The following is a 71,049-nucleotide window of genomic DNA, read 5'->3' as shown; positions in this document are numbered from 1 at the left end:
TACAGAATAAGTATTTAAGGCAAACAAAAAAGCCATGCACATAGGAAGTAATCTTGTTTCCTGTCCCTGGCAACTTCGTGGAGTGATTTACTCTTTAATACGTCTGAACATCAAAGGAATCCATTCATCTGAAATATTTTCCAAGATGTCATAAAATAACGTTTCTCTTCCAAACAAAGCCCAAGCTGGCACGGAAGCTTTCATTTGTATAGCTATTGGTATTTAAAATTAAAATTCCCCTCCAGAGAGAAAAACTGCTCAAAGAGAGCTTGTGTCTGTCCAAAGGCCAGGCAAGTTCAAAAATTATAATTCAAGTGACCCCAAAGCAAAGGAGGTGACACCTACCAAGGGAATCAGTCACACATTAGCCGAGATGCTTTTCTGGCTTCGAAGGGCAGGGTATGCAAGACCAGTATTTTCTCGCCTGGGGGTAAAGAGATCATTCCTCCCAGGAAATCAGCACCTGTTGGAACGTTCCACCCAGAGCAACGTATTCTATAGCAACATGGTGTGGTTTGATCGCCCCAGGCCGCAGCTGCATCTGGACAGTCTCTGCTGATCATTCATGGAAAGCAGAAGCTAGCGATCAGCCCTGGATTTAAATAAAAAATCAAAGCCCCCCCTGGCATTTGCGCCCCCCTCCTTCATTTCCATGTAACCTTTCTTCCCTGGCCTTTCTCCTGACACTTTTTTAAAATGAGAGCTTCGGAACATCTCTTTCACTTGAAACTTGCATTATCTTTCAAACCCCCGCCTCCCCCCTTTCTAAAACTGCCTTTGGAAAAACTACAGAGAAGCCCAGACATCCGTCCAGCAGTGTGGACCCACCCCGTTCCAAGTGCCTCGCTTGGTGCCGGACGTCGCAGGGCAGCATTACAGCGGCCATAAGACAAGGATCGTATTTCAGGGTCCCCTGCCCGGGGGCTTCACCTCCCCTTTCAAGAGACGGTGGGAGAAAGATGCAGAGCAGGTCACTGCAGACCAGTTATGCTTTGCAGAGGATCTGGGAGGAGAGAGAAATGATTTGCCCTAATTACTCTTTCAAAGAGTCGCCCTCTGTCCTTGGACTACAGGGCTCTGAAAAAAAACAACTTACTTGGCCACTGTTGTCATCAGTAACTTTTGGGGCGGCGGGGAGAGGATTCCTCCCCCCTTTTTAATTTATTTTTTAATGGTGTAAAATATGGGTAACATAAGATTTACCATTTTAATTATATTTTAGTGTACAGTTCTGTGGCATTAAGTAAAATTCACATTGCCGTTCAGCCATCACCACCACCATTGGACCATTTTTTGTTAATCGAAGTATAATTGGTTTACAATGTTGTGTTAGTTTCTAGTGTATAGCAAAGTGATTCCGCTTTAGATTCTTTTCAGATTCTTTTTCAGATTCTTTTCCATTACAGGTTATTACAAGATAGTGAAGATAGGTCCCTGTGCTATACAGTAGGCCCTTGTTATTTATTTATTTTATATGTGGTAGCATGTATCAGTTAATCCCAAGCTCCTAATGTATCCCTCCCCCACCTTTCCCCTTCGGTAAACATAAGTTTGTTTTCTATGTCTGTGAGTCTGTTTCTGTTTTGTAAATAAGGTCATTTGTATCATTTTTTAGATTTCACATATAAGTGATAGCATGTAATATTTGTCTTTGTCTGATTTACTTCACTTAGTATGATCATCTCTATGATAATCCATGTTGCTGCAAAAGGCATTATTTCATTCTTTTTTATGGCTAACATTTCACTGTGTGTATATACCACACTTTCTTTAACCATTCCTCTGTCAATGAACGTTTAGGTTACTTCCACGTCTTGGCTACTGTAAATAGTGCTGCTACGGACATAGGGGTGCAGGTAACTTTTCAAATTAGAGTTTTCTCGGGATACATGCCCAGGAGTGGGATTGCTGGGTCATACACCATTGGAACTTTTTTCATCTTGCAAAACTGAAACTCTGTGCCCATTAAATACTAACTCCCCTTTCCTCCCCACTCCCTTCAGCGTCCCCAGCCCCAGGCACCCACCACTCTACTTTCTGTCTCTAGGAATATGACTCCTTTCAGTTCTTCATATAAATAGAATCTGGCACTATTTTCCTTTCGTGACTGGCTTATTTCACTTAGCAAAATGTTTTCAAGATTCATCCCTGTTGTAGCACATGTCAGTTTCCCTCCTTTTTCAGGCTGAATAATATGCCACTGTAGACAGTATGTACCGCATCTTATTTATCCATTCCACCATCAGTGGGCATTTGCTTCCACTTTTTGGCTATTGTGAATAAACTACTATAAACACTGCTATAAACATGGGTGTACAAATATCTGTTTGTGTCCCTGCTCTCAATTCTTAGTTTCTGTTTTTAATAGTAGCCATCTTATTGGGTGTGAATTGATATCTCATTGTGGTTTTGATTTGCATTTCTCTACTGATTCGTGACGCTGAACCTCTTTTCATGTGCTTATTAATCGTTTGTACTTTTTTTTTTTTTTTTTTGGAGAAATGTCTATTCAAGTCCTTTGCCACTTTCAAATCTGTTTCTTTGTGGTTGAGTTTTAGTATTCTCTACATATTTTACGTATTAATTCCTTATCAGATATGTGCTTTGCAAATATTTTCTCCCATTCCGCGTGTTGCCTTTTTACTCTGTTGATAGTGTCCTTTGATGCACGAATGTTTTTAATTTTGATGAAATCCAAATTGTTTGGTTTTTTTATTGAGTTATAATTAACATACAATATTATATTAGTTTCAGGTACACAACATAGTGATTCGATATTTTTATACATTATGAAATGATCACTGCAGTGAGACCATCTATCACCATACCAAGTTGTTACAATATTATTGACTATGTTCCCTATGTGTCCATTACATCCCCATGGCTCATTTATTTTATAGCTGGGAGTTTGTACCTCTTAATCCCCTTCACCTTTTTTGTCCATCCCCCACTCCCCCTCCCCTCTGGCAACCACCAGTTCCTCCTCTGTATTATGAGTCTTCTTCTGTTTTGTTTTGTTTGTTCCTTTGTTTTGTTCTTTTGATTTCACATGTAAGTGAAATCATACTGTATTTGTTTTTTTCTCTGACTTATTCCATTTAGCATAATCCCATCCAGACCCGTCCATGTTGTCGCCAATGGTAAGGTTTCATTTTTTATGTCTGAATAATATTCCATCGTGTATATATATACCACATCTTTTTATCCATTCATCTGTGGGTGGACACTTAGGTTGCTGCCATATCTTGGCTATTGTAAATAATGCTGCGATGAACACAGGGGTGTGTGTACCTTTTTAAATTAGTGTTTTTGTTTTCTTTGAATAAATACCCAGAAGTAGAATTGCTGGATCATATGGTAGTTCTAATTTTTGGCTTTGAAATGCAAGTCAAAACCACAGTGAGAAAGCACCTCACACCCGTCAGCATGGCAATTATCAAAAACAACAGGAAACAACAAGCGTTGGTGAGGGTGTGGAGGAAAGGGAGCCCTCGTGCACTGCTGGTGGGAGTGGAAATTGGTGCAGCCACTGTGGAGAACAGTATGTTTCTTCTTTTTGTTCCTTGTGCCTTTGGCATCGTATCCAAGAAATCACTGCCAAATCCAAAGTAATGAATTTTTTCCCCTAGCTTTCTTCTAAGCGTTTTATAGTTTTAGCTCTTAGGTTTAGGTCCTTGAACAGTTTTGAGTTAATTTTTGTATATGGTGTTAGGTAAGGGTCCGACTTTATTTTTTTCTATGTGGATTTCCAATTTTCCTGGTACCGTATGTTGAAAAGACTGTCTCTTCCTCATTGAATGACCTTGTCACCCTTGTTGAAAATCATTTGCATATAGATGCAAGGGTTTTCTTCTGTGCTTGCATTCATAACTTTTACTGTATTTATGCGTTATTTGAATTTGCCATGTTCTAACAGCATCTGTGTGATCCTGGTTCCTATATAGTAGTTCCACTAGATTATAAAATGCTTAACACCAGTTAAACAGATTTTCTCATTATTTTGTTTCTTTGAGTTGCCTGGTGGTTTTCTTTTTTATTTGGGTGATTGTCCGGATCAATGTAGTCAGGTGTACATATTGACCTAAGTGACCTGGTGGGTGGGTCTACCTTGATCCCGACTTGAAGCTTGACCCCCACCCGCAGGCATTTCATAGGTAACTTGTGCAGATTTCTAATGATTTTGTACCACAAGCTTTCTCCTTCCAGCCAATGAGCACCTCGGAAATACCCTGCCCATTGCTCACGTCTCAGGAAGTTTTGTTGAGTAAACAGATGAGCTGGTGGGTAAATGGTGTTGGGAATATGGGAGTGACCGCGGATGTCTGGATCTGTACCCTCCCGCCCTTATCAGTGGGGAGAAGTGGCCCAGTTGGGTTGAATCACAGCTAGATTCTCTTCTCTGTCCTCTTTTCTGGATCTTCCAGCTCTAAACTTTGGATCTCCCCAGGTCTCAATCTCCAGATGTCTTCTTGATCCGCATTTATTTCCAAGGTGAGCTTATCCTGAAAGCTTTACATGCAATCCATCTGCTGACAACTCCCAAATTCAAATCTTCAGACTGTAGTTGAGTCTCTGAGCCTTTCTGCTCCTCAGTTTCCTCATCTGTAAAACAGGGATAAAAGGACCTTCCTTGCTGCTGTGTATTATACATATTGTGTGTCAATATGCAGCACCCAGCAGGTGCCCAGCAAGTGGCAAGCATTATTTTTAGTTTCTTTTATTAAGTTTCAGCTATAGGAAGCCCCCAAGATCAATTCTAATAAGGAATACTTGGGGGGAAAATGAAAGCAAGAATTAAAATATTGTAGATCCTAGCATCTCCTGGCTGTTCTTAAGAGATAGAGGGGTGGGTAGGAGGTCCCAGGGCTGGAGGGAGGCCCTCCTAGTACTCTGGGTTACAGAGTCGGCCTCCAAGATAACTCTTTTCTCTTTCTCACCCACAAAAACTCTTCTATAGGAAATGTGCTTTGAGTTTGAAGTAGAGATGAGGGTTGGAATAAAAGAAAGAAACTAGTTGAGTGCTAAGGGAAAGGACTTTGGGGTGTGACCCTCTAATCTTGGGGTATAGGGGCTGCCCACCCCTTAGTTTCAGTTCCTGAAACGGTATGAAAAATTCTCTTCACTCAGAATTCCACGCATTCCAAAACACGTCTGCATCCATTCTCTCTTCCTAAGTTTCAGGCCAAAAATCCTCGAGGGCATTTTGAGTCCTTTCCATCACTCTTCTCTTGCTTCCCAAATTCAATATCACAAAATCCAGTTGGCTCTGCCCCCAGAATATTTTCTGAATCTGATTTGACCATGATTCTTTACTGCCACCACCATGATCTCAGATTAAGCCATCATCATCTCCGGCTTGGTCCGTACAAGCCTCTTAACTGGGCTCCGTGCTTCAGTCCTTGAAATCAAAAGTCTATTCCTTACCTGCTGCTAGAGGGCCGAGAGCCACAGAGGGTGGAGCCAAGAATCACAGAGAATTATTCTCAGGCCTGGAAACCTAATGGAAGTTGCCCTGCTGGATTTCTAACTTGCTTGGGACCAGTGACCCCTTTATTTCCCGCAGTTCCTCCTTTTCGGAATGGCAGTGTCTGTCCTATACCTGTCCCACCATTGTATTCTGGAAGCAGATAACTTGTTTCCTAGTGCACAAGTAAGCAGGTGGAAAATAATTTTACCCTGGGCTGGATCGTAACCCATGTCTCATCCATGCTGATTTAGATGATGAGATGCTGGACTTTTGAGTTGTTGATATTTAGATGAGATTTGGGACTAGAGTTGATGCTGTAATGGGTTGAGATTTGTGGGGAATTGGGATTGGGGTGAATATGTTTTGCACGTCAGATGGACGTGACTTTGGGGAGCCAGAGGCCAGAAGGTAGTTGGTTGACTGGTAATGCTCCCCAAGAGACATGTCCCCAGGGAAACTGTGAGGGTGACCTAATTTGGAAGAAGGGTCTTTGCAGATATAATTAAGAGATGAGATCATTCTGGATTAGGGTGGGCCCTGAGTCCAATGACAAGTGTTCTTTTAAGAGGCTTGATTCCACCCTTGCTGGTCTTTGCACATCTGCTTTGCTTCTGAGCAACAGGACCTGGGAAATTGAGGGGCAGCTGGTGCCTGGAGCAACCCTCATAACGTCTGGTGGCATTGCCATGGGGTCCTATTGATGCCACCTTGCATGTTCCCAGCCTCTGCTCCCAAGACGGTGCCCTTGGCAAGTCAGTTCTGGATGGAGACAGGCACACAGGTCCCCAAGCCCAGGGGATGCCCGCCTTCTCCTCCAGAGGAGGGGCTGGGTTGGCTTCTGTTTAACATAAAGCCCGGGTACCAGAGCACGTCTTGACTCCTCGTTCACATATTTTCAATGTCAGCTCAGTTCTGCAAACTCACCTGATGAGTTTCAGTTGGGCACCATCACCTGCCAGGTACTGTGTGATACTGAGGCCATGAAGGTGACGATGACACGGTCCTCACACCAAGGAACTCCCCTTCCGTTAGCGGGGACATGCCAGGGCAAGACCGCTACTGCAGAGGAGGGAGCGCGAGAGTCCGATGAAAAGCCTGGGTTTGGTGTCAGACAGACCTGAATTCTGGCTCCGGTGCCTCCGTTTTTGGGGGTTTTTTTTTTTCAGCTTTCTGACCTAAGGCCAGTTACTCGATCTTTCCGTGCCTCAGTTTCCCAGATAGCAAAAAAGGGATCATAAGGATAGCTACACCATGGCTGACATGAAGATTAAATGAGATGAGATACAGGAAAAGCTTAGCCTGGTGACTGGCACATAGCGGAGAATCAGTAAATGATACCTTTTAATCTTAATAATAAGTTATGATTTGTACTCAGCTCCGCAGAAACCCACCTCCTGGGTTTCACATCTGGCCACGCAGAGGGTAAACTGTATCCCCTCCTGTGCTTGCATCATACTCAGCATCACTGCAGTGGAAAGCTGCTCCAGAGATGCATTTTGGGAGCGAAGTAGAATTTGGGGTTTTGATATGGACCATCTTCTGGCGTTGTCTCCAGACTGTGTCCTGTGGTGCCCCTAGGTCTCCTGGAAACAGACACGATACGTCGAAGTTTTCAACTTTATAAATAATTCTTACACTTTGCAGAAGGAGTGACGCCAGGGTTACTTTCGCACCAATGCCTGGGCATGCCTGGCTCGGGTCCCATGCTATGTGGTCGGCAAGGCGCTCTCACGGGGAAAGGAAGGTTTCCTGGGTGATGGGAGCGGAGGGTGGTGGCAGCACTTCACCCCGGCAACGCCCCGGCAGCCCTTTGGAATGAACACAACGTGGGCCTCCCTGGCCACACCCTCACCCAGGATCAATCAGCTCCCTGTGAGGCCTGCCTGGCCTTTGCCCAGAAGGACACCGGGTGGAAATTCCCAGGGCCCATCTATCTCTGCCAGGTGCTTGGAGCTGCTCTCCCATTGGCTGCCCAGACCTGCCCATTTGCATGGCAGGGATGTTCCCTCTCACCTGTTCTCCCCTCACCAGCACTGGGAGCTTTCCCAGGAGGTCTTCTCTGATTCCTCAGACCAGTCTGGCTTGCCCTGTTCTAGCAACTTGGGCTCAACCCTTGCAGCCGTCATCAAAGTTGTCACCTTGCTTTTGTTGGACTGATACTTCCTGCCCCACTGAAGTCTAAACTCCGGGAGGGACAGGACAGTGTCTGAGACAAGGGAGCATTCATAGTGAGCGCCAGATAAATAAACCTTGAGCCACTCCCCCCAGCAGGCAGACTGTGGGTCTTGGTGTTACCACCGTCACCATCATAACTGCAGCAAAAATAAAGCAGCTTAGAGTTGTCGAGTTATGAGGAGTTATCATTGCACATAGGTCATCTCACTTGAAATCCTCCCGATCTTGCTGCGAGCCGGTTAGGGGTCATTCTTGCCTCCGTTTCTCCAAGGACGACACAGGTCTGGTGCTCAGAGCCAACACTTTGAGTGACATCTGAACGAGTGCTGGGATGCTGACGCCCTTGCCCACAGCTACCCTGCAGGCGTGCCCAAGCGGGGCACGTGAGATAGTCTTAGACGGTGCAGGGAACATGACATTGACACTAATCACCTCCTGATAAGGCCACTCCCGAGTTCCATTTCAATCCTGATGGCCTCCAAGACAGTCAGTATCTCTTTGCCAATAGCATAGCCTGGGCACCTCCCTAACACTTGCTCACTTCCCTTTTTTGCAGAAAGAGGGCCAGCCAAGAGCTGAGAGTCTTTGGCACATGATCAGGTCTGGTTAGCTGTTGGATGATGCTGTTTTGTGCTTTCATTAGGTTTAATTTTATAGTTCCTTTCTCTTTATGGCCCATGAGACTGGTGTCTGTGTAGCTGATGCCATCTCTCTAAAGCAAAAATTTTGAGGAAAAAAGGTTACAGGGACAAAGGAAGAGATGGAGTGACTTATGGTAGGGGAGTCCCCAGCTAGGGCAAGAATCGTGGTGGTAGAGTGTGTGTGACAGCCCTGCTGCAGGGACCACGCCTGAGAACCAGCTTTGCATCTTCTGAACGCCCGTCACCCACACGGACCGCGGGACACGACTTAGCCCTGATTACATTGTGCTCGAACAATCCCCTGTCTTTTCCTTCATCTCCCTGGCAAATCACAGGCTTTTAAAGTGCAAAGGCTGTGTCACACTTCTGCCTGCCCCTGGGCCCCAAGCACAATGCTCCTGAGTTGCCAGTGATTGATGGATTCATCTCTCCTGGGTTTAACAGTGATCACATGACCGTTACCTGGCTTCAGCATTTGACACGAATTAATCATTTATTCATGGTATTGAGGAAAAGGCAGACAGGGCTCAGAATTTTCTTACCACCAGACTTTCCAGGCATCTCATTCCTTCTGGAGCTATGGTAGCCACAGCAGGGAATGGGGACAGCTGGTTTACCACGGGAAATCTGAGCTGCTGAGAAGGTTAGAGAACATGGGAGGGGATGCAACCTTTCTAGAAAACTCAATGTGTAACTAGCTCTGGTAAAATATGTACATATTTATATCTTAGTTTCTTCTATAAAACACTAACCCCAGTAGGGTTGGTGATGACTGTTGCCAGAATGTTCCATCAATTAGAAAATATTGATGTTCCAGGCAAAGACACAGACCCACCACCCTAGAACAGGAAGTCTTGGCCGTCCATGTGCAGGTCTGACTCAGGTGAGGCTGACCTAGTGCCTCAGATGATGTCACCGCGGACCTGCTTCTCTCAGTGGCCCCATCCTATCTTCCATGGAGGTGGCTTCTCTTCCCCAGAAGCCCCAGCAGTGTTGCCTGATTCATCACTGGCTCTGCTTGGGTCACGTGCCCACCCCTGAACACATTGCCTCTCCAGAGGGTGGGGTGCCCTGGTTAGGTTTTAAAGGCAAACAGGCCTGGATTAAAATCCTGACGCCCCTCTCTTCTGCAATCGTGAGACCTTTGGCAAGTCACTTCCCCACTCTGTCTCAGTCTTCTCCTCTGTGAAACGAGGATAGCCATTCACCGATGAAATGGTGGTACCCACGTGGCAGCGTTGTCATGAGGATTAAAGGAGAGAATGCACGGAAGGTGCCGAGTGCATTTGGGACATGCTGCTAAGTGTCAGGCCCTGGAGTCCGTATTGAAGCCCCAGCGATGAACAGGGAGACGTGGTCCGTGCCTTCCAGCAAGGCCACAGGGGCAACACACACTCACCAGGTCATCACAGAAATGGGCGTTTGGTCACAACTCTGAAGAAGGCTATGAGGGACAAATCGGGAGTCTCCTGGAGCATCAAGAATGGGAGACCGCACTCAGCTTAAATGGGGAGGGGAGTGAACCACCCTCGAGCCGGGCTCAGAAGGCAGATCAGATAGTACTGTGGAGAGTAACTAACAGTCTGGACCTGCTGCCCTTCCCGGAACATGCCAAGTTCATTCCCGCCGTGCTGTTCTGTCTGTCTGGAACGTTCTCCCGTGTCTTTGCATGGCGTGGCTTTCTCCTTCAGCTCTGGGTCTCTGCTCAGATGGCACGTCCTCAGAACAACCTCCCTCTCCACTCCGTTCGAAACGGGGCCCCTCTGATAAACCATAATGGAAAAGAATATAAAAAAGAATATATGTATATATATACACATATACATATAGTATCACCGCGTCACTTTGCTGTAAGGCAGAAATTAACGCAGCCTTGTAAATCAACTATACTTCAATAAAATTTAAAAAATAAAACTAAAAAATAATAAAAGAAACAGGGCCCCCTCCCTACCCTCTTTGTCACTCCTACTCCTTCACCTCATGCATTTTTCTTCATAGAACTTACCCCAACCCAAATCCATATGAATTAATCATTTGTATGTTTATTGGTTATTGCCTTTCTCACTGATAGCCTGCACGCACCGCGGAAGCATCCATCTCATTCAAGTCCTAATATCATCAGTATCTAGAATAGTATCTGGTTCCTGACAGTTGCTTCACAAACGGTTGTTGAATGAATAAAGGAACACACTTAGGACCCTTTTAAATGCACTTTCACTGTGACACCCGTGGGCATCTCTGGGAACTAAGACTTTAATCCTAAGGTTAAAAAAAAGCAAACTGTTTCCATTTCCTCCCCCAATTCATCACCACGTCCCGGCCGGAGAGTTTGCTGCATCTCAGAGCTCTTCATCTCTGAGAAGGTATCAGGTTAAATCCTGGCCTCTCTGGATTTCTGAACTTGAGTTATGGCTTCCAGACTCAGTTCATTACTCTTTTGTTTAACTGGTGTCCGGCTGCGGCGGCTTCTCTTGTCTTTTAGAAGGAAAGCGTTTTTATAGGAGAAAATGTGGAGCTCGTTCAAAACACGATTGTGTGATTTCTTTCAGAAGAAGGTGCATCCGTGCCATAACTTGAGAAGTTCTGTGGAGTCCCTTCTTTATTCTAGCTTTGGAAAGTTCCAGAATCGGGCAGCCCCTTAGGATTCTGTCCGCCCCCCCCCCCCCCCGCCAACAACTTCCTCTTCCTCCCATTTGTTTTCACGTCCCTCTCACCCTTCGTCTCCTTACTTCTCTTGGAAGTCTGGAAGGTTCCCCAGGTGTACAGGAGACTTAGATGAGGAGAAAAGTGCTTTACACACCGGGGAACTTAGGCAAATGGAATAGATCTTTTTTTTTCCTCCGACCCTGGGAACAAAAGTTTAAAGATTTCCATCTAAGGAAGTAAAGCTAGCTGTTTGGAGGAGAAAAAAACCCCAAACTTCAATAACAGTGAATCACCTGTACTCTGTAAATTCCTCTATTTTTAATCGCCAATTCTGATGTTTGGCAATATTGGCAACCGAGGTTTGGAGCCCAAGTTCGTGTCCGACTCAGCCAACTTTTGCAGATTTCTCAGGGTCAATTTTACCTACCATTTTAGGCGTGTTGGAGGATTTAAGTTCCTGCCTGTGGTTGGTTGCTAAGGGGTCCGATTCTTCATGCCTCCCTTACCATGCCCTTGACCCTGTAACCTTGTAGTGTCCTCCCCAGTCTTGGGCTTGCCAAGGGAGTGGCTTTGGCCAATGAGATGCTTACAGATGTGGCAACAACAGAGGCTTGAGAAGGGTCAGCGCATCGGGTGTTCTCTCTCTGGAGCCCCTTCTACTGCCATAGGAAGGACATGCCTGGGCTGGTCTGCTGGAGGGTAAGAATCATGCGAGCAGAGCTGAGTCGTTTCTGTTGTCTCAGTCAAGGTCAACCTGACTCCCCAGCAGTCAGATGACCACCAGATAGATGAGTGAGGTCAGCCAGATTGCAGAGTTGCTTAGCCGATGAGTGCTTTGTTGACCAATTGTTACAGTTACTACACATACTATTGTGTCACTAGGTAATGAAAACGCCACCCTCAAAGGACTTCCAATCGATCAGTCAAGTCTGCACACAACGGTAATTATTACAACTACTACCACAGCTGGATAACATGTATGAAATGCTTATTTATTTTGTGCCAGGCCCTATATTCAATGCTTTACCTGTAGTCTCCAATTGAATCCATAGAGCAACCCTACTAGGTGACTACTACCATTATCCCCATTTCAAAGATGAGGAAGCTGAGACTCAGAGAGATGGAGTGACCTGGTCAAGGTCACACAGCTAGGCAAGGTTAGGGGGCATCAGGATTTCAGTTAGGTGCCGTTCAGTTCCAAGACCCGCAAGTGTTACCATTTGGCTTGACTGCAAGTCTAAATGTTTCAGCAGCTCTAAGAGATTCAGAAGGTATTCCCTTTAAACACGCAAATCAGGTAGAACTTTCTAGAAGGGGCAGCATTTGGGCTTTAAAGCGGCTTTGGGCAGGATTCGTGCCGTGACGTGAAGGGAATGGAGGAAAGTTTTGCGAATATTTTTATTCTGCATACAGATCAAGGCCTCTGACAGCTGCTGGAATCAAGCTTCCCAAATGCAGCGATTGGTTGCCTTTGGTGGACATGGGAACTTACCCCTCTGTGAGCTTCAGAAGGATACAGTTTGTGAGAAATTCCTCTGATAAAAGCCAAGGCTACTTCAAGGCAGGTAAAAGGGGCAGGTGTGTTTGTGGCATGTTGACTTAACTTGTTCAGAAGTATCTTGCCCATTAATCTGCTGGGATGCCTGAAATTCCCACCTTTAGGTGAAGCATTGGAGGTAAGTTGAGAGTGGGTATGTGAGACAGTGGTCTGGGTGGAGGCTCTTAGGAGGGGGTGGGAAAGGTATGAGTTGGAGGCATTGCTGAAGGAAAACAGACACTGAAATGTAGACCAGAGATTCCCAAGCTAAATCTGCTTCTGCCAAGGGCTGATGCTGGAAAAGGTGGAGTCTCTGTGCCCTTCCGTCAGGCGATGGTCCCTCTATGGTTTGATGCTTGTGACAGGCAACCATGGGGCTCTGGGCTGGCACTGCATTTGATGGTTGCATAACATGCTGCTTCACGGTTCAGCTAGCTCTCCCACCCCCTCCTGTGTAGTTCCTGCTACCACAAGAAATGGTTTGTGAACAGGCACTCATGTCTTTTGCCTGCTAGAAGTATGGAACCTCAGATGCTCTAGAAAAGTTTAAAATATTTATTTTGGTGGCCCTTGTCATTCCCAACCAAGTCAACCAGCATGACATCCTGCTACTCTTTCTTGAGGCAACCACCAGTAGCCACATCTACTGCCAGTTGCTACCCACTGATCCCTCACCCCTGCATCAGTTGTCTTGACAACTGACTCCCATGTCACCATGAGTTAAGACAAAATATATCGGTATGATTTTGACTGCCAGTGGCAGAAACCTAATTTGAACTGGCTTAAACAAAGATGGGAACGTAGTGGCTGATGGAGGTGAAAAGTCTAGTGTACCATGTTGCATCCGGGGCTCAAGACTTAGTCTCATCTCCCCACTTCCACTTTGTACTTCTGCTCTTTTCATATTGGCTCCATTCTTGGACAGACTTTTTCCCTCATGGTGACAAGATGGCTGCCAGCACCTCCAAGCTTCCATCTGGTCCTCTCAGCACCTCCATGGAAAAAGAGAAGAGTGTCCCACTCAAAGTCCCAGAACTGAATCCCATTGGCTCTAATAGGGCTGGTCTTAGCTCACGGGCTTATATCCAAACCAATCACTGTATTCAAGATTGTGTTAATTTCCTCTCGCTGCTGTAACAAATGACCACAAACATAGCGGCTTAAAACAAAGCAAGTTTATTATCTTATAATTCTGGAGGCCTGCCTATCTCAAATATGATGTGATGCTCTGATTGGATAATCCAGAGACACAAGCCTGGTCTTGCAGCCCCACCCAAACCATATAGTGTGTGGAGAAGCTGTTTTCCAGGGGGAGATGTAGTCCGAACCAGAGCTGGAGGAACGGGATGCCCAAGGGGCAGCAACAGCAAGCATCCATAACAGAAAACACAGAAAAAAACTTTTTTAAGCAAATTTTTTTAGACTCGCTGTCAGATTTCTTTTGGGGATTGACTAATTTCTTTTAGACCTTGAGCACACGGAATTGGCAGGGCTGAAGTTTGGAATGCATTGTGGTAATTTTATTTCACTGAGAACTTGAAAAACAATTTATGTCGCTTTTAAAGCAAGGAATTTGGAGCTTGGTACCTCCTCCAGTGGATCCCAGTGACCACAGGAAGATGGGGAGGTGCACAGCTAAGACTTGGGCAGCATGGAAAAGCACTTAATTATCTGATTTCTGGTCAAGTTCAGGGTTTCCACTGATGAGGCCAGGCGAGAGGAAGAAACTCCAGGATAGTGGAAAACTACATAACGTATTATGTTACTCTCACTTAAATCCCCTAATTTTAAGGGAAAACAATCTTCAAAAGAGTCATAAAGCACATGAAGAGGCATCTTGAGGGGATGCTTATCTAGATAAATCACAATATTCTTAACAGCTGGATTTCAAGTCAAAATTTAAGTGAGAGGTACAGTCTCAAAGATACATCCACACATCTACCAGCTTGGAAAATGTTGATGAAAAATAAACAGAAGGACCCTAGCCATGCAGTTGGCTGAGTCCTAGAAGTGTCCTGATATATCACTTCTCTTAGGGGGGCATTTGATGGCAGAGACAGCAAAGGGTGACTAAGGAGGGATGGAGACTTGAGAGGGGGAGAAGGACCCTTCCTTAGTGTCCTCTGCGGGGGAGGCATGTGGTCACCATTCCTTCCCATGACCTTTCATCAGAGATTATGGGAATAAAGAAACAAGACAAAAGGAGAAGCAATGACTCGTCGATGACACACAGAGGAAAATGGGTGTGATTATAAACACAGGGTATGAGATCTAGAAGCAGCGCTGCCTAATGGTTATGAACTGTGTCCCTGATATTGGATGGAACTGAATTTGAATACTGACTCTGTCTCTTAACAGCTGTGTGATTGTAGAGCATTCACCTTAACCTTTCTGAGCCTTCATTTTTTCATCTGTAAAATGAGGATAATGATAGTACAAATTGTGTTATCATAGGGCAAAACAATGATTAAAACCCTCACCACCAGCTTGTGAATTGTATGTTTCCTTTGCATACTGCATAGCCTGGAGCCCAGGAAGACTGGTAGTGTTCCAGCCAGGATTTTTTTCGGGTGAAAGTGACAGAATTCCAAATAAACTTAAAAAAACAAGAAACTATGAGCTTTTACAAATGAAAAGTACAGGGATAGTGTGGATTTCAGGCCCAGTTGGATCCAGGGGCTCAAATCAGGACACAACCCAGCTTCTCCAGCTCGTCTCCATTTTTAAAATTTAAATTAATTTAGAAAGGAATTTATATTACTACCACACATGCCGTAAGCAAAAGATAAATATAAACTTAAATGCAATGAAAACAATGTTACAAAGTCCTAAGTGGAACAGCAGCAACAAAAAACCCCAAACAGTCCAATTAAAAAATGGGCATAGGGGACTTCCCTGGCAGTCCAGTGGTTAAGAATCTGTGCTTCCACCGCAGGGGGCGCAGGTTCAATCCCTGGTAGGGGAACTAAGATCCTGCATGCCACGTGCTGTGGCAAAAAAAAAAAAAAAAAGATGGGCATAGGACTTGAATAAACATTTCTCCAAAGAAGACATATACAAATAGCCAATAAGCACACAAAAAGATGCTCAACATCAATAATCATTAGAGAAATGCAAATCAAAACTACAATGAGACATCACTTCATACCGATTAGGATGGTTATTATAAAAAAAACCCAAAAAACCCCAGAAAATAGCAAATGTTGGGGAGAGTACGAAAAAATTGGAACTCCTGTGCACTGTTAGTGGGACTCTAAGATGGATAAGCCACTGTGGAAAATGGTATGGTAGTTACTCAAAAAATTAAAAATGGAATTACCTAATGACCCAGCAGTTCTACCTCTGGGTATACACCCCCAAAGAACTGAAAGCAGAGTCTCAAAGAGATATTTGTACACTCATGTTCAAAGAAGCTTTATTCACATTGGCTAAAACATGGAAGCAACCCCAGTGTCTAGTCACAGATGCATGGATAAGCAAAATGTAGTCTATCTATATGATGGAATATTATTCAGCCTTAAAAGGGAAGGAAATTCTGACACATGGATGAATGTTGAAGACATTATGGTACGTGAAATAAGCCAGTCACAAAAGGACAAACACTGTATGATTCCACTTACATGAGGTACTTAGGGTAGTCAAAATCAGAGACAGACTGAAGTAGAATGGTGGTTGCCAGGGGCTGGGGAGGGGAGGATGGGGAGTTAACGTCTAACGGGTGTAGCGTTTCACTTTAACAAGATGAAAAGAGTTATGGAAATGGGTGCTAGCGACGGTTGCCCAATATTATGAGTGGATTTAATGCCACTGAACTGTACACTGAAAAACGGTTAAGATGGTAGATTTTACATTATACGTATTTTAGCACAACAACAACAAAAAAACGAGAAAAAAATCCTAGCTAGATTCTGTGGCCTGCCCAAGACTCTAAGCACAAAAATGGGAGATTGTTAGAACGTTAAATACACACCCAACTGAGGAGCTCCCTGGGCACAGTCAGAAGGACTGAAGGAGTAGAGAAGGGGAGACCTTTCTCACCTGTGTACGACTGCTGTTGAGTGTCATGGCAGGTACACCTCCATCATGGTCCTCAGGTTGCTGGAAGGACCAATTAAAACTCTCGCTCGTCTGACTCTCCAGCTGACCATACTCTCCTTCTCTCAACTAGATTAGAAGACTCTGAGGACAGGCCAGTGCCATGCTGGTATTCCGTAGCTACGCATGCCTTGCAGGCTCAGCCGGGTGGTGCAGGTTTTGGTCCAAGCTGTGGAAGGCAGCAGACCCACTGAGTGGTCCAAGAGCTCTGACATCTCCTGTGTCTGAATATACCAGGAAACTGCCCTCTACCCCTTTTCTCTTTAGCTAGCTGATTAGTATACTGTATTTTCTATTTCTCCAGCCATCCCCCAATCCAAGATTTTTTAATTTTGTAGGCGATGAATATTTGAAGTCCAAGGAGAGAGATAATAACAAAGTGATCCAGATTCTAGCCCGGCAGGAGCAGAAGATAATCCTAGTCTTGGGCTTTTCTAATTTTCAAAACATGCAACACAGAAAATGAAGAAGAGGCCCCTGTAGAGTATTTGTCCTGTTTGGTGACAAATGACCTTTAAAGATGGTATCTCTCCCTCTCCACACCTTGACTTGGACTCAGGGACTGGGTAGGATGGAAGGGGGTTGGAGGTGATGGAGAAATTTAAGCATCAGCTCAATTCTGGGGATTTGGGTACCTTTCTAGTTACTACAGCTCTATAACAAATTGCCCAAAGTAGAGTGGTGTAGAACAACCATTTCTTATGCCCATGGGTTCTGTGGGTCAGAATTCAGACAGGGCACAGAGCCGGGATGGCTAGTCCTCAGTTGGAAGTCTTCAAGGCTGGGGGCTCCAGTCACCTCAAGGCTCACTCATTCACACAGTGGTTGGCATGGGCTGTTGTCTGCGAGGCTTCAGTTTCTCTCTGTGGGCTTGCTTGGGCTTCCTCCCAGCATGGCGGCTGTATTCAGAGGACCAGGATCCCAAGAGAGAGAGCCACGTGGGAGTTGTACCACCTTTTATGACTTTGCTTCCAAAGGCACTCATGTCACTTCTGCTGCTTTCTATTTTTTCCAAGCGGGTCATTCAGGCTGAAGGGGAGTGGGGTGGTACTCGACTGTGTCTTTTGTGGGAGGAGTGTCAAAGGATTGGTGGACGTGCTCAAGTCACCACAAGTACCCTGCGACATGAGGAGTGACTCCGGGGCCTCAGACCTGTTTATCTTCCTCTGTGTGGCCTGTGACTCCTTGCCCTACCTGGGGTTTTCAGGGAAGCCAACTCCCATCCAGTCCAAGCTGATGGGGTAGGCAGTGGCCAAAAGGGAAGTGACCGATGCCACCTGGAGCACTGCCTTTCTTTATATCCTTCCCTCTGGTCGGGGAACTCTGGCCAGGGAGGGGCTCTAAGTGCCTCTTGGTGTGCTCAGAGGTCAGCAGTCCAGGGCGGAGTCCATGGGAAGCATTTATTCATTCATTCTTTCATTCATTCATTCATTCATCAACAAATCTTTCTTGAGTACTTCCTATACGCAGGCACAGTTCTCAGCAAAGGGGGTGTTTAGCAAGGAAATTAACCGACCCTCTCTCCTGTGCTGCTCAGGGCAGGAGACCAGTCTCAGGTGAGCTGGGAGAGCCTCCCACACGTGGGGTGGGAAGACCACGATTGGGAGAGGAACCTGCTTCTCACCGAAGCCACCTCCCCGGTGCAGGGGGCTGTGAGCAAGTCAGGGACACCCCAGGACCGCTAGCTCTACTTCTTGGTTGACTTTGCCCCTGATTGCTGCCCAAACCCACCAGCTCTGAGCTCCCGGGAGAGGCGGGGAGACGCTGCCGGTGCCCGTGAGTCACGAGTGTAAAGTACGCCCAGGGCCTTGGCAGGCAGGTCTGTGCAAGGGTAAGGTGTCATTAGGTGAACGCTGAGAAATGCTGCTTTCCAGAGCCCCAGAGATAAAAGATAGGATTCAGGCGCAGCCTTTGATCTCTCCCACTGCGCTGCGGTGGGAGCAGCAGGGTCCGGGCAGCGACGCAGCGGCGTGGGCGCGTGAGCGTGGGTTCGCGCGTGTGCGTGTGTATGCGAGTGTGTGCGCGCGTGTGAGCGTGGGTGTGTGCGCGCGCGTGGCCTTCCGGCAGCTGTCCCGGCCCCCACCCCACCCCACCCCACCCATCGCACCCGGCCCTGCGCCTGGCCGGCTCCCCCGCGCCTGCGAGGCGACCCCCGTGCGCCCCGGGTTCAAAGGCCCTGCGCGGCAGCTCCAGCCCCTCCGGGGGGCGGGGAGGCGAGGGGGGTGGTGCGGGAAGCAGAAGAGCCGGAGCCCACAGCCGGCCAGCCCTGCGCCGGGATGGGTAGCGCGCTCTGAAGTTCGAGACCGTCGCAGCCAACTCCTGGCCGCAGCCCGGGACGCAGCCAGCCAGCGGCCGGCCTCGAAGACCCCCTAGCCGGAGGGCGAGGCCCGCTGTGCCCGGCACGAGCGCCCTTTCGCGGCCACAGGCGTCCGTCCTCCGGCCCGGTGCTCCCGCGGCCGACCGGGGTTCATGGAGCTGCGGCTGTGGTTCCTTTTCGGGCTCGCAGTGACCTCCGCCGCAGGTAAGCGGGAGGGGTGGCGCGCGGCTCCTGGCGCGAGCGCACACAAAAGGACCCCGGGACGGGCGGGGTGGGGGGCGCGGGGAAGGGGGCATCGCTGGCAGAGGCCTCTGGCCCCGGCTCGCCACCCCTGCAGGCGCCCGGGGGGCGGGCTGGGGGGCAGAACCTGAGGGCACGGACCCCCCGCGGGCTCGGGAGGTTGCAGCCCACACGCATGCTGGAGACCCGGGGCCCGGGGCGGACTTTGTCGATTTTTCGTGAAGTCGGGAACTTTTCCAAAAGTTTGCAGACGATTCACAAACTGTGCAAAATGACTGCAGAGTTTTCCGAAAGCCTGCACAATGCTTGCACGTTTTCAGCGGGCACAGATAGCTTGCAGGCTGCGCGACGAGAAGAGCTCCCAAGCTTTTCACCAAGGGTGCACGCAACTTGCAAACTTTTCAGAAACTGCGCGCCTAGCTTTGCACGCTTTTCCGAACCGCGGGCGTAGCTTGGAGACTTAACAGAAAGTGCCATTAGCTTGCAAACTTGGCAGAAAGTTTGGCTCTCCCCCTCCCCTGGGTCTTGGGGGATGGTGGGTGTCCGGGGCCTGCACCCTCGGCAACTCAGGAGCCCCTCCATCTGCCTTCTGCAGGATTGGTGCCTCGCCCCCAGCCTGGGGACGCTGGCAGGAGCGGCGAGCCCCGGGCCCCCTCTGCAGCCAGATCGGAGGGGGACACGGAGGAGACTGTGCCCACAACAGCAGTGCGCGGTCCAAGCCCCCGAAGCCCTGGGCAGGCGGAGGGACCTGGTCGGTTTGGGGAGCAGGCGGCCAAGGGGGGCCCTGTGCACCACCGAGCCCGGCGCTGTACATGTTTTACCTACAAGGACAAAGAGTGTGTCTACTATTGCCACCTGGACATCATCTGGATCAACACTCCTGAGTGAGTCAGCCCTGGCGGCGGGGGCTCCTGGGCCAGGCCCCTCTCTTCACACTCCGGGATGACCTGGTCCCATCCCAGCCTGGTCAGCCCAGAGCCCGCCTGGCACAGCCTTCAGCCCTTGCTAGGCTCTCCTGCCAGCCCAGGTCAGGTCTGCAGGTCAAGGGTGTGACCCCCATCCCCTCTGAGGGTCTGGCGCAGGAGAAACCCAACCCCAGAGTTTCTGATCCGGTGGAAGGGCGAGCCCTCCCTCTGCGTGAAATGAGCCAGCCAGAGGGATTAGACACCTGAGAAGTCCCTCTGGGAGGGAAGAAGCCCCGAAAGTTATCTCCTGCCCCAGGGGCTAAGTGGGCCTGGCCCCCCTTGCTGACCCTGCCAGGCTCCAAGGAGTTTCAGATTCCTTGAAAGCAGCCTGCTGTCTAGGGAGCACAGGGGTGGGCTTGGCAGGGCCTAGTGGAACCTGCCCTGTAGGGGTGAAATTCCATGGGTTTCGGGCTCCTTACCTCCTGGGGGGGCAAGCCCACGGGTCCTCCCCGGGCTGTCACCCCCTGCCCCAGACAGCTCCCCTTGTCCCTTCCGGTCCCTAAGAACTCTCTTACTGCAGGACCGAGACAGTGGCACCTGAGTTAGTTGTGGGGTCTCCTTGCTGTAAAGCCCACTCTCTCCCGAGGCCGTGGGCAGCGACTCAATTGAGGAACCCCTTCTGCAGAAACATCATCCTGCAAACTGTGAAGAGGGCTTGACCTTGCTCTGCTCACCAGCCTTTGGGCTTCGCCTTCCTGGTCTCTAAAATCTGGGACTTGGACCAGACGTCTCTAGATGTCTCTAGGTATTCTTGGGATCTCTTGGGCGTCCTGCTTGCACCTGACTAGGGATTCTTAGCCTTCCTGGAGCCCTTGGCCTGGAAAGGCAACTTTGCCACTGTGTTTGGAGCCCCTTGATTCGTGTCCTTCAGGGGTTCCTTCATTCCGAGCCGTCTAACCTCTGAGCACCCTGGGTGATATCTCGATGGGCCTCACATACCCACCTTGTTTCACCGATACCTTGAGGATGAAATGCAAAGGAGGGTGAACCTGGGGGGCCGAATGTGTTTCAAACCAGGTCATGAGCCGTCTAAGTACATCTGGGAGAGGACTGGAAAGTCACCCTGTTGTCCAGCATGGCAAGCAGGGCTGGCTCCAGCGGGGAGCCTGGACCTGTGCACAGGGTTCCAGCTCAGAAAGACCCTCATGGTTTAAAGTGTATTGTCGCCATCTTGAAATGCTTAATACGTTTTAAAAAAAAATCGAAGTATAGTTGACTTACAATATCGTGTTAGTTTCAGGTGTGCAGCGCAACAATGGAAATGCTTAATACTTTTTGAAGCAAGGGCTTCAAGGGCATTTTATCCCGGGTCCCCCAAAATGAAGCTGACCCAGGTGGCAGAATTTGCTTGCCGGGCTGTGTCCGATCAGGTTCCTACACATACCGTCAGCCCACAGTAGGGAGGGTGGGGCCAGGTCATAACAGTGATGTGTGCTGGGGAGGGACTCCTGGACGGGCTGTCACTGATTGCCTTCTATTCTCAGACAGTGATCAGGGTCACCTTCTCCTACAGCCCCATCACCCTGACACTTGTCCTTTCTGATTCTTATCTTCCCGGCATTGTCCTCTGACCAAATTAGCTTCACAGAACCCAGGACTGAGGGCAGCCTTGGTAGGAATCCCAAGCTGTGGATCTAGAAGGAGAAAGAAGAAAGCTAAGCAAGTTTGGGGCAGGGGGGCCTTTGCAGAGGAGAGGAGGGGAGGAAGGAGGGGATATTTGGAGGCCACCTTAGTTCTCTGCCTGTTGCCAAGCCCTGAGCAGTGGCTGCGGGAAGCGATTGTCACGAAGCCCTGTGACCTGGTGGGAATCCTGTCTCCCAGTTCTGAGCTGTCGTGTAGGGCCTGAGTTGAAGCCATGGGTCTTTGGCTTTTTCTAGGACAGCCAACTCGCTAACGTTCCCCTCACAGCTTGATTTACCTCTTCCCCTCTTCCCTGACCCTGATTCATTTTAAACACTAGGGGGAAAGGATTAAATATGGTGTTTGGGAGTTTCGTGAGCTACCCGGGGAAACAAAAAAAAAAATGACAATAGCCAGACTTGAGCATTTTGAAGTCAGACAAGCAACATAACTTTTATACGGAAGATGTTCCTGGATGGTCTTTCTCTGTCTTCCTTTCTTTTCCTCCTCCCTCCCTCCTTCCCTCTTTCTTTCCTTCCTTCCAAAAATTCTCTTTTGATATATGGACAGGTCCACTGGCAAACTTTAAAACATCTTGGATAAGATCGCGAAGTGAGGAAATGGGTTTTAGGGAACGTGGACCTTTGGAGAAATGGAAACATCTGAAAAATGGCTGCATTGAGCTAAACGGACGAGGGTAGCGTGCACCGAGGACTTTTCCAGCTTCTGCCCCCCACCCCTTAGCCGTCACCCCCTCTTCTTTAGCAGACCCTCTTGCTCTCTCGAAACTTCTCCAGGGTGTGAGTTGCATCCTGTCCCCACTGCTGGCTGTGCTGGGAACCCGCAGGAGTCTGGAGCCTCATGCCTAAATCGAGAGTCTTGAACTTCGGGTGATTTTCAGCTTCTGGTGTCTTTCCTTCTACTGCCTTCCGGTCACATGGAGGCAGAGGCAAAAATCCAGCTGTATCTCAGAAGGATGCTTGCAAGGTTGCAGGCATTCTTGGAGAATGGTTGTTTTGGCTGTGCTTAAGGACCCAAAATCTTCAGGAGGGATGCTGTAGTTACTGTATCTCACGTGGAAAGTTAAGGCTCGAGAGACCAGCTGCTCCCAGAGGTATTTTCTGGGTATGAGATCCAAGTTCTCTGGTTTCCCCACATCCTTCTATGCACTTGGTTCTTCCAGACCTGAGCTCGAGCAGCACCCAGCACGTAGTAGATCTCAGTAACGCTGGTGACTTCCTGTGAGGCCCTTGTCTTTGTTGTCACTGAGGTTCTGTCTGCGGGTCTTTCTCCCACAAATGAGGCGTGCTGTCCCAGGGCATGTGGGTGCTGCCAGAGGTCTCACATCCCTATAAACGTGTGCAGGAATGTGGATTTTTCTAGAGCTGTTGCCCATAACTTCCATTGTTTCTTCCAGAAGATCCGGGACCCCAAAGAGAAATGAACCAAGTGCATCCTGGGCACTGCCCTTCTTGCCCCTGGGGAGGCGGCTGAGATGGCAGCTCACCCACGGGACAAGGGATGCTCACGGCTCTCCTTGGCCACGTTAGGAAGCCCCGCCCCTCCCCTCCCCCCAGCAACCCCACCGTTGCCAACAGAAACAAAAACAAAACTCCACACCAGAGAAGAACACATCCCGTCTTATGGCCATGGAAAATTTGCCAAGAATAAGATAATAAGGAGAGAAGTAGGGACAAGTAGCCCATGTGCTTACATCCCTGTGCACTCGGGGTTGTTTTCCATGAGAATACTTCAAAAACAGGAGTGTCCTATGACATGGTGGGGGATTGTGTCTGTCAGGGTCTCCAGAGAGATGGAACTAATAGGACGTGTGTGTGTAGATATCTATGTGTATATAAACACACCACACACACACACACACACACACACACACACACGCACACACACACAGAGGAGCTGATGTTGCAGTCTTCAGTCTGAGGCATCCTGGAGGCAGAATTCCCTTCCTGCTCAGGGCACCTCACTCCTCTCTGTCCTCTCCTTCACCTGATTGGACGAGGCCCACCCCCATTATGAAGGGTAATCTGCTTTACTCAACATCTACTGGTTTAAATGTTAATTGCCTCTAAAATATACCTCCCTAGCAACATCTAGACTGGCATTTGGTCACATATCTGGGTACCATGGCCCAGCCAAGTTGACACATAAAAAATTAACCATCACGGAGCTCTCAGTGCTAATGGTACCCCATAGCAGGGCAGTCCCTCTGCCCCTGCTACTGTACACCTGGCTATGGAGTGAAACCACTCATTCTCAGATGGCCAGTGGAGTTAGCTGCAGGGCCCCCAGCAAGGAACCCTGCTCTGTTCCTTCCCACTTTTTTCCTGAGAATTGAGGGAAACTGCCATCTGTTAAATCCCTCCAAGGACATAATGAGGGAGGCATTGTGATGCTGTGACAGTGACCATGTTTCCAAACAAAAATATGAGCCACATGGGCTGACAAGTAGGAATGTATTTCTGGAAAGAGCAGTGCAGGATGTTTGGAATCACGGCTGTGGTGGAAAATCGGGGCTCTGTAATCTCGTGGGAAGACTCCAGACCCAGGAGCTCTGCCCTGTGTCCTGGATGTGACTCGCTGCATGGCCTGGGGGTGGTGCCACCCTCTCCCTGTGCCCCTGGGTAAGTTGCAGACATCAGTGTGACTCTAGGATGGTGACCTAACAAGATGATCAACCTGGCCACACTGACTCAGGAATGACATTTGTTTCCCCAAAGAAGCAGAGTAAAAATAATGATAACAAAACATTTTAATTGTATTTCAATGTATTCTACCACAAAAAGGCAACAATTCAACAGACTCACCTTTGCCTCCTGTGTTTTTCAAGAGAGATAGGTCAGCACGTTTCTAAGAAGGGACATTTTAAGTTGGAGAACATCCCAGAGGAATGGATGGATCTGGTTTGCCAGCCTCCCACTGATGTGGGGCCAGCTGCCCACCCACCATGTGATTTCAGAGACCCCAGTAACAGTCACGTGACCCGTGAGTCAGGACTGGGAGTATCGCTGCTGGAGATGCAGCTTTTGAGGCAGAAGGATAGTCTTTCTGAGCTTCGTCCTGATCATGTAGACGATGGTGATGATGGTGACAGTGGTCCACACTGATGTTGACCGTGACTTCTGTGAGTGAAGATGTGTGAGGATGACACGAGAAGGCGCGAGGGGCATTCTCAGCACAGTGTCTGGACTCTAGTAGACACTCAGTACCTCAAAGACATGACCACGCAGATAACTGTACAGCCCCTGGGGCTGCATAGCCCTTCCTGCCGCCCCACCTGCCGTATCCCAGTCTCTGATTGGAGAAGCCGGTGACTGGGAAGCTCAAGTCCTGCTGAGGTGGGCTTCCTTGGACCCTCCAACTGGTCTCGCGCTGCCTCCTGCAGTAACGCTGAGGAGCGCGCACCCGGGTACCTCAGTTTTTCCCTCCTCGATGGCCCTTGGTGCGTGGTCTATTAGCATTTGATTTGCATAAGGTTTACAGACCCTGGGAAAAGGTGTGTTTGGCTGACTGCTGATAAGCGGCTTGATAAGCGCTCTGGTGGCCAAAGGTTGTTACAGGCTTGATGAGATTTGGTCCTGCCCTTTCTGCCCCTCCTTTCTTGTTTGAGTCCTACTTACCTTGGTAAATAATTAGAATTTTGGGGAACAGGGCATGGTGTTCTCTGAAGGCACTGCCCTGGGCTCCCTCTGCTAAATGGGGAGGTGGGTACAGTGAAGCAGGGGAGAGGGAAGGGGTCTGGCATTTCAGGATAATTCAAATGATCTGTTTAGAACTTTTTTGTTGAACGATGAAATCTTAGTGCGGGTGAGTCCAACAGAATAGACACAATTTCCATGCACCCAGCACCGCCGGGGACCTGAGTGGGGGCCACTAGGAAGGGATCCCAGGAAATAACTACGGAATCTGTTTACAAAAATGGTAAATAAATAAGGACACATAAGAAGAGACTGTATCAGCCAGACTAGAAATGATCTTGAACTCAGGGTTCTGACTGATCTTGTTTTTACGCTCTGAGTTGTTTCCCTTCCATGTAACCATCTCCCCCTTGGAAATCTAGTAGACGTTTACATCCCAATTTTGAGTCTGGGTAGCAGTAGCTCAGAACATTTCACAGCAAGATGCGTCTTTAAAATTTGAGGGCCTCGGGGCTAAATTTCAGAGTTTGTTGGCAAGGTCGGCTCACACAAGGTGACCTTCCGGTTGGGTTCACTTGGACTGAAAGTCCCCTTTTCTACCCCAGAGTGGGTGTGAGGAGGTGAGATATCCAGGGACAAAGATGGGTTCGTTGAAATGCGTCTGATCCTGACTGGATGAGAAAGAGGCTTGAGGCTGGAAGGCAGTTTGATTTGCCTCGAGAAAACTCCGTACAAAGAGGTCGTGACCCTGCATGACCCTGGAGGGTGAATTTAGATTTCTGCTAGATGAAAGGGGCGTTGCAGCTAGGAACTTGGCCTTAAATCTGAAGGCAGATGAAAGGCTCTGACATCTCTGGTGCGGTATATTCCTGCAAGAATTTAAAACAAAGGAAGCTGGGCAGCAAACATTGCTTTCATTAAGGGGGTCCCACGGCTGGGTCGGAGCTCACAGGGCTTTGTACCGCCAGCTCTCCATCCCGCCCTGGGATGTGCATCTCAGCACGTCCAGTGGGGCTGCCTGGGGCCCCTTTCCTAGCTCCAGGGAACCCCGTGTCACTGACGCTCAGCTTTGGAGCACATAACAAATAGATCAACTGTTTAAGAGGGAAATGACCCCATCTCATTCTAAGTCATGTTTCGGTGGAAACGGAGACCTCCTTAAAATGGGACATGCATGTGCACACACACACACACACACACACACACACACACTTTCCCCCTATTTGGGATAGGAACCAATTTTTTTTTTTTTTTTTTTTTTTTAGGCATTAGCACACCCAGTCCCAGGAAGGCATAGCCTTTTTTTTTTTTTTTTAATTTATTTATTTATTTATTTTGGCCGTGTTGGGCCTTCATTTCTGTGCGAGGGCTTTCTCCAGTTGCGGCGAGCGGGGGCCACTCTTCATCGCGGTGCGCAGGCCTCTCACTATCGCGGCCTCTCTTGTTGCAGAGCACAGGCTCCAGACGCACAGGCTCAGTGATTGTGGCTCACGGGCGTAGTTGCTCCGTGGCATGTGGGATCTTCCCAGACCAGGGCTCGAACCCGTGTCCCCTGCATTAGCAGGCAGATTCTCAACCACTGCGCCACCAGGGAAGCCCTAGGAACCAATTTTATTTGGAAGGAAAATAAATCCGGGCAATGGCCACAATGTAGATGAGCTGCCGGTCCAGACACAGTTCAGGGGGTTTCTAAAGTCCTGCTCCCCCGCCGAGTCTCCCAGGAATGGACAGCAGGATAGGGCGTCCCCTGGCCTTTCTCATCTGCCCCGGCTCAGAATCTCGGGGGAGCCAAGAGCTTTGGGAGAACTTGGCAATGTTCAGAGCCCTGGACATCTTCTCTTCTTTCATAGCCTCTCAGGGCTGACTTAGCAGGAGGCCTTAATAAACAGTAACACTAGAACAGGGCAGCCAGCGAACCCTGTGCCCGGCCCAGTAATTTAAAAAACAGAAACAGATTCATGCATCCATGAGAAAGCCTCGGAGGCTGATGTGGCCGAGGTGCTGTGATCCTTTCTTGCTCAATGATGGCACGAACCGCCCACAGCTTGGGGAGCGGCCAACAGCTTTGCCAGAAGCCAGAAGCAAGTTGGCAAGAGAGCAGAGGTGTCTGTAGCTTTTCTGGGTTTTTCTAAATCTGATTTCCATGGGTTTCTTGCAGGGTGGAGAATAGGGTGAGGCTCATGACCCACTCTTTCAGGTGCAAACTTGAAGATGTCAAAAAGTAAAATAAAACTTAATGCGATATTTTTAAAAAGTCAAAATTAGTGCAAACATCACTAGTCATAATCAACCAAATATCGACATTTTTAATAAAGACAGGATCTGACCCTGTGCTTGGTTCTTGTTTGGGGATAAAGCCTGCCTCTCTAGAGGGACTCAAGTCTTCTTAGTTTGAGGTAAGCAATCAAGTGATCAGAGCTACCACAGGATGCAAACAATTAGATTAGGAAGAAAATGAGTGTCTTTATTTTTGTTGCCATGGCGAGCATGTCTTCCTTCAGTAGGACTTTTCATCCTTAAGATGAAATCTCCTGAAAATTAGCAACGGTGTCTTCTCTTGCTTCCTGTGGGTTATTTAAAGGCATGTGTGATGGTGTCTGTACTTTCTTTTTTATCCCTGTACAAATACCCCCATTCTTAAAAAAACACCTGCTCCTTTTACCCCTTCTGTTTCCACTGCTGGGAACTATTTTGAGCCACATCTGTCTGCAGCTTTGCATAAAGTTATAATGAGGCCATGCCAGACAGACGTGGATTGCTCATGCCTACATTCGACCTGGAATTCGTTAGGGTCACTGGGGGTTGGGGAGAGAAACTCTAGCCTAACTCATGTGGACGCATTTGGGTTGTACCAGATGGAGGGGAAACCAGCTAATCTGTTGGATTCCATAGATGGCTTCATTCTCCAAATATTGCAGGCGTTTGTTGCCCTAACTTTTTTTTTTTTTAAAGCTGTCACTCTTGGAAATCCCACCCCACACACCGAACACAGAAGGCTTTTTCTGCCGTTCTCCCTTGCTTTGACCACTGGTCAAATACCCTTCATTCAGAGCCCCTGTGTCTGCATTAGGGGAGGAGGCTGCCGTGTCCAGGGGGCTGATGGGATGATATAACCTGTGGCTTTGGGGTGATTTTTAAGCTCAGTTATGTGGCGGTAGGACGTGGGAGAGTCCTACTCTTTGGGCCAAAGCTTTCTAAATAACAGTTGGTGAGATCCTGGGAATCTCTCTGCTTGGGTGGGGTAGAGAGCCCACATTTCATTGTGGTTTAATTGCTGGAGAGAAGGGCTTGGCCCTGCTCTAGGATTTGTGCTGTTTGGAGATGCTCAAGTAACAGTGAGGGCGTTCGGGAATCTCTCGATGGAAGTTGGAGCTGGACGGACCTTCCGGAGAGCCAGTGATTTCATTTGTCAACCCCAGAGAGAAGCCACTCACCTAGGGCCTCTCAGGGAGCTAGTCTTCAATTTGGGCCAGAAACCTGGGTCTGTCTGCCGAGGGAAGCCTCTGGTTTTGTCTCTGAGGCCTCATCCATCCGGGTAGCCTGGTTTCTTCCTCACGTGTCTGCGGAAGTTACTAGCAAGACATGGTTCTTCCATTTCTAGTGATCTAGAGACCATATTCTCTCTAGAAGAACCTCAAAGAGGGGCCGACTGAGGACAACGATAGTGAAATCCAGTGACTCAGCCAGGAATTCTGTACATTTGGCAGACTGGGCATGGCCTAGAAGAAATGGCCAATTGAGACCTCCTTCCCTCCCTCCTTTCTCCACATAGCAGACCTTTGTTATTGAGATGTTGAGGTGTTATTGGGCACCTGCTCTGAGCCAGGTACTGCCTGGGCTGCCCTGGGTGCCGAGGTGAACAGGCAGAGACCAGCTGTTACCAACCCCGGGGGACAAGAAGGAAGCCACACCTGCAGCAGAGGTGAGGAACGCCCCCATTCCTTGGGTCCGATTGATGGAGAGTCAATGTTCTCTTTGAAAATGTATGTAATTCTGGTAAAATTCCCCAACAACCAAGTCCTGGACAAATTCAAAAATCATGTGTTGTTTTTTTGGGGGTGGGGGTGGGGGTGGGGGGAATGTCTTAAAAAAAAATTAATCTCCAACCCACAGCACATTGCTCACTCTCTTGATATTTCGAAATGCTCTGGGGTCATTGGCTATTTCTGAGGCTGCAGGAGGACTTTCTCCATTGCCAGGTGGTGGAGGAACAATTTGCCTTGGGATCCTCCCACTTAGAGATGCGGGGATTTTCTGCAGAAGTAAAGCTACAAATTGCCAGTTCACTTTATGTTGTTTATGAGCATGAAGTTTGTGTCGTATTCTTTAGAACCAGAAAGTGTATGTGTGTGTTTCTGCTTGCATAACGAGGTCAAGGAGGAGATATAGTTTGGCTATGTTCTTTCCTGGAGGTTGGAAGGGCACCCAGTGGTTGTCTGGCACAAGGCCTGTCCCAAGCAGACTTTCACAGGTGTTTGGTGAGTGGACAAGGAGTCAAGTCACTGCAGGGTCAGCCTTGTGATGTGGTCAGCCAAGTATCTGGGGGTTGGGCTCTGAGCGTCATGGGGTCATATGCTTGCTTCCACCTGCCCAAAGGACAGTGTGATCCAAACCAAACATTTCACAGTGGGCATACCTGGGAAGAAAGGCTTCCAGCCAGCTTCGTGGGCTAGGTTTTGTCCTGATTCGGAACATATTCTTTTGTGTTTGTTTCGATGAAGAAAATCTCTACTTGTCCTTGTCAGCGGCAGAGACTCCGGGTCTTTCTATGAAGCCCAAGAGATCATGGTTGCATCCATCTGGAGAAAGTGAGTTCCAGGGTCAGCTAGAGGTCACTGGTCGCAAGCAACAGAAACCTAGTGTTGCTAACACAGCATAGGAGTTTATTGGGAGGACACAGCGTGGCCCACAAACTGGAAGGGAGGGAGAAGCAGCACCAGGCTTAGAAAGGAGAGGTACCAAGACAGGACTGGGGGTCCCAGTGGGAGCACAGTCGAACAGACAAGGCAGGACGGAGCCACCTGGCAAGTAACAGCTTCAGAGTATTTTCTGACCTTGAATTGCTTTGCTCAGGAGTCTTGGGAGGGAGAGGGTGTGATGGGCCAGCTTGGGTCACCTGTTGAGTCCTGAGGCAGGGGAAGGTGAGACTGTCAATGGACAGTCTCTGCACGACCTCACACAGGGAGGGAGGGATAATTCCCCAGGGGAAAGATAAGAGATTGGATTCCAGGAGACAAAAACAGCCAGCGGTGATTCCAGGCTCTAGAGAATTCTGGGCTTTTAAGTCCTTCGAGAGGGGTACTCCTCTCTCTGAGCTGGTGTTTCCCTCTTGCCTCTATGTCTTTGTGCAAAGTGGCAGTGGAGGGGGGGTGGTCCAGTAGATGCTTGTTGAAGTGAATGGATGCTTTTATAGGCCTTTGAATATTCAGCCACTTCCTGTAGTTACTTCATCCTGTCTTACTCTTAAACAGAGTTCTTAGCTAGCAGTTTTTTCTGGCTAAGGTTACAAAGACAGTCAGTGAAGTTGATCCACACTTTCTTCCTTGCCCAAGAAGATATTTTGAAGCTTGAGAGAGCAAGTGAGTGGTGTCTTCTAAGGAAGGAATTTAATAAAATCTGAAATCAAGCCCTAGTTAGAAAGCATGTTGGAGTCCCGAAGTTGATTCTCTGGGGAGTGTTGGGGGGGTAGTATCTAATGACTGCTGGTGCCTGGCAGCTGGGGCTGCTGCCCCTGCCTGTCTGCCTACCCCTGGGAAACAGTTGTTCCCCTTCCTCTCAGCTGCAGGACCGGTCAGCAGAGTCGCGCCTTCTGTACAGTGTGTCCCAAAGGCGATCCTGCCCTTGCTTTCCCTTTCAGAAGGAAAAATGTGAACCAGAGAAGACAGAGCATCAACTTGATGTTCTGACCGTGAAGTGAAAATGTTCTGTTTGTTGGGGAGACACTCCGCTAGAACCTAGGCTTTTTGAATTGATAATGACAGCACCTTTATTTGTAAAAATAGTAGCAGGTGCTAATTTTGTCACCATGTCACTTGACCTGTCTGGCTTTGCTTTATGGGACAAGCCACTAGAGCAGGGGTTGTAAACTGAGATGCCCCTGAGGGCTAGACAGGTGAGAGAAGCAAGCAAAGAAGGACAGATACAGGGACTGGGGCCAAATAGAGAGCTTGAGCCAGGCTCTGACAGTATCACTCAGCTCCAGACACCTGCTGCCATGTTGGAGTGTGGGGTTGGAGTGAGTATAACTTCCAGTTATACAAGAGAAGCTGGAAATTGTGATGTTTATGTGAAATTTTCAGATTAAAGAAAAACCACCCTCTTTTGATTGGATGAAGCCCACAAAAATGCCAATTTGCTAACCTCTGTACTAGATTAAAACTGTGTGTGTACAGGGCCACTGGTTTGTCTCATTCATGGATGTTCACCCAGAGTCTAGTCCAGGGCCCATACATTGAAAACCACTCCACAAATATTCGTTGAGTGCTATTCAGTGTTGGGGGGCAGGATATGATAACTGGGTCTTCAAGGACAATTTGATAAACTTTCCTGAGAATTTAGAATTTGGCCAGTGAAGCTCCTTTTGCTGCTTCTGGCTGACCCTTGTGAATATCTGTTTCCCTCCTTTCACTTCAGGGACTGAAGCCAATTTTCCGATCAGAGAGATGGAGATGGTTGATTCGTTTAGGAAAAGGCAACAGTGAACTTAAAAACAGATTCTTAAAAGAAACATTCAACTTTCCTTATTTAAAAACTTCTTGTAGAAAGAAATAAAGTTCTTCCAGTGTGATGATGCAGATGAACAATGAATACAGGAGATTTGGAAGTTTAGTATTTAACATTTATGTGTGACATATAGGAGAAAATGTTAAATGGTATATTTGACTCTGGCACCACCATCACTGAGCAAATAATGAATGTTCTGACCACATACACTGAGAACAATTTATTATACAAATACACACAATGCTAGACATTGCCTATGTGAATGTTTTGGGGTGTTTTGTCTAAGAGCACTCGGACTCATCTTCTCATCTGCTTCTGTTTTGTTTGGAGCTCTGTGTTATAACTAGAACATTAACAGGTGGAAGAGCTGACTACTTTTACAAAGAATTGTGTTCTCTAAGCCCCACTGTAAAACACAGGCTAAACCAAGGTCAGATGGTGTGCTGGTCAAAGTTCTCAGCCGATTTAACTTCATTTTCCTGGTTCCATCATTAGGTCCTTCCAAGTCACCGTTCAAGAAACATTCAAGAAATGATAAAGGTACCAAAACAATTAAAACATGAGTGCTTATTGGACAGACAGTGTAGAATGATGGACCAGCCAAAAGGAAGCCTGGCAAAGAATGGCATTGCTGTGCCATGCGGCACTCTGGTTCCTTCTTACCTGTCTTTATTACTTAGTCACACATCTCAAACGCAGGCCTGGTAGATGGGGTTTTTCTGCCTGGTACAACTCACTTGAATTCCCAGACCAAAAAAAGCAACAATGGCAGCCACATTAATTCACCACTAGGAGCTCTTTGCTAAGCATTTTTCATGCAGTGCAGTGTATCATTCAGTCCGTCTGACAACCCTTTCATAGATCAGGAAACTGTGGAGCGGGTGGAGTGCTCATCATGTAAGTGCTTTACAACATAATAATGGGATGACTAGGTAACCTTTCTCTGTGCTCTGTGTACCTTGCACATACCTGGGCGTATTGGCTTGTCAGGTTTCCTTTACCTGTACTGTTTTCATACACCAGTAGCATGTGAACTCCTTAAGGCCTTTCTGCATCCTCATCACACTTAGACTAATACCACAGAGATACAGGCAGACCTTGAAAATACTGTGGATTTGGTTCCAGACAGCCTCAACGAAGTGAAAAAGCAAGTCACACGAATTTTTTGGTTTCTAATGCATATTAGAGTTATGTTTATGCTATACTGCAGTCCATTAGGTATGCAATAGCATTATGTCTAAAAAAATGTATATCCCTTAAAAAATACTTTATTGCTAAAAAATGCTAATCATCGTCTGACAATGCAGGGTTGCCACAAAGCTTCAATTTGTAAAATCCATAATATCTGTGAAGTGCAATAAAATGAGGTATGTCCAGATATAGTGGATGCTTGGCAAGTGTTGGAAATTCTTTGTAATGAATTTTGTGGTTGTTGAATGTTTTAGGTTGGAGAGAATCCAGTCTTATTGGACTAGTTTATCTCACAATCAACAACCAGTTGCTTAATTAATAGTCTTCATTTGCTCAGCCTTGTACTGGGTCCACAGCAGGTGCAAAAGAAGTAGCCCTTTCTTGTACTCTTGAGGAGCTGGTATCCACTCTTAAACCTAAAGACACCTAGGGGCTTCCCTGGTGGCACAGTGGTTAAGAATCTGCCTGCCAATGCAGGGGACACGGGTTCGAGCCCTGGTCCGGGAAGACCCCACATGCCACGGAGCAACTAAGCCCGTGCGCCACAACTACCGAGCCTGCGCTCTAGAGCTCGCGAGCCACAGCTACTGAAGCCCGCGCGCCTAGAGCCCGTGCTCCGCAACAAGAGACGCCAACGCAACGAGAAGCCCGCACATCTCAACGAAGAGTAGCCCCCACTCGCCACACCTAGAGAAAGCCTGTGCACAGCAATGAAGACCCAACGCAGCCAAAAATAAATACATTAATTAATTAATTAATTAATTTAAAACAATACATATATATAGAAAAAAGAAAGACACCTGCCCTGGGCCCTGTGGCGTAGAGGGTGCCTCTGACCCTCCTCTGGCCATATCTCCCACCCCATTGCAAGGAGTCTATGAGACTGAAAGCCATATACCCCTTCTTCTAGACCATGTTCCAGGTATTCACGATCCTGGAATCCCTCTACTCAGATGTCCCTGAGCCCACTTCCAGGGTCTGATACCCACGGACAGAACAGGGCTCCAGCACATCTCCCAAGGCCTACAGGGTGGTCAGGGGACAGCTGCTTGTGGAATGGCGGGTAGATGGAGCTTGGCCTGCATGTGGGATGGAGCAGGTTGGAAGGCAATGTACCTTGTGCTGCCATGTTCCAACACGGAACTCCAAGGAGCCCCAGAATCCTAACATCAAGCTCCAACTTCCAAGATGTTTTGAAGCTGAACTCTCTTATTTAAGCACTTATCAGATTGATTTAAAAACCTTTTAAGTTTTCGACCTATGGGAGGTGGGCCTTTGTTGGAGCTGGAACTCTTGATGGGGGGGCGGGCCTTCTGTGGTCTGGACCATCTCTTAAGTCCTCTGGTTCATAGCTTTCGTCATCCCCCACCGGCTTCCAGGTCAGCCAGCGGAGTGTGCACCTGGGGCTTGGAGCAGGGGTTTCCTGCCTCCATAAGCATTCTTGGAAAGTTACAAGGGCTCATTTGCATACTAGCTCCTCCCACGAGGCTGCTGGGAAAGCGCTTAGCGGTTCTCTATTACCAAATACAACGTAGCCTTGTTTGCTCACTAAAAACACTTTGTGCGTTTGCAAAGTTGAGTGGCTCTGCGCACACAAACGCCTAATCCACTGACAGCAATTTCAAAATCGCAGGTCTTGCTGTTGATGGAAAAATGGGAGCCTTGGTTGTTATTCCTTGTGTGTAATTTTCACCAAGAAATGGGGGTCTGGGTTTAATGTCAACACCTAGAGATTTAATGTGGCCCTATTACTGGAAATCTATACCTTTAGCCAAATCCTGCCTCACCACAATGTCTGTATTGTTTTGCTACCTCACCCCCACCCCTATTTCCCATTCCTGAGAAAAGATGGGGTTTTAGCCAAGATTCAGCTCAGAAGGGGACTGGCCCCTGCTTGCTTTCTCTATCCTGTGAGCACAGACTGCTCAGTACTGGGCCTGCTTGGATCCAGGGAAGCCACTACAAGGCCATTTCTCAACTCACTTCGGTGGGAGGGAGTGGGGAGAGGGGAAAAGAGAGAGAGGGTGGGGTTATGGGGTTATGTTCTTAGCTCCAGTCTCCTGCCCAGCAGGGAACAGGTTCGTTCCAAGCATCAGGTCACGATGGGGCACCCCCCCCGACTCTGCCCTCACCGCCCCAGAAAGGCTCCATGGCATGTGTTTCAAATTAAAGGAAATTCTATTTGATGCTATTTTGAAAATGCACAGAGAATGTCAGAATCCCTTTTGAGGTGGATGATTGGTGATACTCTGGGGCTCACAGAAACCAAGGTGGAAGATCTCGGGGACTAGTGGGAAAGCCAAGACTTATTGGAAAAGTAACTTTTGGCCACATGTGTTTCCTCTAGTTATTAGTAATCTGTCCCCCAAATCCTGTTCAGTAGTGCTAATGAATTAAGCATATGCTTTTAACTTTTTCCCACTGAATTGCCTGGCCGTGTCCTCCCATCCCTGGAGAGCAGTGGTTTGGATGGACACGAGCATAAGAAACAGATGTAAACATTTATTGTTTCAAATGACACCATCACCCTCGTCCCAGCTCCAACCATAAATGAAATGGATAAACAGTTTCATAAGAAGACTTTTCCCAAGGTCAGTTCTGTCCTCGGCTGAATCTCACAGGGCACAGAGGGTTCCCCTGACGTTTGTGGCTTTGAGGAAGCCGTGTTCAGGGGCCAGGATGTGTCTCTAACGGCCGTAATTGGATTTGTCCTATTCCAGTTAGTGCAGACTATAAATATGATGTGCTCACGGAAGAAATTCGGTGGCCAGCAGGGCGGGAGCCAGGGCCGGCCTTGGGCTGCGGGTTTGGAAGGCATCTTACTGGTCTGGAAGACCAGGCTCAGGTGCCGCTGGCTCAAGGATGAAGACTGGGGTCAGCGTTCGGGTCAGCAGGACTGTCCATGTCAGGGGTTTGAGTGCTGGAAGGAAAACCAGAACTTCCCTGGAAGGACCCGGGCTGGGAGGCGTGCTGGCCATGGTTGGGTCTTGAAAAGACTAAAAATGCATCCACCCGGCGTCTGCTTGCTCCCTCCGCAAGAGGAGGCCATCGTCCATCTCCCCCAGGGTCTCCCCATCTTTCCATCCTGGCTGCCCCAGCCCACTGCCTGGGGAGTAGGGGGTAGCGGGGATGAAGGATCCACTCCAGAGTCTTCCCAAGGCCTAAAGTGCAGGGGAGGGTGTGGATACCAGTTCCTGGGACAGGACTGCACCGCCTGCCTCATCCCCACCCAGGCCCACCATCTCGCACGCCCTCGCCAGCTCCACGAGCAGGGAGGCTGGGGCGGTTCGTCCAGACGTGGCCCTGACCTTTCTCTGTCCTTTGCAGACGGACTGTGCCCTATGGACTGTCCAACTACAGAGGCAGCTTCCGGGGCAGGAGGTCCGCCGGGACCTTGCCGCACAGCTCACAGCCGTCGAAGGGGACGCCGCGCTGCGCCTGTGCGGAGAGCGGGGACGCCGCCTGCGTGCACTTCTGCGCCTGGACCCCGGCTGCCCGCGGGTACGACCCCCTCCCTGGCTTTCTGCATTTCCAGAGATCGGTTGCCCTGGGCCGTGTGGGTGCAGCAGGGTTCTGCCTGTTCCGCCCGACGCGGTCCTGCAGGCGGGGAGGGGGCGGGCTGCACGCCAAGGGTGCCGCAGCCGCGTCCCTTCACTGCCTTTCAAAGCAAGGCCTGCAACGTGGCCACGGCCGTGTCTGGTCTCCAGACGTATTTCTTCTGGACTGCACAGCAATCTGCCAAAATTTGAATAAGTTGCCAACACTTAAAAATTGCAGAATCACCCCCCTCCTCAACAAATGCATATTTTTAGCTTCTCTAAAAATAGCAAATGGGACCATCTGGTGTCACCAGCCCACATCCCCTCTTGGCCGGATAGGCTGGAACCAAGTGAGGGCCACTCAGGTTCTAGTGGGACATGCAACGTCCATTCACCTGTGTCACTCATCATCTTACTTGGTGGCCCCCCAGGCCCCCGAGTTTGAGACCCTGTAGTCTACTCTAACTGCTGGAGAGAAGCTTGTGAGTCACTGTGGACTTGAATAAATAAGCAAGACCCTAGGTTCGACCCGTGGTAGCCATGTAAGCTGGTTTTTACTACTCATGCTCCTCGGTCCTCTTTTTCTTTACTTTGGGCCAAGATCCATCAACCCCGCCAGGCAGAGCTGCCTTGTAAAGCCTCTTCCAAGAGCCGTCGCTGGTGGGATGGGACCTCCAGGCACTTCCTGAGCAAGTAAAATGCACAAGCAGAGGGGCTTTCTATGCGGCAGGTGCTGTGGTAGCCAGGGTCCCAGGATCTGCTGTCCAGAAACCCCAGCGCCAACCACATTTTTCTTCTTGGCTCCTTAACATCTGATGGATAACTGAGTAGTGTGGGTGGAGGTTGGACTCTGGTAGGAATCCGCCCACCATGTGCTCAGCCTTCAGAAACTGTGCCTGAGATGCGGACCTGGGGGACCGCGCTCGTGTTGGTGGGAAGAGGAAATCATTCGTAATTGGACGCTGAAGAACCAGCCCTGTGGAAATGTGGCTTGATTCATTCAAACCAGCTCTCTCCCCACAGGAATTCAAGGACGGCACGAACACCTGACAGAGAAGCAGGAAAGCAGGCCAGCGGTGCTGCCGGGGGCGTGCGTCCGAGGAGGTGAAGCTGCTTTCTGAGTCGCTGCCACATGGGGGGCACGGAGGACGTGTGGGGCGCACCTGGTCTGTGCGGGCGGCCAGCGGGACACCACGTGTGGTGGGCATCCACAGGCAATGGTGCTTTTGGTAGATCACCCCTGGGGACAGAACAGCCTAAAGCTGTGGACCGCCTGCCCTGCATCTTAGGAGCTGAGTCCTGCGCTCCCTGTAGCTTTTGAGCAGTGATGTCCAGCCCTGGATTTCACCAGGTCTGGACAAATCTCACCGATCACTGCCTCTCAGAGCCCCTGCAGGCTCATCTATCGGTGCCCATGTTGCTCCTCTGCTCCCATAGCAACTGGTGGTCTCTACAAAAAGAATCATTTCTTCTTTTCAGCAGCTGATTCTGGACAGAGGTGAATTATAGCAGCTGGGCACCAGGCCCTCCGAGTCCTCCAGTTCATTTTAGGAATTTTTTTTTTAACCCACTTGTCTTTTTTGTATGATCCTGAGGGTTTCCTGCAGCCCAACTGGGTTTATTTGTCATTCAGTCGATCAGAAATCGTTATTACTGAGTCGCCTACACATCTGCAATGGGATGGTAATTGATGTTCATAGTAATGACCTGGGGCGGGGCTTGGGGTCCTACAGGGTCTGATCAAGGGAGGATGAAACCCTGTTTGGTATCCAGGAGGCTTTCCGAATTGGTGGCAGATTGCTTTGAGTCGTCTGGAGAGGGTTCTGTCAGCATCCACAATAAAAATGCAGAGGAGAGGCAGAGACAGACCCCAGGAGAGCATGAATTAGGCCCCAGCTGGTCCCCACTTTGCCTCTTCTTCCTTCTTCCTTTTTCTCCTCTTCCTCACCCCAAACCCAAACCCAAACCCTTCTCCGCAAGGGAGGGATGTGATTAAAACCACCATCCATCGTGGCATTTATTCAATTCAGCAAAGATTTGTTGAGCACCTGTGATGTGCAGGGCACCGTCCTAGATGCTGGGGACACCACAGGGAATAAGGCAGAAGGTCAGCCTTCCTGGCACTTAAATAGTGGGGGAAACAGATAGCAAACCAATACATTAAACACAGAGTAGGGCATGTGAAGGAGAGCAGGAAGCAGGCTGGGGGCAGGAAGTGTTGGAGGGTGGCTGCAGTTTGGGTGGACAGGGGTGGTCTCACTGGCCAGGTGACATTGGCATAAAGAACTGGAGGAAGTGGGGAGGGGTGAGCCAGAGGGATGAGGAAGGGAAGGGGATGTCAGGCAGGGGAAGGGTAAGTGCAAAGGCCCTGTGGTAGGAATGTGCTGTGCTGGGTGTGTTCTAGGAAGGCAGCAGAGGCCAGCACAGAAAAAGCACTGGTTGCTTTTGCTGTTGGTGTTATCATTCTGTTGGATGTTCAGGAGATGAGAACGGTGGCACAGATATCCCACTGGGGCCTGGAAAGGTGCTTCTTCTAGGTCTTTACGTTGCATGTCAAGCTCCTGTAAGACGCTTTACTTGGGAAGAAAAAGTCTTTCCTTATAAGCACGGTCCCTACTTTCTTGCAAGACTCAAGTTAGTAATCTCCAGATTGACATTCTCAGAGTGGAAGCTGCTGCCATCCTGAGCTTGTGATCATCAAAGATGGGACCAGCCTGTGGGAGAGAGAACTCGCCGTGGCCACGTCAGCAGCGATGATTGTGTTCACACCTTCCCAGGTGGATGGCAGGCTCTGAAATTGCCTAGAAGCTCTGGCAAGGAGGTTCCGTTCAAAACAGGGAACGGGCTAGAGATAGGCTGGGGAGACGTCTCCTCTTTCAGCCAGCAGAGAGCTCTTCTTTTGTAACAGGCCTCTTTTTTTTTCTTTTGCCCCCCTTTTCCGAGATAGGTTAAAGTCAAGGCCAGACAAAGCGAGTAGGCTTTAGACCTCCACCATCAAATGCTTGCCCCGGCAGTGGACCTCCCTGCCTCCCAGGCTCTGCCTGCCCTTTCAGGAGCCCCCTGGGAGAGGGTCCTGCAGCGGGAAGGCCTCAGTTATGGCTTCTGCTCGGTTCACATTTCCACCTCTTTGAGGACAAGAAATGAGTTTTGCCTGGGGGAGAAAACCCACTCAAAGGGTCCTCACTTAACAATACAGCCCTTCCCCAAGAATGCCCCATCCAAAGACCCCAGTTTCCCTAATGGGTAAAACGATCCCAGCTGTGCCCTGGGGCCCGACGCCCAGGGCTCCGGTTTCATGCAGGAAATTGTTTGCGGAGAGGTATGGCACGTTGCAAAGCCACTTCTCTTGGAGAATAAGTGGACTTCAAGCTAACTCTTTGCAAATGTAACCCCGTGTCCATGTTGGAACAGATGCAGGCCCTGGCAGGAGCATGCCGACGTCTGAGCCCTCACATGGGGCAGGCGTGGGGTGTGAGCCACTGAGGCCGCCCAGCGTCAACTTGAGACGCAGATCACAGCTGTACAGGTTTGATGAGTTTGAAGCTTATAGGATTTAGACAGGCATTTTCAGCTGTGCTTGGTCCCACTAAAAGAATGTATCTCCAAAAAAAAAAAAAAAAAGAAAAGAAAGAAAGAAGAAACCTTGATGTTTGTGATAAGAAAAGGAGGAAATTAACACCTGCGGGTTTTGAACCCCCAGGCGGGTGTGCAGCAGAGAGACTTCTGTGCCTTTCACAGACAGGCCGACGATGAACAATAGACCCAGTTGCCAGGAAGCCACTGTAAAGGCAGCCCCAGCTCAAGGCGATTAAGGTGATATTTGTTTTCAGGAAGAAATGTGGATCTTTGGGGGAATGGCTTCAAAATAAGCTGCAAACACAACCGCTTTGTAAGTTATGTAAATTTCTATTTATCTGTGTAATTGGCAGCAACTGGGAATTGTAACACCTGACAGTTCGCAATCTCTTTCAGCTGCGCTCTAGCGGCCACGCTGAGATTGCTGAGCGTCTGAAGCTGATGGAGTGTTTAGTCATCCACGGGGATGGGGAGAGGCCGCTCCCTCCCCCGACGGCAGAGAGATAAGAGCCGGCATTTGAGTGCCTGCCGAGGTCCTGATGTGATGGTGGATGCCGGGGTGCTAGCCTTGACCAAATGCAAAATTTTTGATGAGTATATCCTAAGTGTTACAGGTATAAAAGCGAGTGTCACAAGGAAATGGAAGGGACTGATTTGCCAGCAGGATGGGGTACAGTTTAGAGAAGCAATTATTTATTGTGAAACTGTTCTCTGTGTCAACTCCTTTTGGTGGATGTGTTCAACGCAAAGCCTCTGTACATAGAGAGATGTTCACTTGTGTTCTGAGTCCCACCTCAGTCCTTAGGGCTTGAATCACATTTTTAGACACCTGTGCACTGTTTGTCTCTGTGGCAAGATGATATCTCGGAGAGAAATTCATTCATTGTGCTAACACAGAAAATACTGTCAAATGCATAATAAAAAAAATCTCAAACTTTGCTCTGATGTGGGTTTTTCTCGCTGGTGTGATATGCATGGTTACACGTCAGTTTTCCGTGGACCTCTGGAGAGGACAGAAAAGAGTTATCATTGGGGAAGTAGATTCATCTGAAGTCAATTATGGAGCAAGATGGGTGAGGGGGCTGCTTGAATTTTAAGGAAGGAGCGGGATCTGGGGACCATCCAAGGAAAATAGAACATTCAGGGTGGTTGGGAAGAGATAAATCTGGGGAGGGCGTTGGCTCCTTCCCCTGGCACCATCCTGGTCACCTTCATAGTGATGCATAGCTTTGTCTTCTGTCCCCAGAGGCACGGACACGTGCTGGGCAGGATTCCAGGCAGAGGACGGTCATAGCCAACAGCCAACAGTGGACCTTTGCAGCCTTTCCGATGGGCGTTTTATTTTGCTTTGCTGCTCACGGTTCTTGAGAATTAGTAGCCCGAAGTGACCACCTTTTGTTTGATCTTCTCTATCGATGGCAATGTTTTTAAGCCTCCAAGACTTATAAGACATCTGGAGGGTGGGAGTGCCAGGTTCTTCCCTCCCTCCCTCCCTCTCTCCTTTCCTCCCTCCCTCCCTCTCTCCCTCCCTCCCTCTCTCTCTCCCTTTTGAGTCAAGAATTGGAGACCATCAGAGGCAGGGAATTGGACAAAGAGACCCAGCCTAAAAGCCAAGAGAAATCCAGTATTCTGGGTGGGTTTGATCACATCTAATCTGCGAGAGGCCAGGAGCCTCTTGTTTTAATTAAACACATTTTAGAGAATTTTGACTTTGGTGAACTGACAGAGCTGGGTCCTGATTTATCCTGTAGGATGTGAAGCCACACAGGAGGAGCTGCCGGTGTGCATGGGAGGTGCTCCCCCGGGACTCTCAGCCCTTTTAGCCGCTGCAGATCCAGAGAGACGGAGGAGGAGGGCCGAGGGGTCCCAGGCGCTGGGAGAGCAAGTCCCAGTGTGGCGGGCGTTTCTGGCATCTGGGTGGAGGAATAGAAGGGGAACCCGTGGAGCTGTGAGTAGGATGGGCTACAGGATTTACAGGGCCCAGTGCAAAATGCAAATGCAGGACTCCTGGTGAAACCCTGGGTAATCATTAATTGAATCCATTACACCTGTAACCTGCCTTCACCATCAAGGTCGTTTTAATTGTTGCTACAAAAAACGTGCTTGTCCTCCAAGGGGCACGTAGCCTAAAGAATAAGATATTTGTCCAAGCTGTTTTCCAAGAACTTGGAGTCAGCTGTTTCTAGTTCAAGCTGAGCCAGTTACGACTGGATAAGACCACCAACCCTCCAACTGGGCATGTGTGAGTGTCTGCTCTGTGACCTTTTGACCTCAGAGGGCTCAAGTCTCCACCCTCGGATTGTGCTAAGCACCTCCATGTTTTAATGTGCAGAGGCCTGGAGCTTGGTCACATCTGTGCAGAATGACAATTACTGCACCTTTTTCCAACCACCTTCTCCACGCTGCTCATTCTCCCCACACCTCAGACCACCCTGCTTCTTCATCCTAAAGTACCCCAAGCCCCTTGCCTTCAAGAAGGGGCATCTGGGACTCGGTGTCCCATCTCCTCGCTTGGCTGCCACGTGAGTAAACCCTTTCTTTGCTGCAAACCTTGGAGTCTTAGCGTTTTCGCTTGTGCGTCAGGCAAAATGAACCTGGTTCGGTAACGCTGGATCAAAATTATTGAGAATTTCAAGACGGCAACAGGAGAACCAAGCTAGGGGCCTTTCTAGGCACGGGGCCTGTCACCTGCCCAGTTTGCAGGCCGGGGAAGCCCAGTGGAAGGGGCTGTTCGGTCTGGAGACCTGGCTTTGCCACCAAATCCCCGAGGGGAACCAACCTTAAACTGAGCCTCACTTTCTTCGTTTATAAATGGATGTGATCACCGGCCCCTGCCTACCTCACAGCCTTATTGGGAGGCCAAGTGGAAAGAAACAAGTATATAGACAACTTTTTTAATCCTAAACTCACACAAGGCAAAGATACAGTCTTCAAAGTTTGCCCTGAACTAGTCCCGAGCTCCTATTTTTACTTAGAAGTTTCTCACGGAAGCACATCTGTGAATGTTCCTCAGAGTAATAGAATTTGACTTATAGAAATTGTCAGGAGAGTCAATTAGCCCCATCCCCACCCCTGGAAGACATGTATTCTCAAAATCCCCAAATCCTTTTATATGAATTCTTAAGTATCTCGAAGCTTCGGTAAATCAAGCTACCTGTTATTCACACCATTATAAATCCACTTGGGTCCTTCCGTCACCTGAATATGTGATTTCTTGTCTCTTTGCTGGCAGGAACGCTCAGAATTGTTGAGATCTGAGTGGTATTTAGTGCAGGGAAATTGTAAGAGTTAATAACAGTGGGGGGCCAGAGTGAATAAACGTGAGCACCCTTCCGCCAGGCGTGTCTCATTAATCCTTCCAGCGTTCCGGAATGAGGCGCTGAGTAAATGACAAGAGGTGGGCGAGAAACGGAAGAGGCAGAGGGATCAAGAATTCGTGACAGAGGGAAAGAGTCCCATGGGACCGGGGCGGGGAGGGGGGGGTCGTCTATCGAACAGGAGCTTGTTGCCTCCCCTTCTTCCTTCCTCCCTTCTCCTCTCCCGTCTTTGTTTGAACAGACCTCCATCATGGAGCTACTCTACATCAATTCCTATTTATCTACACGATTGGCAAGAACCACCAGGGTCAAGTCTGGCCGGTACTGGCTCCCCACACAGCACCATCTGCGGGGGTGGGATGCGGGGTGTTCCACCATCTGCAGAAACGTCGGATCTTTCTCTAGAGCTTCTGTTCTGTTCGTTTCATGAGGGGCATTCACAGCCAAGGGTTTCCGCCTCTTCCTCCACAGTGAATCTCGTAGCAGATGTCCCCTTTGTCTATCGTGGTATTAGACGTATCTCAGCCCCAGAAAGGGGGTGGAGAGAGAACCCACCTGGACACAGAGACGAGATAAGCACTTGGGACACAGCGCCACAATAGACGGCACTCCAGAGATGCTTATGATGCAGCATATAACGGGATGAAGAAGCGGGTACTGACCCAGTCTGGGCGTGGGAAAGACTTCTTGGAGGAGATGAGAAAGCCAAGCCAGGCAATGGAGGAAGGGCACCCCAAGTGATGGGCAGAGCCTGAGCAGAGGCTTGGAGAAGGACCAGGTGGGATGCTGTGCAGGGGGAAGGCCAGGAAACTTGGGCTGTTCTAGCATCAGCTGTGCATCAGGGCGCAGTCAGAGAGAGCAGATGGGGACAGACGGCAAGTGGGAGGGATGAGGAATTCATGACCAGGTCCGTGACGCAAGGAACCAAAGCCAACTCTGTGACCCTTGAGCCAACTCAGGGTACCAGCTCCCTGTCTGAAACATGAGATTCAAAGGCGGCTGAGTTATCTCTGTCAAGACAGATTTCTTTCTGTTTTGCTGTTTTCAGACACACCTGTGGGCTCCACCTCCCGGCTATCTAGCACAGCCCTTGCTAAGCTTCCGTCTGCCTGGGCCAGGAACCTGCCATCCTTCATCTCACCGTGTTTGGGTCTGGCACACACGGCGGAGGCTTAGCAAGTATATGTTGGATGAATAGATACACATGTAAATACTGAGTCCTGTGGAGCAGGGATCAGCAAAATGTTCCTGTAAAGAACCAGAGCATAAATATCCTTGGCTGTCTGGACTATACAGTGTCTGTGGCAGCTACTCTGCTGTTGTAACTGGAAAGCAACCCTAGATAATACGTATATGAATATATGAACTGGCTTGGCTGTGTTCCAATAAATCTTTGTTTGCCAAAACAGTCAGTGGGCTAGTGGGCTGCAGCTTGTCAATCCCTGCTACAGAGAACTCCATGAGTAGTGAATTTTGTGTCCTTGTCTGTCTGAAATGTCTTTATGTCGGAATTTATAGATGACAGTTTGGCTGGGGATAGAATTTAGGTTGACAGCTGTATTCCCGCAGTTGCTTAAAGATGTTATGTCCTTCTCTCCTGATGTCAGTTATTGCTGGTGGAAAATCTTGTCTAAGACCGACTGCCCTTCCTGCCTTGGTAATTTGTCTTTTCTCTCTGGTGCTTTAGGAATTTTATCCTTATCGCTGATGGTCTGAAGTTTCAGTAGCAAGTGTCTAAGTGGGGATTTATTTTTTCCTCCAGTTTATACCAATTAGTACTTGGTATAACTTTTCAATCCGAGGATCTCTACCCCCTAACTCCTATTTTAAAAGTTTCTGGAAGACTTTATGCTCTGTCCCCAATACTGCTGCTCTGCTGGTCTGTCTCTCTGGAGTGTCTATTAATAGAATTTCTTTTAAAAAAATCTATTTTTTATTGAAGCATAGTTGATTTACAACTTTGTGTTAGTTTTAGGTGTATAGCAGTGATTCAGTTATACATTTTACATATATATATATGTGTATATATATATATATATATATGTGTATATATATATATATATATATATATTCTTTTTCAGATTTTTTTCCCTTAGAAGTTATTACAAAATATTGAGTATAGTTCCCTGTGCTATACAGTAGGTCCTTGTTGGTTATCTATTTTATATATAGTAGTGTGTTTATGTTAATCCCAAACTCCTAATTTATCCCTCCCTCCTCTTTCCCTTTTGGTAACCTTACATTTTTTTTCTATGTCTGTGAGTCTGTTTCTGTTTTGTATATTAGTTCCTTTGTATCATTTTCTTTTTAGATTCCACATATAAGTGATATCATATGATATTTGTCTTTGTCTGGCTTACTTCACTTAGTATGATCATCTCTAGGTTCATCCATGTTGCTGCAAATGGCATTATTTCATTCTTTTTTATGGCTGAGTAATAGTCCATTGTGTGTGTGAGCATGTGTGTGTGTATCACATCTTCTTTAGAATTTCAAGTACATATTTTCTTCATTTTCCCTTGCCTGCATATTATATGTTCTTTTTCTTTCTTTTTTTGAGGCTGAGCTTAGTATTGAAAATCCAGGCCTATCATTAGAAGACTCTTTTAGGTTTTCCAGGGAGCAAGTTTTCCCATAAAGCTTTCTTCGAGTCAGTCAATCCACAGATGTTTCTAGGGGTTCTGCCTGTGCAAGATACTATGAGGAGTCCGAAACACACATGAATTTCTCCCATTTATTCGAAGTATGTGCCACCGTTTAAAATCTCCGGTATATTTAATTCCATGATATAGGTGCTTTCATTGTCCTCATCTCACAGATTCTCAAGAAAACAGAGACCCAGGGAGGTAATTAGCCCACAGTCACGTGGCTGGTACTTGGTCCTCACCTATCTGCATAGCGCTCGCTTAGTTAACGGCAAGACAGTGAGGAATTAAGGCTCGTGATAATTTTACGAAGATTTTGTAAATTAAAGCATTTAACAAGTGATACTCTCACATGACTGAGAAATTAAAACTATGAAAAAATTACATATAGGGAAGTCTTGTCCCCATCCCTGACCCTGGCCACCCTGTTCTAGGTGGTCATTTTTATTACTTTCTAGTCTACCCTTTTGCTGTTCCGTTGTGAGAATATGGGCAAATCCAAACACGTAGACTTGCTTCTCTCTACTTTCTTACGTGAAAGCATACGACACTGTGATTTTTTTTTTTTTCCGGACACCACTTCTTGGTCCAAATACGTGGTTTTTTTCTGATACCAAATATGTGTCATTTTTCTACACCAGTACTCCAATTCTGTGACACCAGCTGGGTGTCAATTCAATTCAATTTCAAGGTACCTGGAGGTAGCATCGGATCCCACAAATCAAGGGCTCATTCCCATGAGACCGACCCCATTTCAGATACCAGCACAAGAGGGATCCCCAGGTGATCCCCACTTCTGCCCAGCTGACTACAATTTGCCTGTTCTCACAACCCTTGCCTCCTCATCAGGTCTGATAACTCACTAGAATGATTTGCAGAACTCAGGAAAGCACTCTGTTTGCAGCTACAGGTTTTTTGTTTTGTTTTGTTTTGTTTTGACAAAGAATGCAACTCAAGAACAGCCAGATGGAAGAGGGGCATAGAACAGGCTATTGGGGGAGGGGGTGTCAGGCTGGCACAGAGCTTCTATGCCCCCTCTAAGCCCACCCCCTACCCAGCACATCAATGTATTCGCCAATCCAGAAGCTCCCAAACCCCATTAGGGGTTTTTATCGAGGCATAATTGATTAAATCTCTGGCCACTGGTGGTTGAATTCAACCTCTAGCCCCTCTCCCCTCCCTGGGGGTCATGAGTTGGGGCTGAAAGTTCCAACCCTTTAATCATGGCTTCGTCTTTCTGGCATCAGCCCCCATCCTGAAGATACCTGGGCCCCTGCCCCCGCCATGAGTCACCTCATTAGTATAGAAAAGATAGGAAATTCCAGAGGTTTTAGGAGCTTGGTGACAGAAACTGGGCACAAAGACCAAATATTTATTTTCTATTATACTGTGAACCCACACTTCTTTTGTACCTCGCTTATTTTGCTTCTTATGTCTAGGAGATGAATTTACCATGGTTTCTTCAACTGATACCTATTGATAGGCAATTGGGTCACTTTCAATATTTTTATTATATGACAAATAATACTATGATGAATAACTCCACAATGGTCATTTCATGTACGTGCACATCATTTCTAGAAGTGAGATCGGTGTGTTAAAGCGTCAAGATGTCCGTATTTTGGGTAGATACTGTCATAGCTGAGGAATGTGTTGTTATTATCCCCACCTCTAGAGAAGTAATCTATCTGAGGCTCAACGAGGTGAAGTAATGTCCCCAAAGTGCCACGGCTAATAAGGAGGGAAGAAGGACCAACTTATTTAGGAGTTAGGGAGGCCTGATGGGCTGGGATGGAAAGTACTGTCTGGGTAAACGGAGATAACGTTTCATGAGCTGGAACATTAAGGAAAACAGTGAGTGGGGTGAGGACCGGTACACAAGGAAGTGGGAGCCACTGAAGGTTGTTGAGAACCTCTCCTGTCCCATAGTCATCCTGGGGGTGACTGATTCTTTCTGGAATTTTGATAACATCAGGAAGGGCAGCGGGAGCCATTAAAAACAGGATATATTTGTTTCTTCCTTACTGTTGAGCGAACCCCCTCATAGGCAATTCTTTCAGAGTGGGCTCCATTGTTTGGTTGTCAAGGACAGCTGCCATTTTCAGAAACACTAGGCCTCCATCCCATTATGATAGCTTTTGCATCTTTTCACCAACACGAGCATATTTTCCTCATGGAGAATGCAAAAGACAAGGTCCATATCCGTGTATGCCAAACATTTTGGGGGTGTCTATAAAGCCCATTCTTTAAAAACTTAACCGCCCACCCTCAGGATAGATCTCTGTGGCAGAGTTTATACCACATGACCCCACCACTCTGGCCATTTCTGATTGGACCAGGGTTGGCCACCTGAACAAACTGTCCGTTAGGAGTTTAGAAGTGGGATGGTCTGAGAGCTGGATAGATATTGGGGGTGAGGGAGCTGCAATTGGGGGTGTCGCAGCTCAGGAAGGAGCTCCCTTTTCTTTTTAAAAATTTTTTTAATTTAATTTTTTATTGAAGTATATGGATTTACAGTGTTGTGTTAGTTGAAGGTGTTCAGCAAAGTGATTCAGTTTTACATACATACATACCTATATATCTATTCTTTTTCAGATTCTTTTCCCTTATAGGCTATTACAAAATATTGAGTATAGTTCCCTGTGCTCTATGGTACGTCCTTATTGGTTATCTATTTTATATATAGTAGTGTGTGTATGTTAATTCCAAACTTCAATTTACCCCTCCCCCCACCTTTCCCCTTTGGTAACCGTAAGTTTGTTTTCTATGTCTGTGGGTCTATTTCTGTTTTGTATATAAGTTCATTTGTATCTTTTTTTTAGATTCCACATATAAGTGATATCATATGGCATTTGTCTTTTGCTATCTTACTTCACTTAGTATCATAATCTCTAGGTTCATCCATGTTGCTGCAAATGGCATTATTTCATTCTTTGTTATGGCCGAGTAATATTCCATTGTGTGTGTGTGTGTTTGTGTGTGTGTGTGTGTGTGTGTGTACTGCCTTAGACAGAGCATTGAAGAAAGCCCGTCTTCAGAGATGGAGAGAGAAACAAGGAACCTACAGTCCTAGCAGAGAGACAAGACAGCATGAAGCCTGGTTCTTGGTGATGCTTTGTCTCTGGCTCAACTTCTTATAAGCACTGGGTGTACTTTACACTTGGATTTCATGCAATAACACATTCTTCTCTCAGCAAAATCCCTCCAGTTCCTGAAGCTCATGTAATGGGATAAAAATTCTAATGTGGGCACTCTCCTCTAACTTACCAGACAGAACCGAGTAATTACCAGCTCTTATGGCCTCAAGTCCAAGGGAAAAGAGAGAGCTTTGACTCAGTTGCTCCTGTAAAGTCCTGCATCCATTGCAACTGGGCCAACCTGGGTCACCTGTCCATCCCTGAACTGGTCACTGGGCCAGGGGATTGGCCTGGGCTCCGACGCTCACTCAGCTCTTGGACCGAAGGAAGCTTGGATGCTCTTCTCAGAAGATGGGGAAAATGGGAGATGGGCAGCTAAACCCATGGGGCCCTATTGCAGGTGCCTGTAACCCAAGGACGTTGATTAAGGTATCATGTCTGCCTTGAATTAAGTGAACTAAGTGCTGCCAAGAGAAACCATGGTTTTCATCAGTTTCCAGCCTGCCAATGTGAAATGCATCTTGACAGGTGTATTCAGGGACTTCTTTCCAGGCACATCTTTCTAGCATTTCTCACCAGAGAAGACCTGGTGCCATCTGTATTTCTCTCCATGCCCTGTGACCCAAGAAAGAGCCTAGGGTTTTAATTGGGGGAAAGAGAAAATTCAAAGGGAAAATATGCCTTCTTTTTAAGAAAAGTGTTAGAGGAGACTGTCTCACAAATTGCAATGTAACTATAAGTCTGAGGCCAACGAGTGTGTGTGTGTGTGTGTGTGTGTGTGTGTGTGTGTGTGTGTGTGTGTAGCATTACAGGGATGCCCAGGACACCATCACCCACAACCATACTTCAGTCTTACCCAGGGTCAAAGGGTCTGGAGTTTCAAAAGTCAAATCTTTTATATTTTAAGTACTCATGCACTTAGTTGCTTGGATCAAAGACCAGGGGAAACATTTTCCTAGTGACTAATTGATTTACTTGGGATCAAGGAGTCCTAATTACAGGTATAGGTTAGAGATAAGAAAACATCAGTATGAATCAGAATTGCTATTGAATCTTCTTCAAAGTTATTTGACAACAGGGGGACTTCCAGTTGGCTCAGGGGCTTTAAATATGGCCCTAGCTTAGGTCTGGGGTGAGATGAGTTCTAAAAGTTTTGCTTTTTCTCTTGGTTTATGTAAACTGGAAGTCAGTATTGGCATGGGGTGCGGGGCGGGGGGAAGGCCAGTTCCTAAGACCATACTATTTATCAGTTACTCTTAAGATAAAGTGAGCGTAAATCCCTCATGTGACTGTGAGGCCATATTTGATTTGGTCCTTCCCCATCTACAATCTCACCTTTCAAATTAGTTTTTAAATTTAGTGCTAGTTGATTGACAGTATTGTGTTAGTTTCAGGTACACGGCTTCAGATTCTTTTCCGTTATAGGTTATTACAAGATACTGACTCTAGGTCCCTGTGCTCTACAGTAGGTTCTTGTTGTTTTTCTCTTACAACCTCATCTTGCCCAGTTACTACTGACGCTCCAGCCACACAAGACGCCTTGCAGCTTCCTGAATTCCTGTCCTCCTGGTGACCTTCACCGTGCACACCAAGCCGTCATCCACATGGTCCTGTCTTGGGAGAGAGCCGCTAAGAGGCACAATTCAGTGATGGAAAAGACTCGAGTCCTTTACTTGAATTTCCCACAGGTGTTGAAGGGAGACCCCGCAGATCAGCAACACCTGTCAGCATCTTCCCGCACACGCACAGCCGCTCACACCTTCTCCACATCTCCCACGAGGCAAGCGCCTCCTGTCCCCAGCCCTTCCCCCCAGTTCCATCTCACAGAGCGGGTTCCCCTTCAGACAGGGTAGGTGGAGGAGCCAGAGGGGGAGGTGAAGGTCAAGGCTGCAGACCTCCTTGTTGATTCACACATAGTTCGTCCTGCGCATACTTATTTTGTCATTTTGCTTATTACTCGTCCCCTCCATTAGTCTCCCAGGCGAGGACATCTGTCGTGTTTTCTGCGTGACCGCAGCACTCAGACCAGCACTCAGCGCTCACAGGGAGTACTGCCCAGTTCCTGCCTGGAGGGCCCACCGTCCAGTGGAAAAGCAAGCCAACAGACAGAATGTGATCAGCCTGGGATTCTGTGACTTGTTAGGGTACTGCACGAGCAAGGACCAAGCAGGCCTCCTCTCCAGGACACCTAACAGGTACCTTGCCAGCCGTGGGGCTCTTCCACTGTCTCACCAAGAATCACCACATTCGTCCGCCTGTGGTGTGTTTCTTTTTTTTTTTTTAACTTTGGGTTTATTTATTTATTTATTTATGGCTGTGTTGGGTCTTCGTTTCTGTGCGAGGGCTTTCTCTAGTTGCGGCGAGTGGGGGCCACTCTTCATCGCGGTGCGCGGGCCTCTCACTATCGCGGCCTCTCCTGTTGCAGAGCACAGGCTCCAGACGCGCAGGCTCAGTAATTGTGGCTCACGGGCCTAGTTGCTCCGCGGCATGTGGGATCTTCCCAGACCAGGGCTCGAACCCGTGTCCCCTGCATTGGCAGGCGGATTCTCAACCACTGCGCCACCAGGGAAGCCCTATGGTGTTTCTTGATTTAGACCAGTGCTAATGTCCCCTAAGCAATTAGCCTCTCGAGATCTCACTTTTTCCATCTGAAAAATGAGGATGCTTTCCCAGAGCTGTCTGCAGACTTTTGCAGGCCATGGTCACCATCATTGTCAGCGGTCTCGGGCCACAGTATGTGGACTACATGAAAGTACACGCACATCCATGCTAGACAATTTTGCGGGGACTGTAAAATTCTCTGAAAGGTTTATTATTTTTCTTTGGACGCATGTGGAATTAGGGTCAGTTAAAGTGGAAAAGATAACTATACGAACTTATGATTTTCAACATTTTAAAATTTTACTCAGAAGAAATTATTCCTTTGGCTTGCGTGTGTTAAATTTGACTTAGACAGTTACATGTGAATACAGCAGAGTTACAGTTGACTAGTTGACAAAATGCTTATGTTTTGAAGGCATTTAGTGAAGCATTTATCAATTTTATTTTGCAAGGTTTGTTTGTATCTCGGAGCCAATAGATTTCATTTTTTTTCAGCCCTCAAATGTGGGTCCTTGAGAGCTTTCTCAACCGAAGCCTTGTTCCTACAAGGATGTGCCTCGGGATAAAATGGCTCCAGGCTGCCATTTGGGTTCTTTTTTTCTTTTTCTTTTTTTGCCTGTAGGGTTCTTGATTATCATGGGTCCAAGTACTGCTTAGATTCAAATGATCAGTCTTGAGAAATGAAGCCAAATGCTTGAAGTTTGGCTAGCTTCTGTCAACAGTTCCGTTAGCCATTGCTTGGTAGCAGATCATCTCAAAATTTAGTGACTTTGAAAAGATAACCGTTTGTTTTTTTGCCCATGGGTCTGTGGGTCGTCTGAGTGTTTCTACTGACCAGGCTTGGCTGCTGTCCGTGGGTTGGCTTATCATGTGCCATCAGCTGGTGGCTTGGCTCGGGACTCGCTGGGCTGACCTGGCTCTGCTCCGCATGGTCCCTTGTCTTCCCACAGGCTGGTCTCCCTGCTGGAGGCAGGAGTGTGAGGGAGCAAAAGATGCAGGGTCCCTGGGGCCTCAGTTCCTCTACATCTTGCTACTGGAAGCAAGGCACAAGGCAGCCCAGATTCGAGCGGCACAGAAATGCACTCCGTTTCTCAATAGCAGGGGTCACAAAATCATATTGCAAAGGGCGTGGATATATGAGAGAGGTGGAGAATTGGAGTTACAGTGGTGTATTTATCACAGATGGACAGCAAATCCCTCATTTGTGTTTTATAGTTCAAGGAAATGTTTAGCCCTAGCAAGAAATAGAACTTCCTTGTACCCGAATTCTGTCTGTCCTATACAGTGCAATCTGTGTTTCCTTGATGTTAAGTCCAGTGACAGAGATGCGAAATGCACATTCGCTGAGATGGTCTTTCCCAGCGTCAAGCTGTGTAGTGTCCAAGTGTATGTGTTGGTCCCAATGTCTCGTCAGAGGCCTCCATCCCTTGGGCTCTGGGGTTTGTAACTCTGCTGTTAACTAGTTGTCTGCCTTTGAACCAGTGAATTAATCTTCTGAGCCCCAGTTGCTTTCAAGACTGGGATGGCAATGTCGGCTTCCTCACAGAGCTGTCGTGTGGACTTAGTTAATATATGCCAAGGACTTGACGAGCTCCTGGACACCTTGAATGTCTTCGATAAATGTGACCATTCCTGCTGTTCTTGCTGGCTCTCTAGAGCCCAGGGAAGTCTGTTGAATGAATGAATTAATGATGTGAGACCCGCTTTTCAAGAGCAGAGCAATAGAACATATGTGAGGAAAAGAAGGCAAGGAAGTTTGCCCAGGCCCTTGGGGTCTCATGAGGAACAACATGGACCCCCGGTCCCCTGTCGTGTGTCAGATGTCTGGGCTGTTACGTAGCTAATGGGAGAATAACCTGAGACTTTTGAAGCATGGGAAGAGGGCTTTTTCTCAGAACTTTGAGATGCTTCTTTTCTGTTAGGATAGTAAAACCACGAGGATAGGAAAGGGTAACAGTATTATTGGAGAGGTTCCAAGCTCTTTCTGAACCAGGCATGGACGAGGGTCTGGGCGGAAGCCCGTCTTCTGATGGACAGTCCTTGCTGGAAGACAGATGGGGCCTCATTGCTGCAGGAGGTGGGGGGCATCGGTGGGAGGGGATTCAAATGTTCTCAGGGACAGGGACAGGAACAGGCTGGGAATGGCACTGGTAACATCTGAAATGGAACACTTGGGCCCCTCTGGCTCACGAGGAAGCTTCTGGGCATGGGAGTTCCTGAGCCCAGATGGTGGGAAAATCCTCAGAAAATTTTTGGATTTGGGTCCCTGCAGCTGGGCAGCAGCTGTGGGCCTGGAATCGGAGCCAACCACAAGTGGTACCCACCTGCTCTGGTTACTACATTTCTCCCAACCTCGTCAGGGGGGCCCAGCCATCTCTCACTTGAGAGTTGCAGGGAATACGGAAGAAGCTGGGAAGAGACTGTTGTGAAAGGATTAGGGAGATGGGCGTTCAGCCTGGAAGCCTCGCAGAGGCTCAGGGTTAATTAGCAGAAAGGCCCGGAACAGCAGAATTTGCACTGTTTTGCACTCAGGCCTCAATGAAATCATCCTCTGATGTCATATTTTCTGCACCTGCAGAATTGCGTGGTCCACGCTTGGTAATGTGGGCTCCATAATTTCGAGTATATAATTGTTCTGACAGGGAACGGATTGGATCTTCAAATTATCTATGAAATAGCAAATTAAGAGCATAATCCTGATGGCATGGGACATGCCTGTAGGAACAAACTCCATGCCTTTTCAGCACATCTGTTACTGTGTCATAAATTAATAGGGTAATTACCGATGAGTCTTTTCCAGGTCTATCAGAATTCTGGTGGGTGACCTTCTCTCGGTTTTGGCTGTGCTCAGAGTCGCACACAGTAGCACTTAAGGTAGCTCATTACAACTGTTTCCTTTCTGATGCACTTAGAATACTTCACCCACGATGAAACGGAGAAGAAATTCGGGGCTCAGTTCTGGAGTCAGGCGGCCTGGGTCCCAGCCTCAGTTCTGCCACTTGCTGCCCTGGTTGGTTCCTTAATCTCTCTGAGCCTCCATTTTTCCACCTGTAGTAATGGGAGATGATAAGGCCCCCTGCCAACAGTCAGCAGCAACGTTCCAGGTTGGCGAGAGAAACCACCTTGGGGGTGGATCTTCCTGCCCCCTGCAACCCATCAGAAGTCTGCAGCCTGGGTCTCCATCTTGACTGCAACCTCAGGAAAGACCCCAAGCGGGAACCACCCAGCTAGCCCCTCCTGCATTCCTGACTCACAGAAACTTTTAAGATAATAAATTGCTTAATTGCTGTAAGCAAAACAATACTGCTAATAATAGTACTGACCTGTAGGGTCATTCTGAGGATGAAATGAGTCAATGCAGAGAAATTGCTTAGGACCATCTTAGCATAGCGTAAGAGCTCATAAATGATAGAGGTAACAAGCTTTGCCCTGATGTGTGAAGGAAAAGAACAGATAAAATACACAGGCTTACAAAGGGGGATTGGGGTAGGGTTGGCAGATTTAGCAAACTAAAATGTGGGAAACCCAGTTCAATCTGAATTTCAGATAAGCGATAAATTTTTAGTAGAAGTATATCCCGTACAATCGTTGGGACATACTATGCTGAGAAGTTACTGGTTGTTTATCTGAAATTCAAATTGCACTGCGTGCCCTAAATTTCATCTGGTAATCTGAGATCGAGGGGATTTCGTTCTGCACATTCCAACAGATGTCTGTCTCTGGTGTGGTTCAGCCCTTTATTCCCTAATTGGAAAACAAAACAAAACAGCAGTTTCTGAGTGTAGAACTGACTTCGGCAATTACCAAACCTGACAACAATACAGAGGAATTACCATTCTCGTCGCCTCCTGGCAGAAGTGCAAGCTGGAATGATCCATCTGTAAACAGTCTGTCAAAATGATGGACGAACTTGCAAATGTTCATACCTCGAACTTTGATCACAAAGGTATTCATCACACTGTTACTTAAAATAGCAAAATACCTGGAGAAAAAAAAAAAAAAACACACACACACAAACCTGTTGCTTAAATAATATTCTGAAACCTTCCCCTAAGTTTTTTTAGCAAGAAGCGAGAAATCCAATGACGGCTGTCAAAGAAGTTTTCGGTGGAGTGAGAAAAAATAAACACCAAAACATAGTCTTCTGGTTGGGCTGTCATTGGCCCAGGAACGGACATTTGGAGGTGACTGTCCACGTGCAGAGGGGTTCCTTCTGCAGATGCACTGGCCCCTCTACCATTCATCAGGGCTCACGCACAGACCATCAACTCTGATTCCTTGCCCCAGGGCCCGAGGTTCAGAGAAACTTGAAGTCAGAGGGTTGGATCGGTGTCTTAGGAAACATACAAAACGCATGCAAAATTCCTTTCACACATAACCCGTCAGGAATACCGGCTTTGCCTAAACTGAGGCGCTCCTGACAGCGTCTGGGGTGGTGTAAGGGCTCCAGACAGGCTTAGGGTCAGGCTGGCCGCCATGCGCTGGGAGGATGCTGGTGTGATTTCAATTCCAACACGCGGCGAGGCTCCCTGTTACAAAGGCAGCCACGTGTGTTTGCTGGATCCTGGGATGTTGGTGGGTGGAAGGGCGGTGAACGGTGGCCTGGCTAAGCCGAGGCTGGAATCCACAGCCTGATGTCTGGGGAAGTGATGGGGAGTGGATTACCCGCAACGTTGACGTGCATGAAAGAGTTTGGGGCAAGGTGGTTTCCTAAAGGACAGAGACAAGGCAGGGGGCGTTCCGTGGCATCCCCCCTTGCCTACCTTCCCATTGCCATGTGGACTTGAGCCGCTGTCTCATGAGAAGGTGGAGGCAGCGCAGCTGTGGGCCCCCAGACCAGGGGCGCAGAGGTCGGGACCCGCCCCCCTTCTGCCGCAAGCCCAGCAGTTCCGAGGCACCTTCCCCATTAGACTCAGTAAGCACGTTGCTACGGCCCACAAGACTTCCAGGGCGCTTTGACAATGTTGACATTTCTTTTAAAGTCAGAAGAAAAAGGAACATCATAAGAATGAATATCTAATAACAGATTCAGCCTGGGTTACATTCATCCTTATACCGATGTAATTGTAAAATATGCCTTTCAGTACTTTTTAGGGAGGAAGGGGACCAGGAAGGCCAAAGTGCCCGGGACCAGTGAGAAGCACGATATGGTTCTGGGTGGCAGCACCTCCTCAGTGAGGTCTTTCTCCGAAGACGGGTTTTCTCCTGGAAGTTTGGGGAAAAGGAGGGCCGGTGTCCTGCTGGAGGACGTACGTGGCCCTGTATCTGCACAACTCGAGAGGACCCCGGGGACTCCAAGAAATTCTACCCGTGCAGGTGAGGGCGAGAGCACTGAGGCAGCGGTGATGCACTGCACGCAAAAGCTGGGGTCTGGGGGTGCAGCCCCGGACATCTGAGCGTTCACCTTTATCAGCAGCATCCGGGGAGGCCTGAGCGCTCGGGACCGCAAGCCTGACCCCGTACCGCTGGGCGTCTGTGGCAGGCTCTTTGACCTCTCTCTGCCTTGACTTCCCCATCTGTAAAGTGGGATAAGTGAGGACGCTTTCTCACGGGGTGGTCGTGAGGGCTGCAGGAGCTGGTGCTTGTAAACACTTAGCAGGGTATGCACGGGGCATATGTCATCGATGAAAATCATGAGAAAGAGGGGCCGAGAGGAGGGGTCTGCGTCTGCAGTCCCTCCGTGTGTCTGCCATGAAACCCTTCACCGTCCAGCGGCCCCCCTCGTGTGGCATGAGGAGTCCCCTCGGGCCGCTCTAAGCCTCGGCCAGGACATGATCTGGGTTATCGGAACGTGCACCCTGTCAGACTAGGACTCCCCGACTGGTTGTCTTTGCAAAGAAGCACGTGTTGAAAGAACAGCAAGGAGACAGGGGCGCTAAGTCGCAGGGTGCAGGGGTTCATCCATAACGGGCGCTGCTCTGCTTCAGCCAGACGACATCTGCACCCAGCATGGTGAGGCTGGGGGTGCCTGCCAGGGAGCAGCTGGGGAGATGGATGGTGATGAAAAGAAAGTCTTTCAGCCCGTCCTTCAGACAGCTTGGAATCACACATGAGCCAAAGGGCCCGGTGGAAACAATTCAGAGCTGACCCGGTGCCAGGCTCTGGGCTCGGCCCTGGGGCTCTGAGGCTGGTCCTTGCCTCCCGGAATCTGGTCCTCTGGGTAGAGGCATCCAGGGAGCCATCTGGAGGGCGATCAAAGGTCTAAGAGACATCCTGGGGGATCCCAGGGCGCTAAGTGTTCTGGAGACCGCCCGACGGCCACGGTGCAAATCCTGGCTCCCCACTTACTGGCTCTGTGACTTAGGGCAAATTACTCAACCTCTCTGTGCTGGTGCCCTCATCTGTGGTTTTTATGAGGGTTAAATGGGGTAATACATCTAAGTGTTTGGAAAACTGGCACAAGCTCCCGGTTCTTGTTCTGCCCTGGGATTCTGGGAAGGCATCAGGAGGGCTTCCTGGAGAAGGCAGCCTTTAGTGAGGCATCAAAGACTGAGGCTCCTTGAGGAGGCATGAAGTGGGGGGAGTGGGGGGGGACAGTTAGGTTCACATTAGAAGGGGCGCTTGGGCTCCCCACAGGGTTAGGGGTCAGACAGGGCCCCAGAGACCCTGGGGCACTAGAACAACAGCCCAGCCAGGCACGAGGAGACAGAGGCCAGAGGGGCTGCTGACCAGCTCTCAGGAAAAGTCTGCTCAAGAAAGATTTATGGCCGAGATGTGACATGTCTCCCTCCCCACCCATCCCTCGTGGGGGGAGCTTGGCTGTTGCTGAACTTGGGTGCACGTGGAACACACATTCTTTCCCAGAAAACTCCAGAGCCCCGAGTTCCTTTGTCAAAGAGAGTGCCACCAGGCAGCGTGGTGACAGTGGCCGCCCTCTGATGGGGCGACTGTGATTTAGGGAGGTGTCTGGGCGTCCGTGCAGATGGCCTGCTGCCCTGTCGTGTGGTGCCCTCTCATCTGGGCTGGTCACACCCGGCAGATGGATGCGCTGGAGAAACGAGATGAAGACACGGCGCTCTGGAGATGTCACAGGGCGGCAGCCTCTGCTTTGCACCTGCCTGGCCCTCACTTTGCTGCAGGAGCCACACGTTCGTCTGGAAAAGCCACTTGGGCGTCTGCTCGGAGACACGCTCTTGGTGATGGAGGTCTCGTCATCTGCTCTGTCTCACCCAATTCTCATAACACTGCGTGGGGACCATCTTGATCTACATCCCATAGACGAGGAGACTAGGGAAGGAGAAGGATTCAGGGTAGAGGCTGACCTTGGACGTTGGACCTTGAGCCACAATCCGAACCTTTCGCCAGTTCTGTAGACAGGGTTTCTCGGCCCCGGTGCCGCTGATGGTTTGTGCTGGATCCTTCTCCATCGTGGGGCTGTCCTTGTGCATCGTAGGATGTTTAGCAGATCCCTGGCCTCTACCCACGAGATGCCAGTAGACCCGCCCCCCTCCACTTGTGACAACCAGAATGTTTCCAGACCTGCCAGATGTGCCCTGGGGGAAAATCAGTCCCGGCTTAGAACTCATACTTTAGGGAGAGGCTAAGATGACCTCAAAATATCTCCAGCTGCCCCCTTTCCTCCAACCCATCCCCAGCACCAGCGCTGCCTGTTGGTCTGACCTGCTGAAAATGAGCTCCGACCTTGTCGCCTGCTGGGCTATGGTGTGCCTTGGTCAGGCTGCAGGCAAAGGTCTCCCAGAGATTGAAACTTCCACGTACCTTTCTCATCTGTATTTTGCTTCCCTGGCGATGCCTCAGAGCCTGTGTTAGCCTCGGGACATTTACACAAGCCTCCAGCCGTTTCCTGTGCCACTTGATCAAGGCACTGGTCACATTCAGGTTAAACTGTCTGCGGTGTCCAGCATGGGGCAAAATCCCAAGGGTCTTGAAAGCCATCTGCATGTTGTAGGCAACTGTGTGAGGAGATGGACGCCCTGATACTCAGCCGGCAGAGGCCAGAGTGGCGGCCTCCTTTCTGGAGGGTCATGGGGGGCCGAGGCCAAGAGGTGAAGTTCATGTGTTCCTGGCTCCAGTGGGTCACCTGTGGAAAGAATCCCACAGGAGTGCAGCAGGTGTGTCTGCGGAAGGCTGTTCATCCCAGGCGCCGTGAATAGTGAGAAGTTGAGAGCAACTCAACGCCCGCTGACAGCAGGTTGGGTAAAGGCGAACCCCAAGACTGCTCGGCACCGGCCACCTTTAGACACAAGATGCACATTAATATTTAGGGACATGGTGCTCCTCGAAGAAGAGGAGAGGATGCAGACACACAGGGAAGAGGCCACGTGGAGATGGAAGCAGACATTGGAGCCACGCGGCTCTGCGCCGGGGTCACCGATGGCCGGCCGCGCTTGGGGGCCTGGAGGCCACAGGGAAGCAGTCTGGACTCCGAGCTGAGGAGCCCCTGCAGGGCTGGGAACAGGGGAGTGACATCCTGGGAGTTACGCTTTAGGAGGACCACTTGGGTCGGGGGGGGAGATGGGCTTGGAGAGGGGGGAGGGCAAGGAGGTCAGTGAAGGATACTGGGGGCTCACAGAATCAAGGAGGCAGGAGAACCAGGCCTGGGGCTGGGCTGGAAGCAAAGACGCTCTCGAGGCCCAGGACAGAGAGGCTGCAGGAATGGTCTGATCAGAATCACTCCTGGAATGAGCGAATGCAGCCGTTTCCAGGCTCGGTCACCCTCTGCTGGATCATCATTGTCCCGGGGGAGGGTCTGATTGGCCAGCATGCTGGTGGGCCTGCTTCTCGGCTTGGGGACAGCGGTACTCATTATTAACAGTCCTACCCGATGGCATTCAAGGGCGGGGAAGTTCCCCAAAAGGATAACGTGAGAAAGAAGAAGTGGATGCTGGAAGTCAAAAATCCAGAGAAGACAAACCAGAGGCTACTACACAGATGGTGACAGACACTGCAGAAGTGACTGCAGTTCCTAACCCTCTCTGTGTCCACGGGATTAGGGATGTGACTCCCTGTCTTCTCCCCAAAAGATGTCGGTTTCCCCATCCTTTGAATTTGGGCTGGGCTGTGGCTGGCTTTGTTCAACTTAATGAGTCAGAACGGACAGTGTGCCAGCCCAGAGCCCCAGGCAACAGGAGGTCTTGGGTGATTCGGCTCTCTAGGGACCCTGCCCAGATGCCATGAGAATAAGCCTGTGGGGGATGAGAAGCCACACGCAGGAGAGCCCAGTTGTCCCAGCCAAGGCCATCCTAGACCAGCCAACAACCAGCCAGCCCAGCCAGCTCTCTCAAACACATGAGAGAGCCCAGCCAAGACCAGCAGAGCTGCCCACCTAAACTGCAGAGGACCACAGAATAATGAGTGAGTCCAGCTGAGCCCAGAAGAACCACTGGCTGATCCATGGACCCATGAACAATAGTAAAGGTTTATTGTTTCAAGCCTTTTAGTCTGGGACTTGTTTGTTATGCAGCAAATGCTAACTGATGTACAGTAAATAGACCAAGGCTCAGGGAGAAGATTGATTTGGCCAAAGTCACATGACTGGTGGGTGTTAGGTCCAGAGGGTAGACCCTGACTCCAATGGAGCCAGTCCCCATAATAACAGAACCAGAGTCAATAAGAGGTTTGTTTCAATAACCAAAAAAACTTCCCAGAGAAAGAAGAAGCATCACGTCTTTACTGCATGCGGCCCGGAGTCTCTGCAGTGGCCCTCAGCTCCCAGGCTGAGCAGCGAGAGAACATCAGACGTGTTTGTAGCTCAGACTCTGTTTCTTAGCACCTCGTGGGGGCTCCTGGCTCATGGAAATGAACATATTGGGCTGCACTGAGGCGAGAGAAACACAACAGAGACAATGATTCCAAAAGCAGCGCTAACTGAAGTAACAGCAAAACTCATTTGGTGGAACACACGGCTGGGAGGACCTCACAGTTCTGGAAGGCGCGGCTCAAGGGGACGGGTGTGAATGCTCTTCCCAGTCTGCCTGGCCACCGGGAATTGGGGCTCTGCTAAGCAAACGGCGGGCTGGGGAGAATGTGGGCAGGCGAGTCCTGGCCCAGACCCGGTGTCACCCTCAGGACTTCCCTGAATCCCAGCTTTCCCATCCATAACGTGGGATAGTAACACAAGGCAAAGATGAAAGAGAACAGTGTCCTGGAAAGATGGAAAGGCCTGTACAAAAGTGTGGCATTGAGGTCATGAGCATGGACTTCAGGTTGGGTTTGGTCCTGCCTCTGGGCAGTTGTCACTTAAATTTTCAGAGTCTCATTGTCCTCATTGTAAAAGGAAGATGATAATGACACTTGACCGTGAGAACCAGAGGACAGGCCTTTCAACCCCAAGCCTCCCTCTTCCCCAACACTTAGCCTGGTACCTGTTATGTTAGGCTCTTGATGAATAGTGGCTGAACCAATAGAAAAAATATAGTAGCTGTTCACTGAACACCTCCTATGTGCCAAGTGCGTTACATACTGTATCCATTGGAGACATACTGTCTCCAGGGAATATCTATCTATCTATCTATCTATTTATCTATCTATCTATAGAGAGAGAGAGAAAAGGGGAGAAATGAAGCTAGGACCTGCACCCTGATGGGTGAGAAGGAGGTAACTAAGTCAACAGGGCAGGGAGCGTCAGCAGTGGCAACAGCAGGTGCAAAGGCCCTGTGGTCAGGGGAGCAGGGGCATGTGAAAAAGAAGAACTGAGGGAGATGCAGCCAGGCAGATCAACAAGGGCTGGACCACACAGGCCTCGGAGGCCAAGGTGAGGGGTTATTGGAGGGCACTGAGCAGAGGGTGACTTGACAGTGAACGGGCTGCTGGAGGAGCCCGAGGGGTGGAAGGGAAGCAGGTGAGAGACAGAGGTGACCTTGGCAAGGGCTCGGGCAGTGGGATGCCAGGCTGCTTCCACACCTTGGTGCTGTTTCTGCAAAGGTGCTTTATAAATAACGTGTTTTGTAGCTGCTGACATTCGGGGCCGGCCTGGAGGACCTGAAGACAGGGGCCTCTGGCCTCCCGCCCCAGCCTTCCTGGGACCCCATCCCTTGCCCAGCTTCTTCTAAGGGGCGTGCCTTGCTGGTCAAGAAAGCTGTTATCTTTAAAAATTAACTTCCAAGTAAAACCCTCCTGCAGGGGACTTGCCTCCCCTCCCCCATGCCTTCAAGACTGATGGAGATGAGATGTGTGTGGGGTAGGGCAGGACCATAGGGTGACAGGTTCAGATGTGGTTTTAGAGCCCAGCCTTTCCTAACGGAGGGTTCAATGGCAAAACCACAGCCCCACAGAGAAAGGCGCCTTGCTGCCCTCGCCTCTGAGCAGACAAGAGTCCAAGGCAGTGGGACCCACAGACTCAGCCCCGTCCTCCTGCTGTTCCGTGGTCTTTTGGAAAGAAAGCCCAAAAGGTAGATTTGAGGGGAAGGCTTTCCAGTGTCTGGGCACCAAGAAGGCCAGGTTGGCACCGAGGCCTGTATTCCGGCCTCGCCTAGCTCGCCCCCAGGGGCACGTGGCCCCTCCCGCCTTGCTCTCTGCACACCGGCCCCTCAAACCTTCTCAGGGCTGATACTTTCAGTGCCAGGTGCAGCTACAATCTGATCGGTGGGACAATCGGGCCAGCAAATTGTGGCCAAATCCAGCCCACCCACTGTGTTTGTAAGGCCTGCAAGCTATGAATGCTGTTTACACTTTCAAATGGTTGATTAAATTTTTAAAAATCAAACCAATATTTCATGACCTGAAAAATTACCTGAAATTCACACTTCAGCATCCACAAAGGAAGTTTTATTGGAACGCAGCCACGCCCGTTCTTTTACGGAATGCTCCAGGCTGCTTCCTCGACTTCCTCTGCTGAGTAGTCCCTCCCAAAATCTACAATATATACTATGTGACCTTTTACAGAAAATGTTTTTCTGACGCCTGGTTGGAATTGTGAAATCCCTCCCTGCTTGTTGTTAAACAGCGGCTGCCTTGAGCGCCCCTCCCCAGGAACCTTCAGGACCTCTCCCAATCCATCAACAAAGAGGTGACAGCTGGGCCGTCAGGAGGGGTCCAGACCCCTGCAACAACCCAGGTCTTCTCTCGTGGTGGTTCCCACCATTCTACCCGTGCTTCGTGGTTTAAATCCCGCCCCTGGTCCTCTTGCTGTCCTTCAGCAAACTGTGCTTCCTTTTGCCGCAGAGTCTTAGCTCACTCTGTTCCCTGTGCCCGGATGCTCGTCCCCTCGTCCCCACCACCCACACAAACTCAGCTGGTCCCTCTCCTCCTCAGGTCTCTGCTAAAGTGTCCGCGGAGCCTCCTCTGCTCCAAGGTTAGGTCAGATCCCCGGTTCCGTGCTGCTGTGGCCATGAACTTCTCACGGTGCAGCCCATCGTGATCCCGCAAATATTTGTAATTAAATCCTCACCGCCTGCTGTGTTTACTGCCCTGCTCAGTGCGGGGACCCTGCCGTCGTTCTCAGGGCTGAATGGTGGGCACCTGGGAGGCACCGGGCTCCCGGCAGGACTCTGGGAAAAGATGGTTGACTGACTGCATTCCCGTGGCTTCTGTAACAGATGACTACGACCCGGGGGGCCTAACACTGCAGAGATGTATCCTCTCACAGCTCTGGAGGTGGAAGTCCAAAATGTAGGTGGCTTCAGGACCACGCTCCCTGCAGAGGCTGGAGGGGAGGAGCCGTCCTGCCACTTCCAGCTTCTGGTGGCCCCAGGTGTTCCGTGGCCGGTGGCCGCATCCCTCCCATCTGTACTTGCATCGTCTTGCAGGTGGCCTCCTCCTCTGTTCCTCTCCTCTGTCTCGCTCTTATGAGGACACTTGTCATGGATTATGGGTCCACCCAGATGATCCAGGGTAATCTCCAGACCCTTAATCACATCTGTAAAGACGCGTTTTCTAAACAAAGGCACATTTAGAGCTTCCAGCGATTAGGACCCGATATCTTTGGGGGGCCATTTTTTAGTATACTGCAGTTTCCTGATTATAGATTCAGTGGAGGTGGAGGCCTTTTTAACAAACGAACTGTTTATTTTAGAACAGTTTCAGATTTACACACTTACTGTGAAGAACGTGTAGAGTGTTCCCATGTACCTCACACCTAGTTCCCCTACTAACGTTTTAGATCAGTGTGGTATGTTGTCACAACTAAGGAAGCAATGGAGTCCGCACTTTGTGTGGATTTCCTTAGTCCTTTCCCTAATGTCCTTTTTTCTTTTTTTTTCCTCCGCCGCGCCATGAGGCTTATGGCTTGTGGGATCTTAGTCCCCTGACCAGGGATTGAACCTGGGCCCACGGCAGTGAAAGTGCAGAGTCCTAACCACTGGACCGCCAGGGAATTCCCCCTAATGTCCTTTTTTTTTTTTTTAAATTGGAGTGTAGTTGCTTTACAATGTTGTGTTTTTTTCTGCTGTACAGCAAAGTGAATCAGCTACACGTGTACATATATCCCCTGTTTTTTGGATTTCCTTCCCATTTAGGTCTCTAATGTTTTTCTGTCCCAGGATCCCACCCAGGACCCGACATGACATCTAGTCGTCACGTTTCCTTAGGCTCCTCTTGGCTGTGGAGGTTTTTCAGACTTTCCTTGTCAGGTATTTTGTAGAATTTGGGTTGGTCTGATGTTTTTCTCCTGGTTAGACTAGGGTTAAAGGTTTTGGGGAGGATGATTGGAAGGGCGCCCCTCTCATCACATCATATCCGGAGACCACGCACTCAACCTGACTTATCACTGTTGATATTGACTTTGACCACCTGGCTGAGGTCGTGTTTATCAGATTTTTCTGCTGTAAAGTTACTCTTTTTTTTCCCCCTCCCTTTCCATCCCATCCTCTTTGGGAGGAGTCACAATGCACGGCCCACACTTCAAGAGTAGAGGTCGTGCTCTACCTCCTTGAGGCTGGAGGATACATCAACTATTTGGGATTATTCTTCATGGGAGACTTCTCTCTTCTCCCCAGTTTATTTATTTATTCAATGATTTTTTTTTTAAGTCAGTATGGTCTCATGGATATTTATTTTAGCTTTGAGTTTTAATCCAGTATTACGTTTTTATTTTTCTTGCACAAATTGTCCAGCTTTGACCACTCAGGGTTCTTCCGTTGGCTCCTGTGTCTCTTTGACTTACCCCCCATCACTGTGGGTGGTTATTATTATTACTTTTAAGCGTTTCCTGACTTTCTGGCACTGGAAGATGCCCCAAGTCCATCTTGCATATTCCTGTCCAGAATAAGCTACTTCTAAGGAGCTCTGGTCGCTTTTATTGGAGAATGGTATTAGAAACCAAGATCTGGGTGCTGGGTGTGTTCACTGCTTCTGGGGTGTCGCTGCTTCTAGATGTGCTCAGCTGGCAGAGTGAGGAGATGGGTGTGTGTACACTAAGCCAGGCACTACACGTATCAACACATATTTTCATATGCAACTACCTGTATCTATATTAAGGTCAGCATGAGTTCATACCGGTATCTCCAAGTGTAACCCACTACTTCATGGGTCATTTTCACCTCACCTCTTTGCTTATGGCACTCAAATGGTGAGAGACCGGCGGTCCAGAGAGCATCAGGTTCCCCTTCTGTAAAGCACAGGGCTTAGAAGAAGGGGCCATCCATGCTGCTTCCAGCACTAACCCCCTAGGACACCAAGATAAAACAAACACAAATAAGCAGTTCATTAACCCAGATCCTATTTTTCCATTTGAACACAGCAGGTTTTTCCTAATGGATCTTAAACATATACTCTGGAAGGGCCTTTTACCTTTTCCAGGGATTATGTTGCAATCTAAACAAATATGTAAGGAACAAAAAACAGCCATGATGACATGAACATTTAGTGTAGCCTGCGGAGGCCCTGGGCTATTTGTCACCGTCCGTGTGGATGGCACAGCCTCACTATGGGGTGATCACGCACCTCTCCTCTCCTCCCCCAAAGATCTTTGACCAAACAGGCCCCGTTTAATGGGGGAATCAATTAATGCACCAGAAAAGCTATGATCTGTGCTTCAGTGGGCCACCCAGGAGGCAACCCAGCTCTTAAAGATGTCAGCTGAGACGGGGAGACCTAGGGGCAGGTTCAGAGGTGCCTTCAGTTCTTTTACAGGAATTCCTCACCACCGCCTGCCCATCCAAGGGTTGATAGTGTTGACAAATGCACTGGGCCAGGTCGCCGTTTTATAGCTATCCAAGTAACCCTGAGCCAATCAGAATAAACAATCACTATGAAAGTTGAATCCAGAACCGTCTTCATCCCCCCCCCCCCGCCGCCCCCCTCCCCCCACCATGTGGAGTCCCTCTCTGACCCTTTCAGTGCCTCCTGCTCTGCTTCCCCGGTACCCTTACCCAGTGGCAGCCAGAGGGCAAATGAGCCATGAGCCTACCACCTTCCCCACCCAGATTTCAGCAGCAGGGGACAGGATCTGTGTGTGTCTCATCACCAGGTAGGCTGAGGATGTGGTCTCTGGGGCAGGTGCCCAGGAGGCAGCCTCTGTGGAACTTGGGTTCTCTAAGGCTCAGCCTTCTCATCTGTGAATTGGAGGCAATAATACCCCCAACTCAGAGGTAGGGCTACTATTTCCATTTTAGAGATGAGGATTCTGCACACTAAAATTTGATGAGCGTTGCTTTAATTATTGGCAAGTCTTCCTTTCTTCCTTGCTTCCTCCCTTCCTTCCTTCCATCTATCCATCCAATTATCACTTAGTACCTCCACGATGTGAGGCTCTGTATGGAGTCCTTAGGAATACAACAGTGATCTTTCTGGAAGTCTTCGCTCATCATGGTGGGGAAAGAGAATCAAATAAACACCTACGTTTTGGCCCAGTCAGATGAAGGGTGGTAACAGAGGCAATAGGGACCCAGGGGAGGGAGGGCCCGTTTTCCTGCAGGGTAGGGTGAGTGACAGAGGGGCAGAGGGAGGTGGGCGGGAGAAGCACATTGGGGTGGGCTTGTGTGCCAGCTTGCTGAGTTGGGACCCAACCTGCCAGCAGGAAACTCTGGTGCATGCCTTAGCAAGTGAAACTAAATTTGAAGAGTGAAAAAGAAACAAGAGAAAAATGACTTTCTCTCCCTCGGAAACTGTGGCCGCGTTTCATAATCCTGAGGGCTTGGAATAGGTTAAACTTGCTTTCCCTAATGGAGTGTGGCAGCAACAATGTAGCGCTTATCTGGAAATCTTTCATCTGAAGACAGGCAGATGCTGTGCTCCTTCCTCTCCAAGGCGGAAGTTATTTATCCACCTGAACCTTGACGTCAGTATTGAATCGTTCAAGGAATTCAGGGCTGGTACCGCTGGAATGATCTGGGTAATTAATAATTTGTTCCCAGGAGATGGCAGGGCTGATAGGATCTCACGTGATGCCGAGATTTCTCCTTCCCTTCTCCTAGAACATGCCTCCCGCTGCCCCTCACTCTGGCCCACTGGATTCTGGATGGTTCTATTTTTTCAGTCATGGTTCTGGGGGTCTCCTCGGGTGACCCTGTTCTCTGCGCCTCACAAGGACTGGCCTCCCCAGATAGTGTTAACTGGTCATTTCTTTAAACAGTCGTTCAGGCCAGATTTCCTATTTTTCCTTCCCCCATTTCTGGCAACTCGCCGGCCCGGCTGCACCCCCTGGCCCAGGTGGGAGTCACCTGTTGGAGCTTCCCTCCTCCCATGAAAGCAGGTCCCCTGTGAACTGGCCACGGGAAATCCGCAGGTTCCACACAAAACCCAGGCACCTGGGTTCTCTTGAGGAACCGGGTGATCTGGGCAACCACATTTGGCAACAGTGGGCTGGAGCTGGGGGCCGTTGCTGCCTTCGGGGGGCTTGTTTTGCCTGCCTGCTTGAAGCTGAGTGAGGGAAGGGGGCCCTCACCTCCCTGGTTTCCATCCATGCTGGACCCACCGCATCCCAGGCCTCGCGGGTCACTGACATGGAGCAGAAAATGTGCACACATCAGGCGCACATCTGGGTCAGATTGAGACGATCCCACCATCCCCACCGGATCATGGCTGTTTGCAGAACTAAGGCTGGGGGTCCTGCAGGAACTGCGGAGAGTGCGGGCAGGGGGCGATTTGGCAGAGACAGAGGGAAAGCTGGAGCTTGTGGAAGGGCACTCATCCTCACTCGGGACCTAGGACAGGCCGGAGGAGGGAGGTCTGAGCTCACAGGGGTTCCCCAACGTGATCTCGTCGGCTGGGGCAATGGGCACCTTTGCGGATGGTGGACCAGCCAGAGGGATCTCTCCTTACTCTGGAACCTGTTCAGACCTCAGCACACCCTAGGGAGCCCCATGGTGCCCTCCAGCTGGCAGGAGAGGCCCATGGCAGTGAATTTCAGTGATGGGGAGACTAAGAAACATGGCTATTTCTTGCCCCTCTGAGTTGTGGCCTGAGATTCTCACTGGCTCCATGGGACCCTGGAGCCCCGGGCACGAGGGCACTTTCTCCTGCTCTGTGTGGCCTGCAGCCTCTGGATCAGCATACTTCTGGGCAGGGGGCCATTGCCTGATTCACCAACTGGGGCAGTAGCAATTTTGCATTTCAATCTGACCCCCGTCCCCGAGACAGATGAGGACACTGGTCTCAGAGGCCTCCCCGGGTCACCCACTGGGATTCGGACCCCAGGTCAAGCCAGGCCTGAATCTCACCCACTCCCAGTTGGCCACTGCTATGACCATTTGTTCCATTTTGTCTGCACAGAGCAGAAGCTGGTCATCCCTGTGTCCTTAGCCAGTGCCTGGCCGGGCCCGTCTGAGAGTCACACCTGTTCTTCTCTCTGCCTGGAATGCCCTCCCCACCCACTCACCTGGCCGGCTCTTCTTGTCTCAGCCTAAATACCCCCATCCCTGCCCTCTTAGGCCTTTTGTTTTGCTTTTTAAATAAATGGAATTTTTTAAACGAAAAAGCAAAATCAGAATTATGCCTTTTGTGATAAAAGCCATTCCCCCTTCAATTAAGTATAATTACACAAAGGTATGGTATTACCCAGTAAGGCTGAGATTGGATATAAACAGTCTGGGTTTGGACCTCTATAACTGCTCAGCACCAGGCCCTGTGGGCCATCACAGGCCTTTGTTTCAGGTGTGTCCACTCTAGCCAGGGAGGCAGGCCTGTCCGGGGGACCCTCTCTAAGAGGATAGACTCGTCCACTGCATGTCTAGTCACTGAGTCAAATGAATGAAGTAAAGGGAACAGCGAGGTCATGGGCTCAGTCCTGCTGCTCCAGCTGGATGACCTTGGGCAGTGGGCCACTGGGCTCCTGAAGCCTCAGTTTGCTCATCTGAAAAATGGGTGTGACCACAGCGCCTCTCCCATGGGGCTGATATGAGTGTCCAGTGGGATCACAGCCACACTGGGCATGGCAAGGGCTCAGGAAGCAGCTATTTTGAATATCCTCAGGGTTGTTATAATTAATAGTGCACGTGGGGAAGGAGGAAGCAGGCCTCAGGGGAGTCCCCATTGTCACGGGTTTATCACCGGGCTGCAGGGCCTCGGGGATGGCCCCAAGGGAACCACAGGGACATTTGCCAAGGGGCTCCTGGGGTCCAGGAAAGCAGAAGGGAAATGCTGCCTTGGCCTTTTTGACCTCTGAGCGTCTCCCCCTCCCCACTCAGCTCCGTGGAAGTCAGGGCCAGGCTTCCTCTGCTGTGCTTTCCATTGTCTTTAGGACCGCTGCCACCCTCTCTCTCTGTGTCTGTCTCTCTCTGTGTCCCCACCTGCTCACCGGGACCAGGGCCCACCCTCTAAGAAACAAAAGGGTGAGATGAAATACCAGGAGTTTTCTCCAGCAGGTGGAGGTGACCCCTGCCTCTACCTGGTGGGGTCCCGCGTGGGCTCTCAGCTGGTCTGGGGAAACGCAGGGAACCCACTGTCTGGGGTTTCAGTGTGGCCCAGCCTTGGACCCCCTCTGGGTGCTCCCCCAGGGCCACGGCCCGGATATGGCTGGAGCTGGGGGTGAGGTCATCCGTGGTGTATTTCATGCTGACCGGATGCGGGCCGGACCTCAGCGGGAAGGAAGGAAGCTGTAACTGAGCCTGGCCGTGCCCAGCCC

The 71,049-nt window shown here is 49.1% G+C and overlaps 1 protein-coding gene across 2 annotated transcripts; it reads left to right on the top strand.

Annotated features, from left to right (window-relative positions):
- The first annotated feature begins 19,030 nt into the window (after positions 1–19,030).
- Positions 19,031–39,796, top strand: EDN3 (endothelin 3). Of its 2 annotated transcripts, none has more exons than XM_068524446.1 (5): positions 19,031–19,082; positions 19,714–20,002; positions 36,601–36,774; positions 37,836–37,916; positions 39,760–39,796. In XM_068524446.1, the coding sequence occupies exons 1-5, from the start codon at positions 19,031–19,033 to the stop codon at positions 39,794–39,796; spliced, it is 633 nt and encodes a 210-aa protein (XP_068380547.1). The 2 variants fall into 2 exon arrangements, with proteins under 2 accessions (XP_068380547.1, XP_068380548.1); XM_068524447.1 differs by having other exon boundaries at positions 37,822–37,877; positions 39,756–39,796.
- Positions 39,797–71,049: the final 31,253 nt, after the last annotated feature.

Source organism: Eschrichtius robustus, chromosome 16 (genome assembly GCF_028021215.1).
Source record: "Eschrichtius robustus isolate mEscRob2 chromosome 16, mEscRob2.pri, whole genome shotgun sequence".
NCBI classification, from domain to species: domain Eukaryota; kingdom Metazoa; phylum Chordata; class Mammalia; order Artiodactyla; family Eschrichtiidae; genus Eschrichtius; species Eschrichtius robustus.
This window is presented reverse-complemented; position numbering and strand designations above follow the sequence as displayed.

Bases quoted from the DNA above. Each gene is read 5' to 3' on its own strand.
- EDN3 (XM_068524446.1), top strand. From the start codon at position 19,031: ATGGAGCTGCGGCTGTGGTTCCTTTTCGGGCTCGCAGTGACCTCCGCC. The intron at 19,083-19,713 runs GTAAGCGGGAGG...TGCCTTCTGCAG, and splicing joins CGCAGTGACCTCCGCCGCAG to GATTGGTGCCTCGCCCCCAG. The intron at 36,775-37,835 runs GTACGACCCCCT...CTCTCCCCACAG, and splicing joins TGGACCCCGGCTGCCCGCGG to GAATTCAAGGACGGCACGAA.